Raw genomic sequence first — 72,089 nt, 5'->3', positions numbered from 1 at the left:
GTTGAAGCCGACGGCTGCAATCTTTCAGGTTATACACATGTATACATAAACGGCCGCCTAGGAAGCATCATATTACTTTCAGGCAAAAGTATAAAAATAGCCTCACAAAAATTTATAAAAGCATTTCGCTTACAATGAGATTACATATCACTCAAACATAATATTTTTTGAGCACTGGGTCTCTATCAAATGAGCACCCTCAAGAACTTCTTCAAAGTAGTGCTCAGCAGCCATTCGACCTATGGCCGAATCCCGCACTGCAACAGTGGTAGCATCCATCTCCGCCCAGTATGCTTTAACACGGGCAAAGGCCATCCGTGAGCCCTCTATGCACGCCGACCTGTTCATCACATTAATGCGCGGCACCACGTCAAGGAACTGCTGCACCAAGCTGAAATAGCTGTTCGGTTTTGGCCTTTCCGGCCATAGCTGACCCACAACAGACCTCATGGCGAGTCCGGACAACCTATTCAGTTCGGCCCATTCGGCTAATTGGTCAGTCAATGAAAGCGGACGCTCGGGAGAATGGAATTGTGTCCAAAATAGCTGGTCCACTTCACGGTCCGTCTGACCTTGGAAGTACTTGGCCGCATCGGCAGCGCTCGTATACACATCCTCCGAACTCCACAGCCGATCCAGAGAGGCATACCATGGATCTCCGAACTTCCTCCGCAACATAAAGGATTTCCCAGCTACAATATCCCCGACTTCCCGCAGCTCCTCCTTCTTTGCCCTCATAGCAGAGCGGATGTCTTTTCTCGTCGCATCATCCTTCTCAAGGTCCGATGCCTTCACTAGGTTTTCCTTTTCAAGAACCCGGCAACAGTCGGCGGTGGCTTTTAATTCTATGGCCATCTTGGCCATCTTATCTCGGCTCGCCATGCGCGGCCTTCTTGGCTTTCCACTCTTCGGCCGCCTTCAAAGCAGCCGCATTACCAAACCTTGCTTGTTCCTTGGCTCGGGCAAGTTCTGCCCGCAAGGCTTCAACAGTGGCAGCTCCATCTGCAGTCACAACATATTAAAGATACTGGCATCATGCTGCTCTTACTATGTGGCATTTACCAGATAATGACACTTACCTTGTGCCTCGTCAAGCCTTTTGTTAACAAGCTCGATGTCGGCGTCTGCCGCATCCAACTGCCGTTTTAAATGGGCAAACTCGCTAGTCCGGCTAGCCAACGGAGCTTCCATCACCTGCACATAGAGGCAGTATGGTTATTACCTGGGAATATGATCCTCTATTCGTCGTCGTTTCGGACGACAACCAGAGTCTCAGGGGCTACTATCTACACAGGGCACACCTAGCATGTGCAGGACTATCATACATTATTTTACGTACCTCAAAGCTTGTCAGTAGACTCATAAAAGCTTCATGCAATCCTCTTTCAGCGGACGTGATTCTCTCCATCACCGTATTCATCAGCACACGATGTTCATCTGAGATGGCCGCTCGCCCCACCAACTCCCTCAGAACATCCGATCGCACACCAGACGGTGCCGGACTCTTTTGTCCGCTCTCTTTGGGAGCCGGACACTGGGAGCTTCGGGGGTCAATGGGATTATCTTCTGGCCTCACTGGACTCAGAGAGGCCCTCCGCGACGACACTTCGGGTGGCCCGCTTCCAGAGCTGAGGAGTCCGGAGGAGGCGTTTCGCTCTCCATCATCTCTGGAAGAAGATCCCCCAAAGACGAGCTCATTTGAGAGGGGCTAAGGCCCGAACTGCAAAGATATATGCAGTGGTTATTTTCTCAGAAGAAAAAGATGGCATACCTGTACTATTAAAGTATTTCGGGTCACTTACGACTCGCTGGAGAATTGATCCCCCCGCGGACTTTGTGCGGCAAAAGCACCCCCCAAGGTAGGACCCTCTGTGGGAGACTTCTTCTCCTGTTTGGAAGCTTCGGCTCCCGAATCCCCGGGCGCAGTCCTTTTCCTCCTCCGGTCGTCTTCCTTCATGGAGATGCTCGCTCCCTCGGGTAGCATGGGCATCGTTGGGGGCCCGCGTCCGCCCGTATTATCCTCCCCGGTATCTTCCTTCAAGGGCTCCGGGCAAGGTGCGACCTGGAGCATCTTTTCCAATACCAGATTGTCCAAACCTCAGGGAGGGGGGTCGAACACCGAATCAACTTCGCCTTTTAGCCAGTCCTGGTCAAAAAGCGAACTCTCAGAAATAACTTTGTAACAAATGAGAGATAGTATGTTCGGCCGGAAGATTCCTTACCTGTTCGGCGGCGCGGTTATTGCTTAGGCCCACGTCCTCGGGGATTTCCGGACACTCTACCTGAGGTCCAAAGAATGACTTGTACATCTCCTCGTGCGTCAGGCCGAGGAAATTTTGAATGGCATAACTTGTAAGGCTGGACTTGATGAACTAGCATAACTTGTATTACCGCAACCAAACTAAAATCTCCATTGAAGAAATCTCGAATGCGGCTTTGTAGTATGGGCACGTCCTTGGCTGGACCCCAGCTCAGACCTCTGCTGATCCATGACATCAGTTGTGGTGGAGGGCCCGAGCGGAAAACAGGGGTGGCCGCCCACTTGGCACTTTTAGGAGCTGTGATGTAGAACCACTCCTGTTGCCACAATTCAGACATCTCTGGAATGGAACCTTTGGGCCATGGAGCTCCCGTCATCTTGCATATTGAGGCACCTCCACACGCTGCATGTTGCCCCTCGATCATCTTCGGCTTTACTTCAAAGGTCTTGAGCCACAGGCCAAAGTAAGGGGTAACCCGGAGGAAGGCCTCACACACGACAATAAATGTCGTGATATGAAGAAAGGAGTCCGGAGCTAGATCATGGAAATCTAGCCTGTAATAAAACATCAAACCCCTGACGAAAGGATCCAGAGCAAGGCCTAGACCTCGGAGGAAGTGGGAGACGAACACGACGTTCTCATTGGGTTCGGGGGAGGGGACGGCCTGCCCTCGGGCAGGCAGCCGATCCAAAACCTCGGCGGTCAGATATCTGGCCTCCCTCAACTTTTTGATGTCTTCTTCCGTGACGGAGGAAGGCACCCATCAGCCTTGAAGGCTAGATCCGGACATGATTGAAGGTTCAGAGCACCTGACCTGAACTTTGGGTGTTTGAGCTTGAGGTGGGGGAAGGATTCGATTGGGCACGAGAGGGAAAAAATAAAAGCCGTGTCCCTTTATAAAGAGGGTGAATATCAAGCGTCCTCTCCGTGGCCGTTTGGACTTGCCTATAGTCTAGGAGTCCTAGAAGCGGTTGGGTTACCCACGCCCGTATTGATGAGAATCCCGGAATAAGGGGATACGATCTCTGCTTCGACAAGACGTGCCAAGGAAACCGCCTCGCATGACACGCTGAGGTGGGACAATAAAACGATTCGAATAAAGGCTTGGCCATGGTGCGTCACACTACGGAATACGTCAGCAGATTAGATTTGTGTAAATATTATTCTCTCTACGGCAATATGTGGAAACTTATTTTGCAGAGCCGGACACTATCTTTGTGTTCAAAATCTTCTATGAAGTACTTGGAGGAGGAACCCGCCTTGCAATGCCGAAGACAATCTGCGTGCCGGACTCATCGTCATTGAAGCCTGGTTCAGGGGCTACTGAGGGAGTCCTGGATTAGGGGGTGTCCGGATGGCCGGACTATACCTTCAGCCTGACTCCTGGACTATGAAGATACAAGATTGAAGACTTCATCCCATGTCCGGAAGGGACTTTCCTTGGCGTGGAAGGCAAGCTTGGCGATACGGATATGTAGATCTCCTACCATTGTAACCGACTTTGTGTAACCCTAACCCTCTCCGGTGTCTATATAAACCGGAGGGCTTTAGTCCGTAGGACAACATATAGAACAACAATCATACCATAGGCTAGCTTCTAGGGTTTAGCCTCTCCGATCTCGTGGTAGATCTACTCTTGTACTACCCATACCATCAATATTAATCAAGCAGGACGTAGGGTTTTATCTCCATCAAGAGGGCCCGAACCTGGGTAAAACTTCGTGTCCCTTGCCTCCTGTTACCATCCGGCCTAGACGCACAGTCCGGGCCCCCCTACCCGAGATCCGCCGGTTTTGACACCGACACACACCTTCTCCCTTCCACGAGTATTCATCAGAGCGTATCCGACAGAGGTCCATCCTATCATGGACGGCCGCCGCAGCTCCTCCTCTCGCCCTTCCAGCCCTCAGCCTGGAGATTGGAAGAGGTGCTCCATCCTGCACAGCGAGCTAGTGAAGCTCCAGACCAAGGGATTTCTCCCCCGGCCTATATGGTCCCGGTTTGAGCCGGACTTGCCACCTATAATGGCGGAGAGCAGGCGGAGAGCGCCCCCAATCCCTCCAAAGGAGAGCGGGTATGCCTTGCCCCTTACTTAATAATAGGGCTCGGATTTCCAATTCACCCGTTTCTCCGGGGGCCTCTGGAGTTCTATGGCCTCCAGCTACACAACCTCATGCCCGCCTCCATATTGCATATCGCGGGCTTCGTAGCCCTTTGCGAGCTGTTTTTGGGCCGCGAGGCTCATTTTGCATTGTGGAAAAGGCTATTCTGCCTTGTGCCCCACTCTAAGGAGGGGTCAATATATCAAGTGGGTGGAGCCGAAGTATGGCGCATCGCTGGGACCGGATATCTATCCGGAACCCCAAAGAAGGCGTCCGGAGACTGGCCTTTGAAATGGTTTTATATAGAGGACGTCCCGCTGCCAGATCCTGTCCGGATCAGCCTCCCTAAGTTCGACAGTGCTCCCCTAAAGAAGCGCCTAAGCTGGCGTCCACGGAGCCCTCAGAGGGAGAGTGACAGGGACGTTATTTACCTGATGGGTCGGATAAGATTGTTAGCTCATTCTGAATTGACCGGATCATGGCCGCACGCATCATGCGAGGGGTGCAGCCGCTTCAGTATAGAGGCCGCCCCATGTGGGACTTCAACAGGGAGGACGACGCCACCCGCTACGGCCGTAAGGGGCCGGATTCGGCTGCCGCTCTAATAAAGACCTTGTCCGCTTTGTACAAGGGAGAAGAGGAGGAATTTCTCCGCGTCAACCCACGGGGTGGATTTTCTATGTACAATCCCCCAAGTTGGGTAAGTGGACACTTTTACTTTCCCATCCGTTTTATATCCCCATTGTTAAATTTTCAGTCTAACGACTTCAATGCAGGAACTGCACCAGGCTGTTAAAGAAATAAACAGCCCTCCTCCACAACCCGAGGATCCGGGACGGTCCCTCGACCCGGCCTCTCAAGAAGATCCGGACTTATCTGTGGAGCTGATTGATGGAGTGTTTCATCAATTGAGCAAGGACAACGCCTTGGTGGCCATTACGGCCGATTATCCAGGGCTACTCCCAGCCTCACAGGTAACTGAGACCGGAGTCCCAGCACTTTGAAAAGGGATTTGTCCTCGCGTGTTTTCGATTGCCGTATGACAACCGTGTTTTGCAGGGGAGGTCCTTGAGACGGGAGGCCGAGCCTGCGGCGACTAGCCAACGAGGGGCGGCAAGGCCCCGCGAGCTGAAAAGAAGTGCGGTCCGGACTGAAGCACCGGCGCAAAGGTATAGCACGCCGCCTTATTCCCAGGTGTTATTCCTTCGAGGCATATTAACGCTCATGCTCTCTTCAGGACGAAGAGACCTCGCCGGACTATATCCGGAGAGGCTGCCAATCGCGCCTCCACCAGCCAGGCTCCAAAGCATGGTCCGGAAGCGGAGGCGAACACGAGGCGTGCACCGGACGCTCCTCCGACGGAGGATGCGGATAGGCTGTCTGCCACCAATTCCGAGGTGGAGAGTGCCATGAACCACAGGCGTCGCCGGACAGTTCTTCGCGAAGCTTGTTTCTCCCAAGAGGCATTGGATGCCTTCAATTCGGGAGACGCGTACCTCCGTGCCGCTCAAATTTTGGTAATTATAGATATATACCAGTAGCCCCCGAGACTTGAAACAGTTAGAATAACTGTTTTAAGGATCATTTGTTATGCAGGTTCTTACAGAAAAGAATACCCTACTGTCCCAGGAGCTGGAAGAGTGCAAAGCCCAACTTGAGGCCGCGCTAGCCGCAGCAGGGGAGCCCAAGGAGACCCTCTCTGGTAATATACGCTTCGAAAGATAAGTATTTTGCAAAGTGCGGCGTGGGTGCAAATCTGACAAATGAAATTGCAGATGGTGCCGGATTAAATCCGGAAGTGCAACAACTCCGACGCCAGCTAAAGGCTGGTGAGAGCGTGCTGACAAAGGTGAGGCGGGAGAAGAACGATCTCCAAGATGCCAACACCAAGCCGGGCGTTGAACTGAAGGACGTTCGTGCCCAACTGTCGGACTCTGTGAAGGAGAATCAACGGCTTCGACGCGGCATATATAGTAAGTGCTTAAACGAACTTTAAAAAAAAAGAGTTCGACGAGGAAGTCGACTAACAGAGTAATGTCTGTAGGTATGCTAACAGGTCGTCCTGCAGAGGAAATGCCCGGTTCTACGGGTGACCTTCTTCCCGAGCTCTCACAACTGCACGAGCGAGTTCGGCAGGTGATGCAAGGCGTCGCCCAGGCCTTGTGGCCATCCATCTCCATGCATGAAGGCCTTGGAGAGCTTGTAGAGAAGCTGACGGGAGCGCGGCGGCGCTTCCGATTGTGGAAGATGTCGGCCTGCCGTCAAGGCGCCAGGGAGGCCTGGGCCATGGTGAAGACGCGGTACACGAAGGCTGACCCAAACCACATGGCCGAGGTCGGACCCGTAGGGCCCGATGGGAAGGAGATCCCTGTGAGCTTAGTATATGGCCAAGTAGAGTTGGCCGCAAAGTATTCCCAACAGGACTGCAAACTAGACAACCTGTTAGATGGTATTGAAGAGGAATACAATCAGTCAGATTGACTATGTAATTTTAATTGACATGTGTAATGCCTTCTAGCCGGATTGTAGATCGTTTGTCATGGCCGACCTTTTCGCTTCAACCTCGGGACCTGACGGTCCGGAGTGTGTCCGAATACCCTCGTGGTTATATAAGAACCGGGGTATGCATGGAGACCAGGCGTATGGGTTATTAGTGCTTGAACGGACAAGTGGCCAACTAGTTATGTTATATTACATGGTTAGTAAGAAACATCTTCCAGGGAGAATAGTTCTGTTAGGGGTTCCTTTCCCTGGGAGGCATGCCCTAAAGTGCATGTCCATTCTGCGAAAAGAGACGCAGGAAAAACATCTGGGGGCGTATAGATAAATAAGTGAAAGAAAAGATCATCTTTAGTTCACCGACCGAATATTCCATTAAGAACGCTAGCTTTCGGCTTCACCCAGTCTGAGGTACACATCCGGCTGACCCGGTAGTAACAATCATAGAGGTGCTCCCTTTACCACCTAGCCGAACAATCGGGAACGTAGGGGTAAGCACAGGAGCCAGGCAACCCATCTTGGCCAAAACTTAAGTCATATCGATGCATATAATGGTGAATAAAAGGTACATGCGGAAGTGTGACACATGTGTTGGGCATGAAGCCCGTATAAATAAGCTTCTGCTTAAAGAAGCCCCCAGGTTTAATGAGCGCGGATAGCGCGTCACTTTATGAGCCTTTGAAGGCTATAAGAGAAAGAGAGGAGAAGGAGAGAAATGTAAGACAGAAAGTATATAAAAAATGGACAGAGGAAGGAGACGAACACAGAGTCCGGCGCTAGGCATAGAATCTTCGTAGACGGGCTGCGTTCCATGGGTTCGGCTCGAGTCGGTTATCTGATGCATCTCGCAGGCGGTACGCTCCACCAGTTAGGACTTGGTCGATTATGAAGGGACCTTCCCACTTGGGCTTGAGTTTGTCCTTTTTCTTCTCTGGCAGGCGTAGAACTAATTCGCCAACGTTGTAATTTTTGGCCCATACTTCTCTGCTTTGGTATCTTCGAGCCTGCTGTTGATAGAATGCGGAACAGGCTTTTGCCACGTCACGCTCTTCCTCCAAGGCGTCCAAATTATCCTGCCGATCGAGCTCGGCTTGTCTTTCTTCGTACATGCGCACTCGAGGTGAGTCATGAATTATGTCGCAGGGCAAAACTGCCTCTGCGCCGTACACCATGAAGAATGGTGTGTATCCGGTGGTGCGATTCGGCGTGGTCCACAGCCACCAGAGTATGGAGTCGAGATCCTCTACCCAGTGCGTATTACATTCCTTAAGGGACCACACTAATCTGGGTTTGATGCCGCTCATGATAAGACCATTTGCACGTTCGACCTGGACGTTGGTTTGTGGGTGATAGACGGAAGCATAATCGAGCTTGATGCCCATGTTTTTGCACCAGAGTTTTACCTCATCGGTCATAAAGTTCGTGCCGTTATCAGTGATGATGCTGTGGAGGACGCCGTAACGGTGTACAACCCCGGATATAAAGTCTATCACCGGTCCGGATTCGGTTGTCTTAACAGGCTTGGCTTCTATCCATTTGGTGAACTTATCCACCATGACCAGTACGTTTTTTTTCTTGTGGGTTCCGCCTTTAAGGGGTCCAACCATGTCAAGCCCCCAGACCGCGAAGGGCCAAGTGATGGGGATAGTTTGGAGGGAGGTGGGTGGCATATGACTTTGGTTTGCAAAAAGCTGGCAACCGACGCATCGTTGGACTAAGTCCTGGGTGTCTGCCCGGGCCGTCGGCCAATAAAAGCCTGTACGGAAGGCCTTGCTTACAAGGGACCGAGCTGCAGCGTGATGTCCGCCGAGTCCGGCATGAATTTCAGCCAGGAGGTTCCTCCCTTCCTCTTCGGAGATGCACCTTTGAAGGACTCCGGTAGTGCTTTAGATCGCCGCACTATGCAGCGTGCCTCATTTTGGTCCTCAGGGAGTTCCTTCCTGGTAAGGTAGGCGAGGAATGGTTCTGTCCACGGGGCGATGACGGTCATTATTACGTGGGATGAAGGTGTTATTTCATTAGCAGAGCCTCCAATTGTGTCAGAGTGTTCGGTGTCGGGCAGTGCGGTTGGGTCCGGGCTGCTATTGCCAGGTTCCCCTTCCCATACTACGGACGGCTTGAATAGCCTTTCCAAGAAGATGTTGGGGGGGGACTACATCGCGTTTTGCGCCGATGCGTGCCAGGACATCTGCCGCCTGATTATTTTCCCGGGCTATATGGTGAAATTCGAGCCCTTCGAACCAAGCTGACATTTTTAGGACGGCGTTGCAATAAGCTGCCATTTTTGGATCTTTGGCATCAAAGTCTCCGTTTATTTGGGATATTGCGAGGTTCGAGTCCCCGCGCACCTCTAAGCGTTGAATGCCCATGGATACTACCATCCGAAGACCATGTAAAAGGGCCTCATATTCGGCTGCGTTGTTGGAGTCTGTGTACATTATCTGGAGTACATATTGAACTGTGTCTCCTGTGGGGGACGTCAAAACGACGCCAGCCCCTAGACCGGCCAACATTTTGGAGCCGTCGAAGTGCATGACCCAGTTTGAATATGTGCCGTACTCTTTAGGGAGTTCGACCTCCGTCCATTCTACGACGAAGTCGGCCAAAACTTGCGACTTGATAGCTCGTCGTGGCTTGTAAGTTATGTGAAACGGGAGGAGCTCAATGGCCCATTTTGCAATCCGGCCCGTTGTGTCGCGGTTGTTTATAATATCGTTAAGTGGCACTTCCGAGGCTACTGTTATTGAACACTCTTGAAAGTAGTGTCGCAGCTTCCGGGATGCCATAAATACCGCATACGCAATCTTTTGATAATGCGGGTACCATGACTTGCACGGAGTAAGGACAGTGGACACATAATAGACCGGCTTTTGAAGGGGGAATTTGTGTCCGTCCGTTTCTCGTTCGACGACGAGCACTGTGCTTACGACCTGATGGGTTGCTGCAATGTATAATAGCATTGGTTCGCCAATGTTTGGCACGGCCAGGACTGGGTTTGTTGCCAAGATGGCTTTTATTTCGTCGAGTCCGGCTGTGGCTGCATCCGTCCACTCAAAGTGTTCGGTGCGCCGAAGGAGGCGGTAAAGGGGTAGGGCCTTTTCTCCTAAGCGGGAGATAAAGCGGCTTAGATCTGCCACACATCTAGTTAATTTTTGTATTTGTTTGAGGTCCTTCGGGATATCCAATTGTGACAGAGCTTGGATCTTGGCTGGATTTGCTTCAATTCCTCTACTGGATACAATGAAGCCCAAGAGCTTTCCTGCTGGAACACCAAAAACGCATTTTTCTGGGTTGAGCTTGATGTCGTATGTTCGGAGGTTATCGAATGTTAGCCTCAAGTCGTCTACTAGAGATTCGACATGTCTTGTTTTAACGACCACATCATCTATGTATGCCTCCACTGTTTTGCCAATCTGGTTTGCCAGACATGTCTGAATCATGCGCTGATATGTTGCGCCGACATTTTTGATCCCGAAGGGCATTGTGTTGAAGCAGAATGGGCCGTATGGTGTGATGAGTGCCATTGCGGCTTGGTCTGACTCTGCCATCTTTATTTGATGGTAGCCGGAGTATGGTCGAGGAAACACAACGAATCGTGTCCTGCGGTAGCATCGATAATTTGATCGATGCGGGGGAGAGGGAAAGGATCCTTTGAGCAAGCCTTGTTAAGGTCTTTGAAATCAACGCACAAGCGCCAGGATTTTTCCTTCTTTGGTACCATCACCAGGTTTGCTAGCCAGTCTAGATGTTTTATATCTTTGATGAATCCGGCCTCCAATAGCTTGGCTAGCTCCTCTCCCATGGCCTGTCTCTTAGGTTCGGAAAAACGCCGAAGAGCATGTTTGACTGTCTTGAATCCTTTTAGGATATTTAAGCTGTGTTCGGCCAGCCTGTGTGGGATTCCTGGCATGTCTGAAGGGTGCCAGGCGAAAATGTCCCAGTTCTCTCGTAGGAACTCTCGCAGTGCGGCGTCTATATCAGGGTTTAACTGTGCCCCGATGGAAGCTGTTTTATTGGGGTCCATTGGATGGACCTGGAATTTGACTATTTCGTCCGCCGGTTTAAAGGAGGTGGACTTGGATCTTTTATCGAGTATCACATCGTCCCTATTCACCATGGAGCGCAGCGCAGTCAGTTCCTCAACCGCTAGGGCTTCGGATAGCGCCTCGAGGGCCAGTGCGGCTGTCTTGTTTTCGGCGCGGAGTGCTATGTCCGGATCACTAAGGAGAGTGATGATTCCGTTAGGCCCGGGCATCTTGAGCTTCATGTACCCGTAATGGGGTATTGCTTGGAAGACTGTAAATGCTTCCCGCCCTAGCAGAGCGTGATATCCGCTACTGAATGGGGCCGCCTAGAACATGACCTCTTCGGACCTGTAATTATCCGGCATGCCGAACACCACATCTAGTGTGATTTTTCCTGTACAACGCGCTTCCCGACTAGGGATTATTCCTCTAAAGGTTGTGCTGCTTCGCTCAATGCGGTTCCAGTCTATTTCCATTTTTGAAGGGTTTCCTCATAAATGAGGTTCAATCCACTGCCGCCATCCATGAGTACCTTAGTAAGACGAAAGTCGTCCACTATTGGACTGAGGACCAATGCGGCTGGTGCTCGGGCTGTTCGGAATTTAGGTTCGTCACTGGCGTTAAAAGTAATAGTCGTGTCACTCCATGGGTTTATTGTTACTACTTGGTAGACTTCGGCAAGGCCGCGGAGTGTTCTTTTTCGCATATTATTTGATGCGAAAGTCTCGAAGACTGTAAATACCGTACTGGTTTCTCTGGGGTGGCTTTCTGTGGCTTCTGGAATTAAAAGATCTTCGCCAATTTTTGCCACCTGCCGGAGTATCCAACATGCTCTAAGGCTGTGAGTTGGTGTGGCGCCCTCTGCACTGTGAATTTTACAGGGTCCATCAAGCCATCCTTCCAGTACGGTTCCGTGCCCTATAGAGGGCTTTTGCTTTTTGGTATTGAACCCGGGTGTCTGACGATGATGCACCCTTTTATTTCGGACCGGGTTTGTATTCAAGGCCGGATTGTCCCAAAATTTTGTTTCGGTTTTCCAGGCGCTTTCCATCGCACAGTACTTTCTTACTATGGACGCCAAGTCAGCAAAGCGTGTAATATCACGATGACTTATGGCGTTGAGGATTCCCTTGTCCGTGCAATTATTGCAGAAGATTGAGATTGCGTCTTCCTCACGACAGTCCCTTAGCCCATTCTTAACTAAGAGAATCTGGCCCAGTAATGATGTACTGTTTCATCGGGTTCTTGCCTGATTTTGGATAGATCGCTTATGTTGGGGTGGGTGGGTGGAATTAAATCCGAAGCCTCACCCCATCTAAGGCTCAGAGGCCGAGGAATTCCCGAACTCGAAAATTTGGATTCCTGGATGTTGTCTAATGAATCCAGCCCGTTGCCTGACTCTAAGTTCAGGTATTGAGTGATATCCTCCCCTCCGCGGGTATCCGGCTTGGAGGGATCGGGAATCCAGACGTAGCGAATCCGTGCAATTATTGTAGAAGAATGAAATTGCGTCTTCCTCTCGGCAGTCCTTTATCCTGTTCATAACCAGGAGGAATCTGGCCTAGTAATGATGTACTGTTTCTTCGGGCTCTGGCCTAATTTGGGATAGATCACTTATGTATGGGTGGGCGGGCGGGCGGAATCAAATCCGAAACCTCACCCAATCTGAGACCCATGGGCCAAGGAGTTTCCGAACTCGGAAGTTTGAATTCTTGGATGCTGTCCAATGAATCTAGCCCATCACCTGACTTTAAGTTTAGGTCTTGAGTGATGTCCTCCCCTCCGCAGGTATCCGACTTGGAGGGATTGGGAATCCGGACATATCTAGTCCTTAAAATAGATGAAGGGTCGCCGCACTGTCCCTCTACCCACGGCAACATGATGGGTGACCTGGGGGGAGTTAATCTCTCTCAGATCGGGTTTAGACCCAATCTGGTCATCATCCGTAGCGACTCCCAGGGCGGCGAAGCGATCCAAGAGCTCTTTTAGGGAAAAGAGCTCCATTGGATCTAGCTGCTCGGCAAATTCCAAGCTGGCGTGAAGATTGCTTTCAATGACCCGAGAGGTCATCATCGGCGCAGCAGCCGAACGGGTGGTCATAAGGAAACCACCTAGCCTGAGAGTCTGGCCGACAGCCAAAGCTGCCTTAGCAACGGTGCCGTCTTTAAAGACGGGATGAGGCATCCTTCCTGATGGCGACGACACAGAGGAACTCTCAATGGAAGCACCAATGTCGGTGTCAAAACCGGCGGATCTCGGGTAGGGGGTCCCGAACTGTGCGTCTAGGTCGGATGGTAACATGAGGCAGGGGACACGATGTTTTACCCAGGTTCGGTCCCTCTTGATGGAGGTAAAACCCTACGTCCTGCTTGATTAATATTGATGATATGGGTAGTACAAGAGTAGATCTACCATGAGATCAGAGAGGCTAAACCCTAGAAGCTAGCCTATGGTATGATTGTTGTTCGTCCTATGGACTAAAACCCTCCGGTTTATATAGACACCGGAGAGGGCTAGGGTTACACAGAGTCGGTTACAATGGTAGGAGATCTACATATTCGTATCGCCAAGCTTGCCTTCCACGCCAAGGAAAGTCCCTTCCGGACACGGGACAAAGTCTTCAATCTTGTATCTTCATAGTCCAGGAGTCCGACCGAAGGTATAGTCCGGCCACCCGGACACCCCCTAATCCAGGACTCCCTCAATGACCGAAGGTTGTTCGGAGTCCCGGGCAAGATCACAGACGTGACGAGGAGTCTCGAATGGTCGAGACATAAAGATTCATATATTGGAAGGTTACATTCAGACACCGGAACGGTTCGGGTTGTTTTAGATGAGTTCCGGAGTACTCGGGGTTACCGGAACCCCCCCTCCCGCCGGGAAGTTATTGGGCCTCATGGGCCTAATGGTGGAAGAGAGGAGGCAGGCCAAGGAGTGGCTTCCCCCTAGCTCAAACCGAATTGGAGTAGGGCTAGAGGGCCGTCCCCCCTTTCCTTCTCTTTTCCTACTCCTTCCCCCCTTCTCCTTGTGGAAGTAGGAAAGGGGGGGTCGAATCCTACTTGGAGTAGGACTCCCCCCCTTGGGTGTGCCACCCTTGGCCGGCCTCCTCCTCCCTCCCCCCTTTATATACGTGGGAGGGGGGCGCCCCATAAACACACAAGTTGATCTTTTAGCCGTGTGCGGTGCCCCCCTCCATAGTTTCACACCTCGGTCATATCGTCATAGTGCTTAGGTGAAGCCCTGTGCCGGTAACTTCATCATCACCGTCACCACGCCGTCGTGCTGATGAAACTCTCCCTCGGTCTCAACTGGATCAAGAGTTCGAGGGACGTCACCGAGCTGAACGTGTGCAGATCGCGGAGATGTCGTGCGTTCGGTACTTGACCAATTGGATCGCGAAGACGTTCGACTACATCAACCACGTTACTAAACGCTTCTACTTTCGGTCTACGAGGGTATGTAGACACACTCTCCCCTCTCGTTGCTATGCATCCCTAGATAGATCTTGCGTGATAGTAGGTAAATTTTTTGAAGTACTGTGTTCCCCAACAGAAATTACCCATAGAATTTTGTGTGCGGCTTCAGACTATGATGGATGTTGATGCGAGTGTGCATGTAAGGTTGAAGTAGGAGGTATACCATGTCTTGAACCTTGAAGGACCTCTCTGGTCTATTTTTATCAACACGGTTCTTTATTCTTTCCTAAGCCTTCTATAGATTTTCCTTGGTCTAGAGAGGAATGCCTTTAGTGGAAATATTGTGACTAGTGTCTTCAAAAAAATTCTCTAGTTATAGAGCAGAATCAAAGTGTGATCTCTTGCATAAAGGGCCTAAAAGGGTGTCATTATGAATGAAATGTGGTAGGATGTGTGTAACACCCCGGATATGATTTACCTAATATGTAATCCAACTCTTGCCGTTTCCGGCGCTAAGTTATTTTATTTTCTCGGGTTCGGATTTTTTTCTCCGTGTGTTGTTGTTGTTGTCTTGCATCTCATATCATGTCATCATGTGCATTGCATTTGCATACGTGTTCGTCTCATGCATCCGAGCATTTTCCCCGTTGTCCATTTTGCATTCTGGCGCTCCGTTCTCCTCCGGTGGTCATTTCTACCTTTCTTTCGTGTGTGGGGATTAGACATTTCCGGATTGGACTGAGACTTGCCAAGCGGCCTTGGTTTACTACCGGTAGACCGCCGGTCAAGTTTCGTACCATTTGGACTTTGTTTGATGCTCCAATGGTTAACCGAGGGACCGAAAAGGCCTCGTGTGTGTTGCAGCCCAACACACCTCCATTTTGGCCCAAAACACACCAAAACCCTCTCCATCATCTAGAGCGTTCGATCACGATCGCCTGGCCGAAAACCGCACCTCATTTGGACACTCCTAACTCCCTCTATGCCTATAAATAGCCCCCCTCCGAAATCCATAGGTCCTTCTTCCCCAAACCCTAAAAAAAATCGTCTATCGCCGCGCCGGACAGCGTCCGCCGCCGCCCGCAACTAATCGCAGGCCGCCACGTGGCCCCAGCCACCGCCTCCCACTGCCGGCCCGCGAGGCCCAGGGCCGACCCTCTCCACCGCCCGACCGGGCCGCGCCTCACCGCGCCGCCTCCTCCCCAGCTCCGGTCGCCGCTCCGCCGTTCGCCGGCGCCGCTCCGCCTCGCCGATGCAAGACCCGGTCGGAGATCCTCGCCGGCGCCCCGCAATGCCGCCCCGCCGCGCCGTCCACCGCCCGCGACGGCCACCACCAACTCCGGCGCCGCCCCGGCCTTCTTCCCCTTCCTCCGGCGAGCTCCAAGTCCGGCCGGCCAACTTCGTAATCCGCGCATGAACAGTGCCCAGATCCGGATCTAGATCTGAGACGGTTGCTTCTCCTCCCGAAACCCTAATTTTATTGCCATGTTCATCGTGCCGTAACTTTGCATCCGTAGCTCCGTTTTGCGTGTGTAGCATATCAAAATGTTCTTCTCAGAGAGCACATCATTTCATCTCATTGCATCATTTTCATTTGAGTTCATCTTAATGCCCGAAATGCTGTTGGAAAAGTGCTATTTGAGATAATTGCCAGATCTGCTGCTCCAAATAGCTATTTGTCATTTTTGCCATGATTATTGTGTACATGATATGCCCATGAGCTCTACATGAGTTTTGTTATATGCTTTGTCATCTTCCCAGTGGTGCTATCCATGTATTTTTTTGACGTGTGTGGTGACTAGCACAAGCTTGCCAAGTGGTGCATTCGTTAATGCTGATTTCAGGGACTTAGCAATTCCACTAAGTCCTTGATCTGTTTTTATCAATATGCCATATGTTCATGTTGTTTCCTAGTGATCCGGGCCTCTTTTGAGGATGATCAGTAAGGAAGTTTTGGTAATCTTGTAGTGCTCTATCCATCCATGTCTTTGTTTGCATTTATGGAGCACCCTAGCTTCAGTCAATCGAGCTCTACTTTTGCTATTTCGTGAATCTGGGCAGATTTTCTACTTGTTAGCGATTTTGCCGAGGATGTTGTAGTTGATCTGTGCATACTATGTTACTGTTCTTGCCATGTCTAGCTTGTATAATATGTATTCTTGATGGGTGCATGCTTAGATTGTCATGCCCTGCTCTGTAGTGAGTGCATCGAGCTCGTGAACATGCCTACTTGATATCTGATTTGCATGCTCCAGTTTTTCACCAAGTCTGTGATCTGATTATGTTTTTGCCATGTTCACATGCTTGCAATTGTATTTTCTGATCCCTTTTGGCTCAAGGTCACTAAGGGACTTTTGTTAAGCTCTTTGGGTAGCTCCATGCCATGCTTTACTTTGCCATGTTCAGGCTCTGTAGTATATAGTTTTCATGCTCCAAAGTGTGCTATCTGATCTGAAATTCCAGACAAGTGTTAATTTCACTATGTCTGAAATCTGTTTATCAATTGCACTTTTGTCGTGCTTGTTTGAACCTGTTAATGGATGAATTGGCCGTAGCTCAGTGTTCATATTTTGTTAAGCTTCATGAATGGATCCCTGCCATGTATTTTGTTGCCATGTTTGGGTGCTTTAGCATGTTTAACTTGTTGCATTTATATGGCTACTTGTTGTATATCGCAGACCGGTGGCATATTTGAATTGCTTGCCATTTCCAAACCGTGTCTCCGATTCCGGTGTTTTTTATATCAATTTCAAGCGAAATCACCTCACCTTTCCAGTGGCACACTTGGATTTCCAAGTTGAAGCCAGGTTCATTCATTCCTTGTCAATTCTTGCATATGCATCACATATCGCATCCCGCATAACATACCGTGTTTGCATCATGTTGTTTGAGCTTTGCACGTGGTTGATTGCGTTCCTTTTGCTTATTTGTCTTGTTTGGGTAGAGCCAGGAGACGAGTTCGCTAACGAGGAGCCCGTTGAGTTTGCTTTCGAGGATCCAGTCAACTCTGACAACTTTGCAGGCAAGATGATCCTACCCTCGAAATCACTTCTATCTTTGCTTTGCTAGATGCTCGCTCTTTTGCTATGCCTATGCTACGATGCCTACCACTTGCTTATCATGCCTCCCAAATTGCCATGTCAAACCTCTAACCCACCATGTCCTAGCAAACCATTGATTGGCTATGTTACTGCTTTGCTCAGCCCCTCTTATAGCGTTTCTAGTTGCAGGTGAAGTTTGGAGACCGTTCCTTGTTGGAACATTATTTACTGTTGGGATATCATTATATTATCTCGTTATCTTAATGCATCTATATACTTGGTTAAGGGTGGAAGGCTCGGCCTCTCGCCTAGTGCTTTGTTCCACTCTTGCCGCCCTAGTTTCCGTCATATCGGTGTTATGTTCTCGGATTTGCGTTCCTTACGCGGTTGGGTGATAATGGGAACCCCTTGACAGTTCGCCTTGAATAAAGCTTTTCCAGCAATGCCCAACCTTGGTTTTACCATTTGCCACCTAGCCTCTTTTTCCCTTGGGTTTCCGGAGCCCAAGGGTCATCTTTTTTAAACCCCCCCGGGCTAGTGCTCCTCTGAGTGTTGGTCCACCTCGTCAGCCGCCGGTGGACACCAGGGGCAACTCTGGGCTGGCCTACCGGAAGTTTGGACAATCTGAGTGTGCCCTAAGAACGAGATATGTGCAGCTCCGATCGGGATTTGTCGGCACATTCGGGCGGTGTTGCTGGATTTGTTTTAACTTGTCGAAGTGTCTTGTAGAACCGGGATGCCGAGTCTGATCGGAATGTCTCGGGAGAAGGTATATCCTTCGTTGCCCGTGAGAGCTTGTCATGGGCTAAGTTGGGACTCCCCTGCAGGGATTTGAACTTTCGAAAGCCGTGCCCGCGGTTATGGGCAGATGGGAATTTGTTAATGTCCGGTTGTAGATAACTTGAACCTTAACTTAATTAAAATGAATCAACTGTGTGTGTTACCGTGATGGTCTCTTCTTGGCGGAGTCCGGTAAGTGAACACGGTGTTGGAGTAATGCTTGCCGCAGGTTGTTCTCTAGTTATTCAATCATGCATTGCCTTCTCTTCTCGCTCTCATTTGCGAATAGACTAGCCACCATACATGCTAGTCGCTTGCTGCAGCTCCACATATTTTACCTTGCCTTACCTATAAGCTTAAATAGTCTTGATCGCGAGGGTGCGAGATTGCTGAGTCCCCGTGGCTCACAGATTACTTCCAAACCGGATGCAGGGCCTGATGACTCCGTTCCAGATGACGCGCTTGAGCTCAAGTGGGAGTTCGACGAGGACTCACGCAGTTACTATGTGTCTTTCCCTGATGATCAGTAGTGGTGCCCAGTTGGGGCAATCGGGACCGTGTCGCATGTTGGGTTGATCTTTTATTTTGGCACCGTAGTCGGGCCATGAGTGATTGGATGATGTAATGCTATTCATGTACTCTGTTTGATGTGGCGAGTGTAAGCCAACTATGTACCTTCCCCTTTTATTATGTATATTACATGGGATGTTGTGAAGATTGCCTAACTTGCGACATTGCTTTCAATGCGGTTATGCCTCTAAGTCGTGCTTCGACACGTAGGAGATATAGCTGCATCGAGGGCGTTACAACTTGGTAATCAGAGCCTTCCCCGGTCTTAGGAGCCCCCACTGTTTGATCGTTTTTAGCAGTCGTTGTTGATTCTAGAAAAATGTTTTGAGTCATTTAGGAATTATATATCGGAGAGTTTAGGAATTCTTTTACTCCCCAGTCCCTTCATGGCTCTAGTAAGGCATCTTGACGTAGAGTTTTGACTCTTCTCTTCTCAAATTTCACTAAAAAAAATTTAGGATCACGCGGGTATCTTGGAATCGTTCCGATGGTTTTGTGACGAGAACATTGTTCTAGGTGCCTCCTGTCATTTAGGGGTTGTGGCAGTGTCCCGGGGAGTTGAGCTCCGAGGTGTTGTCGTCACAATTTTATCGTTGCAGTTTTGGAATACCTGAGTTTAGTACGCCGACATCGAAAATCTCTTTTATGCAGTTGTTGGTGAGATAACCTCGATGCCACCCAGTACTGGGGCGGGAGTTCGGGAGTATTGACATAACTTGTATAACAGATGCTTTTCGAAGGTTGAGGTAGATGGTTTCCGAAGTTTTTATCGGTTATGTGTTGAAGGATGGATACAGCTGGATGTAGGATTTTCTAGATTTGGGTGAGATATTATGCTTCCCCTGTATCCCCAACACCTGATTGCATAATCGGAAAGGTTCGGGAGTTTCATAGGTGGGAATTCTTGTAGCTCTAGCTCTTCTTCCACGGATATTTGGGTTGAGATTGGGATTTCTTACTGAGTGTTCGTTCTTGATCCGTACCTTGTTGATTTTTTTTCCTCTACCTAAATTCTAAGTGGCTTCTCAATTTATGATTATGTGACCATTTCAAGTGGAATGCATTCGTTCTTATGTTCGGATGTGAAGACTATATGTTGCAATTTCAACCCGCTTGATTCAGCTTCATTTTATCTGTCAATGTGCTAACGGATCTCACCCTCTTCAGGATGGCTCCCACTAAGAGCAGCAATCAGAATCAGAATCAGGATCCGCCACCACCTCCCCCTCCTCCGGAGGCATGGCAAGTTGTGATGACCGCAACCAATGCAAACACGCAGTTGATCATGCAAATCCTTCAAGAGCGCAATCAAGTGAACCAAGGCAACCAAGACAACAATCAGAATCACTTTGCTACACTCAACCAGTTCCTTGCTAACGGGCCAAAGACCTTTAGCAATTATGTTGAGGCAACTGATGCGGATGATTGGCTCGTGGACTTATGCAAGCATTTCGAGTGCAGTAACGTCAGGCCTGAGGACTTTGTCAAGTTCGCTTCCTTCCAACTCAAAGACCAAGCTGCAGAATGGTTCCAGCAGTACAAAGATTCCAGAGGAGGCCATGTGATTACCTGGGATGAATTCCGTCAAGACTTCAAAGCTCATCATATTCCTCAGAGCGTGGTTGAAAGCAAGCGTGAGGAATTTCGCAACCTGAAGCAAGGTTCTTTGTCTGTCTATGACTACAACAAGTTGTTCCAGAAGCTCACCCGCTTTGCTAAGCAGGACGTCCATGACGAGAAGAGCATGATATACCAGTTCAGGGGTGGTCTCAGAGAAGAAATCCAGCTAGCTCTTGTTCTCTTTGAGCCCTTGAGGTACGATGAGTTCTACAACATGGCATTGAAGCAAGAGGCTGCTCAACTGAAGTGTGATGCCTCCAAGAAGTGAGTCAGAGATGCTACTCCTTCTTCCTCTACTCAAGTGGCCAAGCAGCAGAAGTATTGGCTTCCTCCTCCTCCGTTCCGTCAGCCGTATCAGAAGAGCAAAGGTGGCAGTGGATCTTCCCACCCACCCAACCCTGGCTTTCAGAACAAGACTTCGTCTCAAGCTCCAAGATCGAGTGTTCCATATCACTGTCCGCTTTCAGAGGTCACGTGCAACAAGTGCCAACAGAAGGGTCACTATGCCAACAAGTGCTTCAATCAGAGGCGTCTCCCTCCTCCTCCTCTTGTGAGATCGGCAAGTACAACTGTGGTCAAGCATAACCGCAAGTACGCCAAGGTCAACATGGTGAATGCAGCTCAGGCAGAGGACTCGTCAGATGTCATCATGGGTAACCTTCCTGTTAACGATGTTCCCGCAAAAGTACTTTTTGACACTGGTGCATCGCATTGTTTCATCTCAAAACCTTTTGCATCTAAGCATGAGTTGACTTCCCAAGTTATGCATAAACCGTTAGCAGTTGTCTCTCCGGGTAAATGTTTGCTCGCTAACCATGAGATTCCGGATATTTCTATCATTATGGGTGATTTCAAGTTTCTGGCTTCTCCAATGGTCCTTGGTAACTCGGATATTGATCTTATTCTCGGGATGGATTGGCTTTCTAAGCACAAGGATCAGCTTGATTGTGCAGTCAGGCAGATTCAATTGACTCATTCGTCTGAGGATGTTATTGTCTTTGCCGCTCGGGATAATACAATCCGTCTGTTTTCTCTCAATGACAAGGGTGAACTGGATGCCATCTCGCAAATTCCAGTCATTTGCGAATATCAAGACGTCTTTCCAGAAGAGCTTCCAGGAATGCCTCCGCATCGGTGTTGAATTCGTCATCGATCTTGAGCCTGGCATGGAACCGGTGTGCAAACGCCCTTACAAGCTCGGACCTGAAGAGTTGAAGGAGCTGAAGAAGCAACTCGATATTCAAGAGCGAATGGGTCTCATCCGACCTAGTTCCTCTCTGTGGGGTTGTGGAGTTCTTTTTGTGAAGAAGAAGGATGGAACGGACCGACTTTGTGTTGACTACCGTCCATTGAACAAGAAGACTATCAAGAACAAATACCCACTTCCCAACATCAACGAGCTGTTCGAACAACTCAAAGGTGCCCAAGTATTCTCCAAGCTTGATCTCCGCATGGGTTATCACCAGATTCGAATTCGTGAGCAAGATATTCCCAAGACGGCTTTCAGGACAAGCTATGGTTCTTATGAATACACTGTCATGTATTTTGGCCTCGTCAACGCTCCTCCGACTTTCTCTCGCATGATGAACTTCATCTTCAACGCCTACACCAATGACTTTGTTTTGGTCTATCTCGACGACATTCTGGTCTTTTCGAAGAACAAGGAAGATCATGCCAAACACTTGCGTTTGGTGCTTGATAAGCTCAGGAAACACCAGTTCTACGCCAAGTTCTCAAAGTGAGAATTTTGGCTCGATGAGGTTCTTTATCTTGGGCATATCATCTCTGCCAAGGGCATTGCAGTGAATCCTGAGAAGGTGTCTGCAATTTTGAATTGGGAACCACCTCAGAACGTGAAGCAACTCCGTAGCTTCCTCAGTCTCGCAAGCTACTGTTGAAGGTTCGTTGAGAACTTTTCAAAGATCACGAAGCCTCTCTCAAATCTTCTCCAGAAGCACGTCAAGTACGTTTGGTCTCCGGAGTGTGACATTGCTTTCAACACTTTAAAAGAGAAATTGGTCACTGCTCCAGTGCTGACTCCTCCCGATGAATCCAAACCGTTCGAGGTCTTTTGCGATGCCTCTCTTCAAGGTCTGGGTGCAGTGTTGATGCAAGAGAAGAAAGTTGTGGCTTATACTTCTCGCCAGTTGAAGCCCAACGAGAAGAACTACCCCACTCATGACCTCGAGTTGGCGGCGGTTGTGCATGCTCTTTTGACTTGGATACATCTCTTATTGGGAAGAAAAGTGGACATTTTCACTGACCACAAGAGTCTCAAGTACATCTTCACTCAGCCTAATCTCAACCTCAGGCAGACTCGATGGGTCGAAATAATTCAAGAGTATAATCCGAGTATCGAGTATACTCCAGGCAAGGACAATGTGATTGCTGAAGCATTGATCAGGAAGGCTTATTGCAACAGTCTGATTCTCAAGCCTTATCAACCCGAGCTTTGTGAAGCTTTCCGCAAACTCAATCTGCAAGTTGTTCCTCAAGGTTTCCTCGCCAACCTTCAAGTCTCTCCTACCTTGGAAGACCAAATTCGCCAAGCCCAACTTCTTGATGCTATGGTGAAGAAGGTGAAGATTGGGATTGCCAAGAGTCAACCCAAGTACAAGTGCTACCGTCTTGATGAAAAGGATAATCTCTTCTTTGAGGGTCGTATTGTTGTGCCCAAAGGTGACCTTCGTAAAGTGATCATGAACGAGGCTCATAATTCACTCCTCTCCATCCACCCTGGGAGTACGAAGATGTATTAGGACCTCAAGCAGGCTTATTGGTGGACTCGAATGAAGCGTGAGATTGCTCAGTTCGTGAATGAATGTGATGTCTGCAGAAGAGTGAAGGCAGAACACCAAAGACCAGCGGGTCTACTCCAACCTCTTGTCATTCCAGAATGGAAGTTTGACCACATTGAGATGGACTTCGTGACTGGGTTTCCAAAGTCCAAGCGTGACAATGATGCTATATTCGTTGTCATCGACAAACTCACTAAAGTGGCTCACTTTCTGCCTATCAAAGAGTCTATCATTGCAGCTCAATTGGCGGAGCTCTATACATCTCGTATTGTCTCTCTGCATGGTATTCCACAGGTGATCTCTTCAGACCGTGGCAGCATCTTTACCTCCAAGTTTTGGGATTCTTTTCAGAAGGCCATGGGCACCAACATCCGCTTCAGCACAGCTTTCCATCCTCAAACTAGCGGTCAAGTCGAGCGTGTCAATCAGATTCTTAAAGATATGCTCAGGGCTTGTGTGATCTCCTTCGGCATGAAGTGGGAATATTGTCTTCCATATGCTGAATTCTCCTACAACAACAGTTTTCAAGCAAGTTTGGGCAAGGCCCCATTTGAAATTCTGTATGGCAGGAAGTGTCGTACCCCTCTCAACTGGTCTGAAACCGGTGAACGTCAACTTCTTGGAAATGACTTAATCACAGAGGCAGAGGAAATGTGCAAAGTCATTCGAGATGACCTCAAAGCAGCGCAATCGCGCCAGAAGAGCTACTATGATAGTAAGCACCGTGATTTGGTTTTCGAGATCGGGGATCATGTTTACCGCCGCATCTCTCCAATGAAAGGTACTCGTCGCTTCGATATCAAAGGGAAGCTTGCCCCTAGATACATGGGACCTTTCAAGATTGTCAGCAAGAGAGGTGATCTCGCCTATCAACTCGAGCTTCCTTCAAACTTTGCAAATGTGCATGACGTGTTCCATGTCTCTCAGCTCCACAAGTGCTTGAAGACTCCTGACCGCACCGTCAACTTCGAAGACATTGAGCTCCAAGAAGATCTCTCTTATCGTGAGCACCCAGTTGCTATTCTTGAAAAGACTGAACACAAGACTCGCAATAAGTTAATCAAATTCCTCAAAGTCAAGTGGTCACACCATTCCAACCGTGAAGCCACCTGGGAACGCGAGGATCACCTCCGTTCTGAGTACCCGGCGTTCTTCCAGTCCTAGATCTCGGGACGAGATCCTTTCGTAGTGGTGGAGTGTTGTAACACCCCGGATATGATTTACCTAATATGTAATCCAACTCTTGCCGTTTTCGGCGCTAAGTTATTTTATTTTCTTGGGTTCGGGTTTTTGTCTCTGTGTGTTGTTGTTGTTGTCCTGCATCTCATATCATGTCACCATGTGCATTGCATTTGCATACGTGTTCGTCTCATGCATCCGAGCATTTTCCCCGTTGTCCGTTTTGCATTCTGGCGCTCCGTTCTCCTCCGGTGGTCATTTCTACCTTTCTTTCGTGTGTGGGGATTAGACATTTCCGGATTGGACCGAGACTTGCCAAGCGGCCTTGGTTTACTACCGGTAGACCGCCTGTCAAGTTTCGTACCATTTGGACTTCGTTTGATGCTCCAGCGGTTAACCGAGGGACCGAAAAGGCCTCGTGTGTGTTGCAGCCCAACACCCCTCCATTTTGGCCCAAAACCCACCAAAACCCTCTCCATCATCTAGAGTGTTCGATCACGATCGCCTGGCCGAAAACCGCACCTCATTTGGACACTCCTAGCTCCCTCTGCCTATAAATAGCCCCCCTCCGAAATCCATGGGTCCTTCTTCCCCAAACCCTAAAAAAAATTGTCTCTCGCCGCGCCGGACCGTGTCCGGCCGGAAAGCGTCCGCCGCCGCCCGCAACTAATCGCAGGACGCCACGTGGCCCCAGCCACCGCCTCCCGCCGCCGGCCCGCGAGGCCCGAGGCCGGCCCTCTCCACCGCCCGACCGGGCCGCGCCTCCCCGCGCCGGGGCGCCTCACCGCGCCGCCTCCTCCCCAGCTCCAGCTGCCGCTCTGCCGTTCACCGGTGCAAGACCCGGTCGGAGATCCTCGCCGGCGCCCCGCAACGCCGCCCCGCCGCGCCGTCCACCGCCCGCGACGGCCACCACCAACTACGGTGCCGCCCCAGCCTTCTTCCCCTTCCTCCGGCGAGCTCCAAGTCCGGCCGGCCAACTTCGTAATCCGTGCATGAACAGTGCCCAGATCCGGATCTAGATCTGAGACGGTTGCTTCTCCTCCCGAAACCCTAATTTTATTGCCATGTTCATCATGCCGTAACTTTGCATCCGTAGCTCCGTTTTGCGCGTCTAGCATATCAAAATGTTCTTCTCAGAGAGCACATCATTTAATCTCATTGCATCATTTTCATTTGAGTTCATCTTAATGCCCGAAATGCTGTTGGAAAAGTGCTATTTGAGATAATTGCCAGATCTGCTGCTCCAAATAGCTATTTGTCATTTTTTCCATGATTATTGTGTGCATGATATGCCCATGAGCTCTACATGAGTTTTGTTATATGCTTTTTCATCTTCCCAGTGGTGCTATCCATGTATTTTTTTTGATGTGTGTGGTGACTAGCACAAGCTTGCAAAGTGGTGCATTCGTTAATGCTGATTTCAGAGACTTAGCAATTCCACTAAGTCCTTGATCTGTTTTTATCAATATGCCATATGTTCATGTTGTTTCCTAGTGATCCGGGCCTCTTTTGAGGATGATCAGTAAGGAAGTTTTGGTAATCTTGTAGTGCTCTATCCATCCATGTCTTTGTTTGCATTTATGGAGCACCCTAGCTTCAGTCAATCGAGCTCTACTTTTGCTATTTCGTGAATCTGGGCAGATTTTCTACTTGTTAGCGATTTTGCCGAGGATGTTGTAGTTGATCCGTGCATACTATGTTATTGTTCTTGCCATGTCTAGCTTGTATAATGTGTATTCTTGATGGGTGCATGCTTAGATTGTCATGCCTTGCTCTGTAGTGAGTGCATCGAGCTCGTGAACATGCCTACTTGATATCTGATTTGCATGCTCCAGTTTTTCACCAAGTCTGTGATCTGATTATGTTTTTGCCATGTTCACATGCTTGCAATTGTATTTTCTGATCCCTTTTGGCTCAAGGTCACTAAGGGATTTTTGTTAAGCTCTTTGGGTAGCTCCATGCCATGCTTTACTTTGCCATGTTCAGGCTCTGTAGTATATAGTTTTCATGCTCCAAAGTGTGCTATCTGATCTGAAATTCCAGACGAGTGTTAATTTCACTAAGTCTGAAATCTGTTTATCAATTGCACTTTTGCCGTGCTTGTTTGAACCTGTTAATGGATGAATTGGCCGTAGCTCAGTGTTCATATTTTGTTAAGCTTCATGAATGGATCCCTGCCATGTATTTTGTTGCCATGTTTGGGTGCTGTAGCATGTTTAACTTGTTGCATTTATATGGCTACTTGTTGTATATCGCAGACCGGTGGCATATTTGAATTGCTTGCCATTTCCAAACCGTGTCTCGGATTCCGGTGTTTTTTATATCAATTTCAAGCGAAATCACCTCACCTTTCCAGTGGCACACTTGGATTTCCAAGTTGAAGCCAGGTTCATTCATTCCTTGTCAATTCTTGCATATGCATCACATATCGCATCCCGCATAACATACCGTGTTTGCATCATGTTGTTTGAGCTTTGCACGTGGTTGATTGCGTTCCTTTTGCTTGTTTGTTTGTTTGGGTAGAGCCGGGAGACGAGTTCACTAACGAGGAGCCCGTTGAGTTTTCTTTCGAGGATCCAGTCAACTCTAACAACTTTGCAGGCAAGATGATCCTACCCTCGAAATCACTTCTATCTTTGCTTTGCTAGATGCTCGCTCTTTTGCTATGCCTATGCTACGATGCCTACCACTTGCTTATCATGCCTCCCAAATTGCCATGTCAAACCTCTAACCCACCATGTCCTAGCAAACCATTGATTGGCTATGTTACTGCTTTGCTCAGCCCCTCTTATAGCGTTGCTAGTTGCAGGTGAAGTTTGGAGACCGTTCCTTGTTGGAACATTATTTACTGTTGGGATATCATTATATTATCTTGTTATCTTAATGCATCTATATACTTGGTTAAGGGTGGAAGGCTCAGCCTCTCGCCTAGTGCTTTGTTCCACTCTTGCCGCCCTAGTTTCCGTCATATCGGTGCTATGTTCCCGGATTTTGCGTTCCTTACGCGGTTGGGTGATAATGGGAACCCCTTGACAGTTCGCCTTGAATAAAGCTTTTCCAGCAATGCCCAACCTTGGTTTTACCATTTGCCACCTAGCCTCTTTTTCCCTTGGGTTTCCGGAGCCCAAGGGTCATCTTTTTTAAACCCCCCCGGGCCAGTGCTCCTCTGAGTGTTGGTCCACCTCGTCAGCCGCCGGTGGCCACCAGGGGCAACTCTGGGCTGGCCTACCGGAAGTTTGGACAATCTGAGTGTGCCCTGAGAATGAGATATGTGCAGCTCCGATCGGGATTTGTCGGCACATTCGGGCGGTGTTGCTGGATTTGTTTTAACTTGTCGAAGTGTCTTGTAGAACCGGGATGCCGAGTCTGATCGGAATGTCTCGGGAGAAGGTATATCCTTCGTTGACCGTGAGAGCTTGTCATGGGCTAAGTTGGGACTCCCCTGCAGGGATTTGAACTTTCAAAAGCCGTGCCCGCGGTTATGGGCAGATGGGAATTTGTTAATGTCCGGTTGTAGATAACTTGAACCTTAACTTAATTAAAATGAATCAACTGTGTGTGTTACCGTGATGGTCTCTTCTTGGCGGAGTCCGGTAAGTGAACACGGTGTTGGAGTGATGCTTGCCGCAGGTTGTTCTCTAGTTATTCGATCATGCATTGCCTTATCTTCTCGCTCTCATTTGCGAATAGACTAGCCACCATACATGCTAGTCGCTTGCTACAGCTCCACATATTTTACCTTGCCTTACCTATAAGCTTAAATAGTCTTGATCGCGAGGGTGCGAGATTGCTGAGTCCCCGTGGCTCACAGATTACTTCCAAACCGGATGCAGGGCCTGATGACTCCGTTCCAGATGATGCGCTTGAGCTCAAGTGGGAGTTCGACGAGGACTCATGCAGTTACTATGGGTCTTTCCCTGATGATCAATAGTACTGCCCAGTTGGGGCGATCGGGACCGTGTGGCATGTTGGGTTGATCTTTTATTTTGGCACCGTAGTCGGGCCATGAGTGATTGGATGATGTAATGCTCTTCATGTACTCTGTTTGACATGGCGAGTGTAAGCCAACTATGTACCTTCCCCTTTTATTATGTATATTACATGGGATGTTGTGAAGATTGCCTAACTTGCGACATTGCTTTCAATGCGGTTATGCCTCTAAGTCGTGCTTCGACACGTAGGAGATATAGCCGCATCGAGGGCGTTACAATGTGTTATACCACCACTCCGCCATATTGAACCATACAACCAACAACACCATTTATTAGGTTGTGTGGAAGCCATGAACCTAAGGTAGCTTTTCAAGCACTGCTTGACTGTTTGTGTCCGCCCATCACTTTGGCATTCTAGAAAGTGCTCACATGCATTTTAACTCTAATTGATTTAAACAGGTACCGCAAGAGGTGGCTAGTGAAGATTATGTCCATGTCAGTGATTATAACATTGGATAGTCCATGTAATATGAAGATCTTCTCAATAAATGTCCTAACAATAAAGAAACGATAAGTTGGATGTTTGAGTGGCATGAAATGGATGTACTTAGTGAACCTGTCAACCAAAACTTGGATCATGTTCTCGTTGCTGGATATAGGAAGCCCCTCCACAAAATCCATTGTTATGTGTGACTAGGCAAAATCAAGAATTGGAAATTGAGCATTGCCCAATAAATTCATGGACATACTTTTTCGTGACAGGCTAATGAGAAAATACTTTGATCCTCTAATAGGTACCTTGATGGCCATGGCCATCCAGTTCATTGTTGTGAAGTGAAGTAATGATCCGAGTTCTCAAGTTATTGAAGTACACATAACCACTTTGTTTATGTATCTGATGAGGCCCTTGTGTAAGAAGTAATTTGGTACTACAATGTTGTTCATAGCCAGTTCAATGAGAAGTTCAATGCATTTGGAGTCAACAGTGTGGCTAGCAATAACACCAGATGCCCAAGTGGGGAGTGATGAACTGCATATGAGTGCCTGCATATTGTATCTCACTCCGGAGAGAGCGTCTGTAACTTTATCGGTCTTGCCCTAGCTATTTGTACTCCACTGTATACTTTTATCAAAGTAGTTTGACAAACAATTAATGTTCAATTCCCTCAGTTACTTTCTAGTCCTGGTTGTACTAGAGGCTCTGTGATCTATTCTAATGATCAGAAAGGAGACATAAATGTAGTGCTTCCACTTCATGAGTGCCTCTATAATTTCCACAACTTCTTCAACATAAGTAAAGGAAGCAACTGGTCTAGGTCCAATGGTTTACTGAAATAAGATCATATCAGTCTACCCCTTGCATAAGCACACCCCCAATACTATATGCACAAGCATCAACTTCAAGTATAAATAGTTGAGGAAAGTTTGGGAGGCAAGTACTGGTGCTTGTGTCATTCCGTGTTTGAGTGTGTTGAAGCTTAGCCCCTCCATAAAAAAGCTCTGTCTTCTATGTTTGAAACAATGGCTTGCAAATGTAGCCATAGTTTTACAAATCTCCTGTAATAGCCAGTAAGTCTCGCAAAGCTCCCTAATTCAATAACTGTCTTTGGAGGTGGCCAGTTAGTGACAACTTAATGTTTTTGTGGTTCAATAAAAACCACGTCCTTTTTGACAGTGTGGCCAAGAGCCCAAGATATTCTACTTGTGCATGTACAAATGAGCATTTCTTCAGCTTACCAAACAATTGGTTTGCTCTGAGTGCTTCATAGCTCAGTTGCACCATTCACCCCATTCTTCAATGCCACCGCATTCAACATCTTCCCTCATCCTCATCGCCGACACACCCAGCCTCATCGCCCCTTCGTCGATCGCCACCCCGCACCCTCTCTTCCCCCATTACCATGTTGGTGTGGCCGCGCGCTCCCCGTGGACCTTTCCCCAGCAAATTGAAGAGGACCACACCGACAGAGAATTTTGGCAGAGGGCGTGGAACTTCTCCAAGTGAGTCAAGGACGATGGCACACCGTAAGGCTGAATGAGCCATCAGCCGCGCCCGCTTCCCTACCACCCTCGAGTACTTCGCCCGCATATTGACGATCGTTTGCGTAGAAATGGAAGCCGCACGGGGCTTCATATTTTGTTGTGTCCCTCATCGAGGATACATAGGCGTTCATCGACCGCACGACAGCGGAAGTCACGGCAGCCGAAGCCTCCTCACCTGCGAGATCACTTCCAAGAGGAGCAAGAGTCAGTAGTTCAATTAGTAGATAATTATATTTTTAATCTTGTTCAAATCCTAGTTTTAATCCTTCTTGAAATCTATTTTGTAAATTGATGTTGAAATCCAAGTGAAATTATATTTGAAATCCTAGTTAAAAAAATTCATTGTTGAGGCGAGGAAGAAAGATGTCTTCTAGCCGATGGTAAACAGGTTCCACATGAAAAACAATTATGGCATGTATTTTTATGGCAGTTCTCTGTTTGCCCTTTAGTCTCCATATCCATATGGAGTATGGTAATATGGTGACCCTGGTAGAGTTACTCTAAATGCATGATCCAATTGCTATTTATCTAGAAAATTTGACAAAAAGAGGAGGCCATACAAGTAGGGGGAAATTGAGGGACACAGTTGGATGGTGCCTGGCCGGCAGACCGAACGTGTCCGCAAAGATTAGGTGGTGCCCATTTGATGATCACCGATGGAGATGTCCTAAATCTTCTCCCTCCTTGTTAAAAACTCCCATAGGGGTTCACCCTATATTGCATATAGTGGGGTGAAGTTTGTAATCTACTTCTATTAATCTGCCATTCATAGCGGTGCAAAACCCTTTTAGGGTACTCTCTAACTCTACTTAGATTAGTCAAGTAAGCGAAAGCTCCATAAGTGATGCGATTTTGAGATATTAGTTCATATTTATGGGAAATATTAGTTCATTTGATTGAACTAAAAAGTGATTATTTGGAAAATTAATTTATTTGATTGAACTAAACAGGAGGGGGTTATGTTTCCACAAAGAATATAAAATAGGACGACATTCATGCAACTCCTCTAACAGAAACAAAGAAGAAAACATCCTTGAAATGACCACTTAAATCACATCAAACCTATTACTTGGATCAAGTGGATGATCATCATATGCCCATCTGGATTTGGTTACCCATGGCACCGGTGAGCAGAGGAGATCTTGGAGTGAAAATGTGGCCAGATTCACGAGTTTGGACGGTCTAAGAGCAACTCTAGCAGAGATGCTACATCCGCGTGGCTTGCAAAATAATCGCCAATATAAGGTACCAGGCCAAAAAGGGCCCAAATAGGTGTCGTATATCCGGATGTCCCACTTTTTTTGCGGCGAGCTCTAAAAATTGCGCCGCTGCCCTCAAATCTCGCGTTTCCCCCTTCTCCTTTGCGGTTTCCTCTATTCCGCGCGCGACTTGGCGGGAGGGACAATTTGAGCACGTGCTTGCTATTTGCCACTGCCACCACCTCAATCTCCCCCGCCCTCGCCTTCCTCCGGCCATGTCGTGCCATGGAGAGCTTCAGTTGTCCTCGCCCGCGGCTTCTCCACCAAAACTAGAGCTAGGGGGCTCATTTCTTGCCGTGGGCAGGCCGCAACCGTTGTTGCCATGGATCCACCCACTAGCTTCGTGGGGTGCCATGTTGCATGCAGATCTGGCTGCTCTGGACATGATTGAGTGGCCGCCGTTCGCATGAGCTGTACGGAGGCGAGGGGGGGAAGGGGAGGCGGCGGCTGCGATGGAGAAGAAGAACGGGGCGGCATTTTCCCAGCGGCAGTTTTGGCTTTTGGCTGGCGGCCGACTGGCTGCTTCGACAGTGCTTGCACTGGCTATGATTTCGACCAAAGGAAAGATTTCTCACTTTTCACTGATTTTCAATTCAGACGACAGGCGATTTTTGACGAAGTCATGAATTATTTTCATAGATGGATATTTGGAGTTCATCCTCGTTGGTGGAGTCAGATGATCCCGACGTAGAGGAGATGCTTTTTGATGATGATGCTGAGCATCTCCTCTTGTTGCACCTCATCGACAAATTTGAAGACGAGAATAAGAAGAGCCCCAGATCGACAGTCGGCCATCTTTGCATTCCACAGAACCAAGCACTCGGCCACAATATGCTCATGAAATACTATTTTGACGAGGTACCGACCTATCTGGCTCATCTCTTTCATAGGCGTTATCCAATGTGTAGGCCTCTTTTTATTTGCATTGTGGAAGCTTGTGAGCGAAGTTGTCATTTCATCACTCGCCGGAGAAATGCCACCGGTCTGCTAGGATTTAGTGCATATCAAAATATATCGACGACAATGAGAGTGATAGCATATGGCATTCAGGCCGATTACACCGATTAGTATCTTCGCATTGAAGAAGATACTATGCTCAAATGCGTGTGGGTGTTTGCAAAAACATTGATCCGGGTATTTGGTCCTAAGTACCTGCGAGCTCCAAATGGGGAGGACACAAAAAAATTGATGGTGATGAACCAAGCAAGAGGAGGGCCGTGCATGCTTGGGAGTGTGGATTGCATGCATTGGAACTGGATGAACTGCCCAAAGGCTTGGGCTGGGCAGAACATTGGTCATCAAGGCAAGCCCACTATAGTGCTCGAAGCCATGGCTTCTCATGACTTATCGATTTGACATTGCTTCTTTGGATTGCGGGGGTCTCTCAATGATATCAATGTATTTCATAGATCACATATTTTTGCGCAACTAGCTAGTGGAAAAGCTCCGGCTTGCAAATACACCATCAATGGACATGATTATACCACGGGGTATTATCTTGCCAACGGTATTTATCCTTCATGGGCGACATTTGCGAAGACAATTAGTAAACCGGCAGGCAGAAACAAACATTTTTGCCCAAGTACAAGAATGTAGGATCGAAAGTATGTCTAGACGGGGGTGATTAGACTACTTGACCAAATAAAAACTTAACCTTTTCCCAATTTTAGTTCTTGGCAGATTTTAGCTATTTTAAGATAAGTCAAGCAATCATCACATAATTCAAGCAAGCATGCAAAGAGTATATTGGCAACGGAAAGTAAAGCATGCAACTTGCAAGAATGTAAAGGGAAGGGTTTGGAGAATTCAAACGCAATTGGAGACACGGATGTTTTTCCCGTGGTTCGGATAGGTGGTGCTATCCTACATCCACGTTGATGGAGACTTCAACCCATGAAGGGTAACGGTTGCGCGAGTCCACACAGGGCTCCACCCACGAAGGGTCCACGAAGAAGCAACCACCCACAAAGGGTCCACGAAGAAGCAACCTTGTCTATCCCACCATGGCCATCGCCCACACAGGATTTGCCTCACTAGCGGTAGATCTTCACGAAGTAGGCGATCTCCTTGCCCTTACAAACTCCTTGGTTCAACTCCACAATCTTGTCGGAGGCTCCCAAGTGACACCTAGCCAATCTAGGAGACACCACTCTCCAAGAAGTAACAAATGGTGTGTAGGTAATGAACTCCTTGCTCTTGTGCTTCAAATGATAGTCTCCCCAACACTCAACTCTCTCTCATAGGATTTGGATTTGGTGGAAAGAAGATTTGAGTGGAAAGCAACTTGGGAAGGCTAGAGATCAAGATTCATATGGTAGGAATGGAATGTCTTGGTCTCAACACATGAGTAGGTGGTTCTCTCTCAGAACATATGAGTTGGAATGGTGTATGTGTTCTGATGGCTCTCTTCATGAATGAAGAGGGGGTGGAGGGGTATATATAGCCTCCACACAAAATCCAACCGTTACACACAGTTTTCCAATCTCGGTGGGACCGAATCAACAAACTCGGTCGGACCGAAAATGTAAACCTAGTGACCGTTAGAGATTTTCGGTGGGACTGACATGCAACTCGGTAGGACCGATATGGTTAGGGTTTGGGCATAACGTAATCTCGGTGAGATCGATTACACAAACTCGGTGAGACCGAATTTGGTAATTAGCTAACCAGAGAGTTGGTCAAGCAAACTCGGTGGGACCGATTTGCTCTTTCGGTGAGACCGAAAAGTTACAAAAGGGAAACACTGAATTTACATTGCAATCTCGGTGAGACCGATTCGCTCTTTCGATGAGACCGAAAAGTTACGAAAGGGAAACAGAGAGTTTGCAACCCCATCTCGGTGAGACCGAGATCCCTATCGGTAAGACCAAATTGCTAGGGTTTGGCAGTGGCTTATGACAAATGAAAACTCGGTGGCGCCGGATAGGAAGAATCGGTAGGACCAAGTTTGGCTTAGGGTTTAGGTCATATGTGGATATGGGAAAGTAGTTGAGGGTTTTGGAGCATATCACTAAGCACAAGAAGCAAGAGGCTCAAGCAACACCTCATCCCTCCTTGATAGTATTGGCTTTTCCTAAAGACTCAATGTGATCTTGGATCACTAAAATATAAAATGAAGAGTCTTGAGCTTTTGAGCTTGAGCCAATCCTTTGTCCTTAGCATTTTGAGGGTTCCACTTTCATATCCATGCCATGCCAATCATTGAGCTTTCCTGAAATAATTATCTTGGAATAGCATTAGCTCAATGAGCTATATGTTGTTATGAATTACCAAAACCACCTAGGGATAGTTGCACTTTCAATCTCCCCCTTTTTGGTAATTGATGACAACGTATAGATCAAAGCTTCGACAAATGATAATAAGCATGAAATATATTGTCGCTTTGAGAAGTATGTGATAAGTAAGAGCTCCCCCTAAATTTGTGCATATTTAAAATTTGCTTTGGACTGCAAATGCACAAGGAGTTAGAGTCATGGGTTACTCTTCCATGTCACACACATCTTGGTGGAGCGCTTAAAATGATAAGAATGAAATACATGCACTCATCACCAAGAATAGTGAATGATCACATAAGATAGATAAGATAATAGCATTAAGCAAACATTAAGTGTAGCTTATGATCAAACACATGATCATCAATGTCTCACAAGTAATGACGTAGTATCTCAAGCACTCAAAAGCAAACAAGTTCGAAAAACCACCAAATAAAGCAAGAGAGAAAAGCGCACTCTCTCTCTCTCTCGAAGCCTATGATCTATACATCTTCTCCCCCTTTGGCAACAAGTCACCAAAAAGTTCCTAGAAAATGCATAGTGCTAGATCGACGCTCAGGCTTGATCTTCTGGTGGTGGTGGAGTCCGGATCACTCCAAGGACGAAGGCTTCGGTAGACGCTGAAGTAGACGCTGGAGTTGGAGCTGAAGTAGATGCTGGAGCTGGTGGAACTGAGGCTGTAGCTGGTGCTGAAGTGGTGGCTCTGGTGTCAACAACTGGCACGGCAGATGACCTCGGGCCTCGTGGCACTCTGGCAAAGGCATGAGTGGTAGTCCTGCCTCTCCTCTCCTGCATGTCCTCCTGGAGCTGCTCCACTGCAGACTGAACTTCCGTTACTTTGACATCCAAGTCATAGAACTTCTGTTCCATGATTCTCTCTAGGCTCTGCTGATTCTGAGTGAGGGTGGCCAGACTTTGCTCAATCCTCAGCGTGGATGCAATCAAGTAACCAAGCTGCTCTTGTTTAGTCTTCAAGAAATACTCAGATGCCTTCTCTTGAGTTGGCATCTTGGCAGCTTTCTCCTTTCTTGCCTTCTCCTTCTTTGCTTGTGCTTGAACTGATGATGGCTCATTCTCAGTCATGACCACTTGGTTATCCTCAAAATCTGGACGGATGGGCAGGTGTTCCTTGTCCAATAAGTATATGCCTGTGCCCATCTTAGAGTTGATGAGCTCCTGGATCTGAGGGGCATATCCGCAACTCCTCTTCTGATCTACTGCAGTCCTTTTGATAGTTTCCACTATGAGGCTCATCACCTTGAACTTCTGAGGCGCATCAAATACATGTAGCAAGTTGATCGCATGGCCTCTGATCATCTTGTGATCACCTGACTTGGGCAACAAGGTGTGCCTCAAGATCCAATTGATGGTTGGCAGTCCTGACAGAAGATAGTGCACTGAGCCAAATTTGAAAGTGTCAAGTGCCTCATTTGGAATTTCCTTATACATATTGGACATGGAATTGTGGTCCATTTTCTTCTTGGCATATATTTCCAAGTCATCATCATGCTCCTCTGGGGCATTAATGAGCTGTGCCCACTCAGCCACTGTAGATTGGTACCTTGTACCCTCAGACATCCATGTGATCTTTCCATCTGGGTAAAAGTGTGCCGTGGAGTAGAATTGCATGATCAGTTCCTCGTTCCACTTTGTGAGCTTTTGCCCAACAAAGTCAGCAACTCCACAAGCACTAAAGCTGTCATATACTCCCGGGTAGTGTTCCTCCTTCTCCCTCATGTAGGTCCAGTCGACCCATCTCATGTCACAGACTATAGGCTTCTTATCTAGCAGCACTGTCTCATAGAAGTCCTTCTGTTCCTTGGTGTGAAATCTGTAATCCACGGCAGTCCTTCTCCTTGAAGCATACGGATCTGCTTCTCTCCACTTCCTCAGCCCTGAATCTCTCCTGAGCTTCATGTCCTCAGCCACAGGATGAGCATCGTTGTGGTCTGGGATCTTGGGCTTGAGCTTTCTCAGAACATTCTCCTCCTCTTCTTCAGCAACAGTCTCAGGCACTGGGGCCTTGTTCTTCTCAGCTGCAGGAATGCTCCTTGTATTCCTCTTGGGTGCAGACTTGGGCTTGGAGGCAGCTTTGGGCTTAGATGCAGTAGCCCCTGATCTTATGGCATCACCCATCAGCTTGGGTGCCTTGGGTGCTGGTGCAGCTACCTCTTCTTCCTCTTCCTCTTTCATGATGGAAGCCTTTCCTAGAACTCTGGCTACGGTCTTCTTGACCCTTTCCTTCCTCTTCTTTCCTTCTGCAGCAACTGGCTCTTGGGGAGTGGGCTTCTCAGTTGAGGCTCTTGCCTTTGACATGGGCTGCCTGCCTGCTGGCCTTTTGATCTTTAGGCCTGGCTTTGTGCCTTGAGCTGGCTCAACTCTCTTGGAAGTGGCCTCTTCCTCTGCCACATAGTCTTCATCTTCGGAGTCTGAAGTTCTCTTTTTCCTCTGTCTCATGGCAGCCTTTGGCAAGTTGCTAGTGGGGCTCCTACTGCCCTCATCTGAAGAGCTGGAGGGACTAGTGCCCTCACTCATGTGCACCTGCTGCTCTGACATGTTCTGGCTGTCACTTTGATCAGACATGCTGCAAGCTCTGACTGCTGACCCCTAGTTCGGTGGAGACTCGCTACGGCGGCAACGGCGGGGCAGAATTCCCATTGACGGCGACGGAGACCAGCGACTGGAGGCGGCTGGCGGCGAGAAGACGATCCGGAGACCACGAGGGCAGAGCAGGCTATCGCGCGGGCGAAGGGGTTCGGAGAAATTTCCAAAATTTTGCCCGTGACTATATATAGCCCGACCCTGTCGGTGTGACCGAGTGGAACAACTCGGTGGCACCAAGATTCATAACTGCAGGCAGTTACTGAAACTCGGTGTGACCGAAATGTTCAAATCGGTTGCACCGAGATCAAAAACCTAGATCAACTTAATGATCTCGGTAGGACCGAAAGTGGGGTATCGGTCAGACCGAGAATCATAAAGAGGTTTTGGAAGTTTAAGTCTATGATGAATCGGGGACTCCGAGCGCTCCTCACACAGAGTGGTTCAAATCTGACTTGATCAAATTTTATGATGCAGCATGAATAGAGTTTGAGACGAGAAAAGCATAGATAGCTAGAGGAGGTTCTTAGGCATTCTTGTCCATCCACTTGGCAGAAGAAGATAAAACCAAACAATCAAAACAACAAGTGGATGTCCTTGAATGAGTAAAAGATGCAACCAGCATGCTCACACAATAAGATGGCAAATGAAATATGTGACAAGGCATGCACAACCAATTCTAGCATCTATCAAGCAATTTGCGATGACTAGGTCATCTATATATGAGTATATTGACTTAGGGGTCAAGTGAGAGCACTTGATCATAGGTCATACTCATCGCTTAAGCTCAAGTGGGGTTACCACTTTTACATAAAGCATTGTTGTGTTCACATCTTTAGAGTTGCTTTAGCTCAAGTCTTAGAGTAAAGGTCCCCCTAGATGTGATATCCCCCCTAAGAGGGATGAACTAACCTTGGGTTTTGTCGATGATGACTTCATGTAGATGTTAAAGATGTGGATGCTCAATGTTGATGTAGATCACTTGGAGCTATCCATTTGAGTGAATTGCACTTTCAATACCTACATGGGTTAGTCCCACAAGGAACAAACAAGGATATCCATAGACATAGAGTGATGCACACACAAGATGATGTCCATGAAAACTTTTAGGTTACCTTGTCCCTTGTCTTACCAACAAGAGGGTTTGTGACTCCTTGAACTAGTGCAAGATGTGGAAGTTGATTGCACTTGTTTTTGCCAAAATGATAAGAGTGAAGTATGTTGGCGGAGTCACCCTCAAGAACTCTCTAGTTCTTCTTCTTTTGGGTCCACATCATCTTGATGGGAATCCTTGGAGTTGTAGTCGTACTTGATGAAGTGGAACTTGAAGTAGTCTTGGGAATCCACTTGACTAAGGTCTTTGGAGCTTCTTCAAATGCGTCAATTTCCTCTTGAAGCTTGTCCTTGCCTTTTTGCTTGTAGTCTTGTGGTGGAAGATCATCTTGAGCTTGTGTCCCCTTGAAAGAAGTATCATACTTCTCTTGTTGAGGAATAAACTTTGTCTTGGGGTATTGATCTTCTTCCCACTCAACTCCATTGGCATTGAACTTTCGTTCAAAACCAACACCTTGATTCTTACAGTGCATTCCTTGCTTGCACACAATTTCCTCGAATTGCTTACTCCCGGCAAGGCTTTTGTATACTCCTTTCTCTATAATTCCCTTCAATAAGCTATTTTCTTGCTCAAGTGTAACTTGGCTAAGAGAATCATTAGTAGAATCAAGAGAACTACTAGAAGCAACAATATTGGATTTAACATGATCATTGTTACTGCTAGAGGAAGAATCTTTCTTGTTCTTGTTACTAGACTTGACTTGAGGCATGTAAGTGGATAAGAGTAAACGCTTGGCAATGTAAGAAGAACTTTTCTTGCGGAGATCATCATTGATTGCTTTTAAGAACTCATGCTCTTGCTCAAGATTGAGCTTTTCAAAGCGTAATTTCTCATGAGCTCTTAAAAGTTCTTGATGATCTTCGAAGATAGTTTCATGAGCTAACTTAAGAGTGTTTAGTTCTTTAGTTAGAGCCTCAATCTTATCCTTATCATTATCATTCGTTTTATCTTGATTAGCATGATTAATTGACGTTTCATTGTAGTATTCATCACTAGAGTTGTCAACAAGCAAATCATCACCTAACAAGTCATCTTCATCACTATTGAAGTCAACATACTCGGGGTGTGTTACCTTAGGACCTTTGGCCATGAAGCATCTTCCAATTCCTTCATTTGGTGAGTCAAATATGTCGTAGGAGTTGGTTGACACAAGTGCTAGACCGGCAACACCTCCATCCTGAGTATCTTCGGAGTCGGAGTGATAACTTCTCTCGGAGTGGCTGTCGGAGTCGGAGCCGGATACCCATTCACCAACATGAGCTTGATGTCTTCGTCTTGTGTAGCTCCTTGATGATTTTTCTTTCCTTTCCAAATCCTTGCTTCCCCGTGAGTATCTTCGTTCATAATGATCATCTCTACTCCTTCTCTCTCTTGGTGGTGATTCTTTGCTTCTTCTTCTTGGAGAATCTTCTCTTCTCTTGTAGGGAGCCGTACACTCATTGGAATAGTGTCCGGGTCTTCCACAATTGTAGCAGTTCCGCTCTCGACTAGAAGATCTTTTGTCATTGTAGGACCTTGACTTGAAGTTTCTATCTTTGCTTCTACTCTTGTAGAACTTGTTGAAGTTCTTCACCATTAAGCTCAATTTTTCATTGAAGTCTTGTTTCTCACTTGATGATGTAGGGGCTTCACATGAGGCTTTATAGGCACCACTTGATTTGTTGTGAAGTTCCTCTTTATCCTTAAGTGACATCTCATGAGCAACAATTCTTCCAATCACCTCCGTTGGCTTGAGATCTTTGTAATTTGGCATCATTTGGATGAATGTGCACACGGTATCATATTTTCCATCCAAGGCTCTTAGAATCTTCTTGATGATGAATCTATCGGTCATCTCTTCACTTTCTAAGTCAGCAATCTCATTTGTGATGAGAGCAAGCCTAGAGTACATTTCAGCGACACCTTCACCATCCTTCATCTTGAACTTGTCAAGTTGGCTTTGAAGCACATCCAACTTGGATTCCTTGACGGAGTCGGTTCCTTCGTGCATATCAATCAAAGTGTCCCAAATTTCCTTTGCATTGTCAAGACAGCTGATTTTGTTGAATTCTTCGGGGCACAATCCGTTGAAGAGAATATCACAAGCTTGAGCATTGTATTGCAACATCTTCAACTCATCCGCGGTAGCTTCACGGTTTGGTTCTCTCCCATCAAAGAAGTCACCTTGCAAGCCAACACACACAATAGCCCAAACGGCGGGGTTATGTCCAAGAATATGCATTTTCATTTTATGCTTCCAACTAGCAAAATTAGTACCATCAAAGTAAGGACCTCTACGGTGATAATTTCCCTCGCTAGACGCCATACTCTCCTAGGTTGTGAAGCCAAGGCTATGACCACCAAAGCTATGGAGATCAAAGCAAATGGAGACCAAAGCTCTGATACCACTTGTAGGATCGAAAGTATGTCTAGAGGGGGGTGATTAGACTACTTGACCAAATAAAAACTTAACCTTTTCCCATTTTTAGTTCTTGGCAGATTTTAGCTATTTTAAGATAAGTCAAGCAATCATCACATAATTCAAGCAAGCATGCAAAGAGTATATTGGCAGCGGAAAGTAAAGCATGCAACTTGCAAGAATGTAACGGGAAGGGTTTGGAGAATTCAAACGCAATTGGAGACACGAATGTTTTTCCCGTGGTTCGGATAGGTGGTGCTATCCTACATCCACGTTGATGGAGACTTCAACCCACGAAGGGTAATGGTTGCGTGAGTCCACACAGGGCTCCACCCAAGGGTAACGGTTGTGCGAGTCCACACAGGGCTCCATCCACAAAGGGTCCACGAAGAAGCAACCACCCGCAAAGGGTCCACGAAGAAGCAACCTTGTCTATCCCACCATGGCCATCGCCCACACAGGACTTGCCTCACTAGCGGTAGATCTTCACGAAGTAGGCGATCTCCTTGCCCTTACAAACTCCTTGGTTCAACTCCACAATCTTGTCGGAGGCTCCCAAGTGACACCTAGCCAATCTAGGAGACACCACTCTCCAAGAAGTAACAAATGGTGTGTAGGTAATGAACTCCTTGCTCTTGTGCTTCAAATAATAGTCTCCCCAACACTCAACTCTCTCTCATAGGATTTGGATTTGGTGGAAAGAAGATTTGAGTGGAAAGCAACTTGGGAAGGCTAGAGATCAAGATTCATATGGTAGGAATGGAATGTCTTGGTCTCAACACATGAGTAGGTGGTTCTCTCTCAGAACATATGAGTTGGAATGGTGTATGTGTTCTGATGGCTCTCTTCATGAATGAAGAGGGGGTGGAGGGGTATATATAGCCTCCACACAAAATCCAACCGTTACACACAGTTTTCCAATCTCGGTGGGACCGAATCAACAAACTCGGTCGGACCGAAAATGTAAACCTAGTGACCGTTATAGATTTTCGGTGGGACTGACATGCAACTCGGTAGGACCGATATGGTTAGGGTTTGGGCATAACGTAATCTCGGTGAGACCGATTACACAAACTCGGTGAGACCGAATTTGGTAATTAGCTAACCAGAGAGTTGGTCAGGCAAACTCGGTGGGACCGATTTGCTCTTTCGGTGAGACCGAAAAGTTACAAAGGGGAAACACTGAATTTACATTGCAATCTCGGTGGGACCGATTCGCTCTTTCGGTGAGACCGAAAAGTTACGAAAGGGAAACAGAGAGTTTGCAACCCCATCTCGGTGAGACCGAGATCCCTATCGGTAGGACCGAATTGCTAGGGTTTGGCAGTGGCTTATGACAAATGAAAACTCGGTGGCGCCGGATAGGAAGAATTGGTAGGACCGAGTTTGGCCTAGGGTTTAGGTCATATGTGGATATGGGAAAGTAGTTGAGGGTTTTGGAGCATATCACTAAGCACATGAAGCAAGAGGCTCAAGCAACACCTCATCCCTCCTTGATAGTATTGGCTTTTCCTAAAGACTCAATGTGATCTTGGATCACTAAAATATAAAATGAAGAGTCTTGAGCTTTTGAGCTTGAGCCAATACTTTGTCCTTAGCATTTTGAGGGTTCCACTTTCACATCCATGCCATGCCAATCATTGAGCTTTCCTGAAATAATTATCTTGGAATAGCATTAGCTCAATGAGCTATATGTTGTTATGAATTACCAAAACCACCTAGGGATAGTTGCACTTTCAAAGAAGCATGCTGAAAAGATATTGAGAGGGCATTTGGGGTGTTGCAAGCTAGGTTTGTTATTGTTCGAGGTCCTACTCTCTACCGGGGTAAGAAATCCTCTCAAATATCATGACTGCATGTGTAATTCTACAAAACATGATCATCGAGGATGAGCGGGATTTATACTTAAAGTTTTTCTATGACAATATTGGTAGCCGTGTCAAGCCTACCATAAACCCAGATGAGATCACTGAGTTTCCTATTGAAAACCGTGGCACATAGTGGCAGCTCGGCAATGATCTCATTGAGCATCAGTGGCAACTGTATGAGAAATAGACTCACGTTTTATTAATTTGATCTATTTGCATTCATGTGTGGCTTGAACAATTATTTTAACTAAAAATTTCTCCGCCCTTTGCAGCGGGAATTAGTTGATGAAAATTTGGATTGGTAACATGAGAATCAAAATTTGAAATACATATAATTTATTATATTTGATTATGTATAGTTGTAACAATATTTATTGAATATAAGTAAAATAATTTAATAAAAACATTTTCACACGCATGGTTGAATGTAGTGGTGGGTCATTTCCCATGCATGATTGCATGTAGTGTTGGGCCTTATCCTACTCATAATTGTATAGTGAGGTGACATGCTTGCATGTTGAGATAAATAAGTTAATGAAACTGACTCCCTTAGGTATATAGGATTCCAAACCATCTGTTATTGTAATAATTTTGGACCATTTGTTATTTGGATTTGAATATTTGTTGTATTTGAGAGAATTATTGTATGATGTCAAAATATTAATAATTTGATATGTGTCATGGTTTTTATTTAAGTTATCTCTACCTTAATAATAAAGGGCCTATTGCTTTTGGCGGTACGTAATATAATTTACCCTATAAATTGACAAAAATTGCCCACCAATGCCACCATAAGTTAGAAAACAATTTGTTTTTCCAAAATTGCCGCCGTGTTCACTTCTTTTATAGAGATGATAGCATATGTATTTCATAGATGCACAAGCAGCGCAGTGGCTAAGGCCTCTTCCACTGCGGAGACCCAGTGCGCGTTCATGGGCCCGCTCGCAGGGCATGACACCCCAGTTTTTTTATTTCGTCTTTTGTCTTTTCTTTTCTCATTTCTTTTTGTTTTTTCCTTCTTTTTCAACATTTTCAAATTTCAATAAGTTGTGAATTTTGAGAAACATGTTCGAGAAATCATAAAATGTTTGTGAATTCAAAAATGTGTGGGAAATCATAAAATTTTCGCAGTTTCAAAAAATATTGTGATTTTACAAAAATTGTTCGCAAATTATAAGAAAAACACAATTTGGAAAAATATAGGGAAATAAAACCATGTTCATGATTTTGAAAAATAATTGTGTATTCAAAACAAATTCGTGAATCTGACAAAAATGTCCATGAAATGTTAGAAAATATTCAAACTACTCAAAAAAAATTGCGAGTTTGTGGTCAATGAGATTTGTTTTTAAAGTTTTTAAAATGTGGCATGCAATGGCAAGCTCATTGCCTTGGGATTTGCCATGTCGAATACATTGCGATCACGTGAACATCGCATACATCATCAGCAAGGCGGAAAGAAAGATAAGTGGTAACATGGCGAGTCACTGTGTTAAAATAGAGGAGGCTCATATGTCAGGGTATTAAGTCATACTTATTTGGCTAGCTTGTAAAAGAAAATTCTCTCTATTGCAATGCACGAGCATGTTTGCTAGTATTGTCTAATTTACGGTATGGATTTATGGCATCGCCTCAAACTTCTTCTGCGGGCCAGGATTATAGCGGTTGTGCTAAACTTGCTCTAACATACGCCCGCGGCGTGTGTGCCGGAAAAAAATTATATGAGACCAGGTCTCACGGTTAGCAGGTGAGACCCGTTCTGATGGATGACACGTGGCATTCACAAATTACAAAGCATCTAATCTCTCCCCCCCTGATTTTAAGGATTTTTTTTCAAAACTGTGATGATTTTTATAGCAAATTTGGAATCTATACGTTCTCACGCACCAAAATCAAAAGTAGCACCCCATCGGCCTCCAGTTGACTGAAGAGGGGCTCTTCAGCCTGCGGTTGACCGAAGTGGGCTCTTCAGCCTTCAGTTGGCCGAAGAGTGCCCCAACTGGGTTGAAAAGGACTCTTTGGTCTACCGTAGGCCGAAGAGCACTCTTTGGTCAACCGTAGGCCGAAGAGTCCTCGGGCCCCAACTTTTCGCATTAACAGGAGGCCGAAGCTGCATGGCTGCGCTCTTTTGCCCATGCTAGGCCTTGGGCCCCAAAGAATACTCTTCGGCCTACGGATGACCAAAGAGCACTCTTCGGCCAACGGTAGACCAAAGAGTACTCTTCGGTCCAGTTGGGGTACTCTTGAGCCAACGGGAGGCTGAAGAGCCCACTTCGGTCAACCGCAGGCGGAAGAGCCCCTCTTCGGCCCACTGGAGGCCGACAGGGTGCTAGTTTTGATTTTCTTGTGTGAGGACGTATAGATTCTGAATTTGCTATAAAAACCATCACAGTTTTAAAAAAAAAATCGATTTTAAGTGGGGGATGAGAGATGCTTTGTGATTTGTGAATGTCATGTGTCATCTATCAGGATGGGTCTCACATGAGACCTGGTCTCATAGAATTCTTTTCCGCGCGTGCCCGGTGCTGCTTCTTATCCCTCGCGTCTCCGGCACCAAACTCGCAAGTTGCCCAAGAAAACATGAACAGTTTTTCATAGAACAAACTTCAAAACAAAAAATGCCGTCAAATTTGTTGGTTAGATTATTTTTTTTAAAGGAAAGAGTGGTTAGATTCAATCTGTAGTAACTGCTACTTTTTTTAGATTTGATGAGAAACTGAACACGGGACCCTTATAGTATCATGGAATCCACAATAATAATGGCCAGGCGTGCTTTCTGGCATACAGTTTGCACCATTCCAAATCAATCAATTATTGACACCAAGCACATACATAAGCAAGGGTCCCAAATGTCACGGATGATAGGTAGTGGTAAGCAGATATGCTACACCCAGCAATCACTGCACTTGACTCCGGCTTAGGTGAATGTCTCACTCGATAGCATTCCTCCTTTAATACTTCGTCTTTCTTTAGCTTAAATTTGACAGATACTGGATCCCTCCGTTTATCTTGGACCTCAATCCGAGGAAGTTACCTGGGGCCGACGTCCTTGACTGCGCAGATCTGCTCCTCCCCCATGGCCGACATGACCGTCAGCGCCAGATCCTTCCCCTCAGCAAATCCGTCCTTGAGCTGAATTAACAAGCAGATTTTTACCCAGTAAGCAATTTGGATATTCATATACCTCATAAGAAGTACAGTACTACTGTACTTACTAGTAATGTCTAAGGCATATAAGTATGTGTTTGCAATGCATAAATGATAAAGCAGCAAAAGTAATCACGGTTACAGTGCAATTTGACAGAAAAATTCAGACGTGCTTCGAGGGAGATGGATGGCAAGCAGAACGAGATGCATGAGCGATGAAGTGAAAGTAAAGTGTGCAGCACAACAGAGGTGGAAAGGAAATAGCAAGAACACTTCTAAACATCGGAGTTTTATTCATGTATGCGCTTCATAATTCATATACTGAAGAGAGAGAAATGTAACATGCACCACATCAAAAAACAGAGCAACAACCAGAGCAGCCTTGGCTGCAAGATTTTAGTGTTACTGGCTTAGATGTACACTGCAACAATGTAGGGTCATGGTGAAAAGTCTGCCTTTCACGACCAGAAGAAAGAAAAACAGATGATAATAAAGAGTATAAACAGAGAGGTGAGAAGAGTAAATGTCTAGATATCCTCTAGTTCTTATTGCAGCTATTTCAGAAGTGTGCAGTGTCTAAAAGTTCCTACTACCTATATAAACATCAAATCAATAAATCGAGATACTCAGAAATACTAAAACACAGAAGATATCAATCATAGATGTGACTTGTGTTGTGCTAAAAATAAATCCAAATAAAACTGGTAACTAAGATCAGAAATATCAACACCAGTCAGGATATTTTGGAGTATAGAAAGAACTATCTCAGAATATAAGGGGTGATATAACTCCTATCAAGCAAAGAAGACAGCATAACAAACATAACAAATGAGTAAGGAGTAAGGACACATCCTTATCACGGATAAACACATGCAAAAATAAGAAAAAGATGCTTAAAGATTTGTCAACCAAACCTGGGTCAGGATAGCATCATCAGTTGGGAGTTTAAGATCATCCTTAGTGCTACCATTATCAGTAAGAAGGCTCACCTAAAACAAATAATATAGTAAGTATCGAGGCCAACAATTATGCACAATAAAATACATTTTCTTGATTAGTAGAACGTACAAATCCATCCTCTGATATGTCAATCAGCTGATACTCAGTACGGTCCACATGTGGCACCTAAAATATATAGAATAGTGAGTTATCTGTAAAACTGAACCAACCAAAGTTCTTTATTAAACATTGATAAAATAAACTTACATCACAGTTGTGGGATGAAGGAACAATGTCCTCAAGCTTTTTACCATTGAATATATCTAAGGCAACAAAGTGGCATTTAGCATGACCGTGCTTTCCTGTCTTCGAGGTAGAAACCTCCACCACCTGTAGCACAAGTTTATTTAGCACAACAAGATAAGATAAAAGACTTGAAAATTAATGGCAAAGAAGCACCACATATTTTCAGGCTTAAGCCTTGAAGTGTATTCTGATCACAATGACAGACGTCAGAACTCACAGGAAACATACACACAGGAGTAGGTGAAGAAATATGTACTAAAAAGGTAAGGACAGCAATCACCATGGCACAACAAGCTAGATAAACATGGATAAATTAGTTTTAGCTTTTGAGTCAATTAACTGATTGTCCCTTACAAATTACAAGAAACAGACCAAATTTATGATCGAGGATTTCTTTGGAGAAGTCAAGGCAATAGATTGAGAAAGAAAGGTATTGTTTCCTTCGGAAGTTAGGTCTATGCACATGCAGGAAGCTTAAAATCTCCATCATATTCCATCCAAACATGTCGACAGTGCCCCTTACACTTCGATTACAATCTTAACTTTCTGACACGGAATAGCCAAATCACCCACTGTACAGATATAGTTTAAAGAGCCTGAGTGGAAATCCCTTTTTTGTTTTGGTTATCAAACTATTTCTACCCCGCAAAATACTAGGAAAATATTATTAAGATTACAGGAATAATGGACGTTAGCAAGTTTGGTTGTACAATAAAACATGTTTCTTAAAAGTTATCCCATCACATGATTTTTGTTTGGATCACAGGAAAGGGGATAGTACATCTTCCCCTGTTTCAAGACCCTCCTAATTAATCGTGCACAGTGCAGGGCAGATAGTGGCGAACATGGTCAAAATAGCTCCCCGCCCCTATAAATAACAACTCCACCCTTTTCCCTGGGGTCACCACCGATATGTCAACAAGTCAATCCACTGATACGAAACGGAACCATCCGACGACAGCTCCCAAGCATTCTCAAACAGAAATAGCAGCATCCGGAGATAGCAACATCAGTATTCCTACATAGTACGGCGGCCATGAAGAGCAGCATCGGAATTGCGATCACACACACACACAACCATCCAGCCGGGATCGAGGCAAGCAAATCCGTACCTTGCAGGGGCGGTTCTTGATGACGAGGAAGCCGCCCTTCCGGATGGCGCCGGCCTGCATAGGGTAGGTCTTGGACGCCCCGGCATCGGCCTTGGACTCGAAGTGGTGGTCCTCGGAGTCCGACATGGCGACCTTAATCACCTGCTAATAACAAGAAACCAAATACGAGCAACGAGATTAAGCTTCGAAGCTCCCAAATCAAGAAAGCTCGGCCAAATTCGGAACTGAATCGATACCCTGAATTCACCTGGGCTGGATGATGGATCAGGACGCGCGAGGAGGAGGAGGGAGGGAGGGGCGCTGATGATGATAAGTGATAAGCTCGCGCCGAATCCTAGGGTTCCAGCGCATTTATAGCACTGACAGCACGTGCTCCGGCCACACCTACCTGCCTGCCTTTGCTGAGGATGACGGTGGGTTGGAGATGGTGAGGGCCCGCGTCTCGGTGGAAGAGGACTTTTGTGAAGAGGTGGAGAGATCGGAGCCGTCGGTTTGGTCGAGGGATGGCTACAGGTGTACGGCTGCGGAAGGCAGGAATATCTTCGCGTTCGAACCACGCCATGAGGCGGCTCGAGCATCTTCCTCTCTGTTCTTTTCTCTGCTTTTCTTCTCCCTTTTTATGGCTTCTTTTCGCTGATCGGTGATCAGAAAACTCAAGTCAAATATCTAATTCCGATAGGATAGGGATTCCTTGGGAGGACGTCAGAGTGCACTACTCAGATTGGGATGATTGTTGCGTTGGATTGCGTATTCACATACGTGGTTAAAAAGAATGGGAATTGTTATTTGGCTGAGCGCTTCCCTTCGGAGGGCATGGCAAAATGAATGTTTTATCACCATTTACGTTGTCGTGAGGATGACAAATTCCTTTGGCAAGCACGGCAAAGCCTGACAAAAAAACTTATGACTACGTAAACTGTCATAAAACAGTTTGTTGTGTCATGCCCTTCCAGAGAATGTTTGCTGGTTATGAAAACCCTAAAATTAACTGCACTAGCATAATGCTTTCCGCAGTACAAACCACAAAATTAGTTAAAATAAATTTGATAGTAGTATATATTACAATCAATGCACTTATAACACCGGAAAGAGAAACTCAAGCAAGCAGGCAACACTGCATTTGCGAGCACCGATTTGTGGCGGCAAAACCATAGCTAGATTGGTTAGGACAAGGGGCGGCCGGTGGAGAGGGGTTGGGAAAGAGTGGCGACTGGTGGATGCATATTGGGGAGAAGCCATGACAGGAATTATTTGTACTTGATGGGTTGCCTCGTTCGGTTGTGCCATGATAAAAGAACTACCCACTGACATATAATTACAAAATACTTACTCAACCTGCTTGTTTTATCGTTATGGGTGTAGAGGCATGTGTGAGGATCAAAGCTTCCTAACTGCATTATTTACGGTTTTATGGGGAAACCTAAGGGGCATGATGTGTTCTAAATGGATAAGAGGGGTTGGGATGGAGTAGGGAGTAAACTCAAATCAAAGGAGTCTGATGGGTTCTATATGGATAGGGACTAAGGAGAATGAGGTGGAGTGGAGAGTTAAATCTTCCAAACTGAATGGGTCTGGTGGGTTCTACATAAGTTGGGGTGGAGTGCGAAATGAACTCACCACCACCACCAGTTCCCAGGTTATATCTATACTGTTATAAAGCGTATTAGTTTTGATGGAACTCAAACATCAATCTTTATCGTTAGTCTTCTAAATCTAGCAGCTGGGAGTTTGTGGGATTCACGATGAATAGCAGCCTACTGCTATTTGTTCTATAAACACCGATATTTCCTCTTAACAAAGTGGGCCCATGCATCTTGGATCAAGTTGGGTAGGTGATGAGCGTCCAGTTAAAAATGAACGCGGATTGCACCCGTGCAAATTCCTACTTTTACTATTGGATTGTACTACCTGGTGAACATTTCATTTTTAAAGACAGACCAAAACGCCTCGTACGATCGATGTCCCACTCTCGTTCGATCGTCGTCTCACTTCCACCAATTTATTTTTTCCAACTCGATTGCATTCTAGTTCTTCGATTTTCATTTCTGCACCGGTCCATAGATTTTTTACTCACCCTGGTTTTATATCGATTAGTCCAAGTGGGGGAGCAAAAACAAAAGAAGTGCTCAAAGGGGGACTTGAATTCAAGTCTATTGAGTAGCTTCCAAGCCCAATGAAAGGATCGAGATCGACCGAGAGGGGTGTGAATAGGTGCAATTAAAAATTTTAATTACTGCCTAGCAATTTTAGACAATTACACAAAATATAAAGACGAGCCTAACAATTGCAAAGGGGATACTAGTTCTAGTAGTAGTTCAACAACGACAACTAATAGAGATGTTAGCAAGCACAATATGATATAAGTAAAGCCAAGAGAGAAGTAACCACAATTAGAGAGTTAGGGTTAGGATAACCAAAACTCCAGAGACAAGTATGTATCCTGATGTTCACGTCCTTGGAGGGAATCTAGTCACCATTGGAGGGGCCGATGTTACCATGAATGCTCACCCTATTATCCCCTTGAGATATCACCGGGAAGGCCATTTTCAACCACTAGTGTTAGACCTTGAGGTGGTCTTAAAACCTTCACAAACTTTCCTGGGGTAATCACAATTAACCATTCCTCTCTGAAGAACTCCTACTACCTAGGAGCCTCCAATCTCCAAGAGTAATAACATCAAGGGGGAAATGCTCGGGACTTGCTCAAATCACGATTTTTTTTATCCAACGAGTGAGAGGGAGTGACTCTATCACTTGATGAAATTTCTATCGAGAACTCTCACAAAAACCTCCAGGATCTAAGGTTTGGTGTAAAGGAAAGTGAGAGGGGGAACTTTAGGGTTCTTGGGTGTTTTGAAATGAAGTGGTCAACCCCCTCTCGGAGTGGGAAAGGGGTATATACAGGGAACCCCAAAATGTGGTTGTTGGAACTATTTATGCAGTTTAAGTACCGGGCATCCGATGTCTGAAGAAGGGCACGGTGTAGTGAAGAGGGCAAATAAACAAGTGCTAAAAGTGCCAGACATCTGGTATGTACCGGACACCCGGTGCCCCAAAGCGACACACGGGTGTCAATAAAGTTGTTCTCCAGGCGGTGGATTGCCACGTGCCTCGACAGCCTCTACCTAACCGCCTGCACGCCCGCCACCTGTCGACAGAGTCCTGATAAGTAGGTGCGGGCAAAGCGATGGAGGGAGCTTGGGCTTGCCGGCAACGTGGGGAAATACCTTATCGGGGAAGGTAGCTTCCTGGAAGCCTTGGTCTTGATCTCCGTTACTTCTCAGTCACCTGCCTCGAGGTCTTCTTCATGGTATTAATTTACCATGCCTTGAATGTGATGAGATGGACTTGTCCTATGCCATGCCCTTCCGCGCATGGAGGCTGCAACTTGCTGGTGCATGGTCAGGAGTATCAACGCCCAAAGTTCACTACACTGACAGGAGCCCCGGGGCCTGGGCCGGACACACATGCACATCGTTTGTCTGGGATAATCCCATTAACACGCACCAGCCCACACGTGGCAAGTACTTGACATCAGGTGGGTACCAGATATCCGATAAAATTCGGTGGGTATTCTTCTATAAAGGTATACCAGACATTCGATAGTGACTGTACATCCAGTGGCACAATGTGCACCAGACATCCGGTGAGTACCAGAAATCCAATAATATTTGGTAGCTTATGTTCTGTATAGGTATACTGGAGATTTGGTGGTGACGGGACGTCCCATGGCCTAGTGAGCCACCAGACATCCGGTAACCACCAGAAGTTTGTTAATTTCCACTGATTTTGGTTTTGTGATGGTTTGCCGGATGTAAGATGGATATCGGACATCTGATGCCGGATGAGGGACCGGACATCTGGTCAATGAAACTAGTTTATTTTCTAAGTATCCGTGTATGTGTATGTTGTGAACATTATTCCTAGGGCACTTTTGTAGATGTATGTGCATGTCACATGTGTATTGATGGGAGTGGTGTATGTCGTGACCGTGAATGATGTGAGTGGAGAATATTTGCAAGGAACTACGTGTTAGATCAAATCTTTCATGAACCCCAATGATCCACTCTTAATAGTGTGGGATCCTTATACTCAATAATAAAACGAAAAGTCTGTGTATCATATATGTGTTTCTTCGTTATCGAGCAATATCAATTCAAGTGGGTCCATGATCCCCACACATATATGTTCCCACGGGGACTAAAACCTGTGATATATTTAATGAACATGATTAGTTCCCTATATGTATATTGTCACAAACATCAAAATGTAATTAGGGGCATGATTTCACTTTCAAGTTCCCCTTATTGGTAGTTGATGACAACATCCATATAGCTCTCAAAATATAAATCAATGAGGCACGTGAGAGCAAGTTGTTTATATGATTTTGAATGTGACCCCCTTAATTTGTGGATAGTTGATTTTATCATAAAGAAATTGCACATATTAATGTGTTTGCATAAGAGGGTTTTGCAATATTTTGACACATATAAACAAATGAAGCATGACATGTCGAAACTAATAATTATTATGAGATGAGAGACTTGATAAACATCAATATGATCAACTCATAATGTAAATAATATCATAAATAGATTCGACAAACACCGATAGTACCACACATAGTTTTGAACTTATTACAAATAATGGTTCACATGTCGATAAGATCCAAATAAACACCATAAGACACGAGATATTTGACCACGTAGATAAACACCCACAAACCCCTAATATACTACTTCTCCCCTTTGGCACTAACTCCCCAAAAGGTCAAAGGGAGCTAATGACAAGAGAGGATCACTCGTCATCGTCCTCATCATGGACGCCACTGCCACCAGCCTCGTCAAAGAACTCAACCCAGTCGGGTCCGGAAGAGAAGTTGTAGTCGGTGGAAAGAGCCGCATGCAGGGCTCATCATCATTGACATTTCGCACGTAGTGGGCCATGAAGGAAACATGCCCTAGAGGCAATAATAAGGTTGTTATTTATATTTCCTTATACAATGAGAAATGTTTATTATTCATGCTAGAATTGTATTAACCGAAAACTTATTACATGTGTGAATACATAGACAAACAAAGTGTCCCTAGTATGCCTCTACTTGACTAGCTCGTTGATCAAAGATGGTTCAGTTTCCTAGCTATAGACATGTGTTATCATTTGATGAACGGGATCACATCATTAGAGAATGATGTGATGGACTAGACCCATCCGTTAGCTTAGCACTATGATCGTTCAGTTTATTGCTATTGCTTTCTTCATGACTTATACATGTTCCTATGACTATGAGATTATGCAACTCCCGAATACCGGAGGAACACCTTGTATGCTATCAAACGTCACAACGTAACTGGGTGATTATAAAGATGCTCTACAGGTGTCACCGATGGTGTTTGTTGAGTTGACATAGATCAAGTTTAGGATTTGTCACTCTGTTTGTCGGAGGGGTATCTCTGGGCCCTCTCGGTAATGCACATCACTATGAGCCTTGCAAGCAATGTGACTAATGAGTTAGTCATGGGATTATGCATCACGGAACAACTAAAGAGACTTGCCGGTGACGAGATTGAACTAGGTATGATGATACCGACGATCGAATCTCGGGCAAGTAACATACCGATGACAAAGGGAACAACGTATGTTGTTGTGCGGTTTGACCGATAAAGATCTTCGTAGAATATGTAGGAGCCAAGATGAGCATCCAGGTTCCGCTATTGGTTATTGACCGGAGACATGTCTCGGTCATGTCTACATTGTTCTCGAACCCGTAGGGTCCACACGCATAACGTTCAATGACGATATGTATTAATTTGATGTAGCGAAGTTGTTCGGAGTCCCGGATGAGATCATGGACATGACGAGGAGTCTCAAAATGGTCGAGAGGTAAAGATTGATATATTGGACCATGTTGTTCGGACACTTGAAGTGTTCCAGAGAGTTTCTGAGAAAACCGGAGTGTCGGAGGGTTGCCGAAATCCCCCCGGGAAGTTAATGGGCCACCATGGGCCTTATAGGAGAGAGGGCCAGCCAGGAGGTGGCGCGCGCCCCCTAGTACGAATTAGACAAGGGGTGGGGGAGGCACCCCCCTCCTTCCTTTCCCTCCTAGTTGGACTAGGAAAGAGGGGAACCTACTCCTAGTAGGAGTAGGATTCCCCCCTTAGAGCGCGCCCCATGAGGCCGGCCGGCCCCCTCCTCCCCTCCTTTATATACAGGGGAGGGGACACCCCATAGACTCCAAGATTTGTCTTAGCCGTGTGCGGTGCCCCCCTCCACAGTTTTACACCTCGGTCATATCGTCGTAGTTCTTAGGCGAAGCCCTGCATCAGTAACTTCATCATCACCGTCACCACGCCGTCGGGCTGACGAAACTCTCCCTCGGCCTCAACTGGATCAAGAGTACGAGGGACATCACCGAGCTGAACGTGTGCAGGTCGTGGAGGTGCCGTGCGTTTGGTACTTGATCGGTTGGACCGAGAAGACGTAGACACACTCTGCCCTCTTGTTGCTATGCATCTCCTACATAGATCTTGTGTGATCGTAGGAAAAAAATTGAAATACTGCATTCCCCAGCAGTGGCATCCGAGCCAGGTCTATGCGTAGATGTTATATGCACGAGTAGAACACAAAGAATTGTGGGCGATAATAGTCACACTGCTTACCAGCATGTCATACTTTGATTCGGCGATATTGTTGGATGAAGCGGCCCAGACCGACATTACATGACCGCGTTCATGAGACTGGTTCTACTAACGTGCTTCTCATACATGTGGCTAGTGGGTGTCTGTTTCTCCAGCTTTAGTTGAATCGAGTGTGACTACGCCCGGTCCTTGTTGAAGGTTAAAACAACACACTTGACGAAAAATCGTTGTTGTTTTTGATGCATAGGTAAGAACTGTTCTTGCTAAGCCTGTAGCAGCCGCGTAAAACTTGCAACAACAAAGTAGAGGACGTCTAACTTGTTTTTGCAGGGCATGTTGTGATGTGATATGGTCAAGACGTGATTAAATAAACTGTTGTATGAGATGATCATGTTTTGTAACAAAGTTGTCGGTAACTTGCAGGAGCCATATGGTTGTCACTATATTGTATGAAATGCAATCGCCATGTAATTGCTTTACTTTATCACTAAGCGGTAGTGATAGTCGTGGAAGCAATAATTGGCGAGACGACAACAATGTTGAGATGGAGATCAAGGTGTCAAGCCGGTGACGATGGTGATCATGACGGTGCTTTGGAGATGGAGATCAAAGGCACAAGATGATGATGGCCATATCATATCACTTATATTGATTGCATGTGATGTTTATCCTTTATGCATCTTATTTTGCTTAGTACGGCGGTAGCATTATAAGATGATCCCTCACTAAATTTCAAGGTATAAGTGTTCTCCCTGAGTATGCACCGTTGTTACAGTTCGTCATGCCGAGACACCACGTGATGATCGGGTGTGATAAGCTATACATTCACATACAACGAGTGCAAGCCAGTTTTGCATAAGCAGAATACTTGGGTTAAACTTGACGAGCCTAGTATATACAGATATGGCCTCGGAACACTGAGACTGAAAGGTCGAGCGTGAATCATATAGTAGATATGATCAACATAGTGATGTTCACCATTGAAAGCTACTCCATCTCACGTGATGATCGAACATGGTTTAGTTGATATGGATCACGTGATCACATAGATGATTAGAGGGATATCTATCTAAGTGGGACTTCTTAAGTAGTATGATTAATTGAACTTTAATTTATCACGAACTGTAACATCCCAATTTTTCAATTTGGATGTTATACATAGGTCATCATACGCATATCATATTTTATTTGCATTTTGGTTGTGATCCTAGAAATCTTAAGCAACTCAAGGACCCAAGGAGAGAGTTGGTGATTTCATTCGTTTTCATATTTGAATATTATCAAATTTGAAAAGAGGATTAATTTGATTTTATATTTTTCTCTCCAATTATTTCCAATATTAAAAATAAAAGAGAGAAGATAAAATGACTTCTTTAAATGAAAGGAATATTGGAGAAGAAATTTTAAAATCAATTAAAATTTTATTTGAATTAGAAAAAAATATGCATTTTTGAAAATTGCATTTTTAGGCCAGAAAAATGTTCACTTGGTTCTAAATATTAGATTTAGACGGTGAAAATTGTTTCTGGTATTTTTAGATTTTTTTATATATTTTATTAGGATTTTCTTCGGGCAAAAATTTTATTTTAAAAAAATGTTCGCCGCCCGACTGGGCCGAAGGCCCAGCCGAGCCGGGCCGCAGCCCACCAGGCCGCCGCCGCCTCCTTCTCCGACTCGGGACCGAAGTCCCGAGCTCGCCCGCCGCCACCCCCTCGCCCAACGCACCGCCACCCCCTGGCCCTTTAAATACCGAAGCCCCCCCTCTCCTCCTCACCCCACCCCACCGCCGCAGCCCACCACCGAACTGAGCCGCCGCCGTCGCCTTTAGCCGCGCCGCCTCGCTGCCGCACTCCGCCGCCTCGCCACAACACCGCCCGCACCACCCCGCGCCACCGCCACACCGTCGCCCGCACCGCGAGCCACCGCCGTCGTCGCTGCCTCGCCGGAGTTCCACCACCGCCGTTGACTGCCGTCGTCGTGAACCGGTATAAAACCGCCACGATTCACCGGTTCGTTTTTTGGTTTTTTCGGTTCTTCGATTTAGATCGGTTTATTTTCTAGGGTTAGGGTTTTTTCTCGGTTTTTACGTTCGGATCTAAATTGCGAACGTTCGTCCGTTAATCCGCAGTAGCGAACAACGTTCGTTCGTTTGGTTCTATTGGTGAAGTTTTTTCGATTGGTTTTTCTTTTTATTTTATTTTCGGCCAGGGACCTATCCGTGAATACTTTTCTCATAGATTAGTCCCTAATCTTCAAACCTTCGCAACTTTTTGCTCGTTCGTCCAAATCCAGTGAAACCAACGCCAAAATCTTCGTCTTGTTTCCCTCTTTCCAGATAATCCACTTGAACATGATTTTGAAAAACTAAAATTTGGTTGCAAGCAGATTTGAATTTCAACTTCTTCTGATCGTAGTTTGTGTTTCGTAGCTCCGATTTGTTTGATTCTTTTTGCAAATCGAAGCTCTTCAGTTGAACTTTCAGTTTGGATCTTTTCATTTGAGTTTTACCCTTGCATATTATGCTTGGGTGCTTATTTATGCTATTGTTTGTTCATGATAGAGTTTCCAGAGTGTGAAGCATGCTACTACGAGTCACTAGGGTTTTCAGATCGTCAGCAAGGCAGGTAACACTTTGATCATCCCCCTTATTACCCAGATTTTATGCATTAGTCTCAATCCTCAAACATTGCACGAGTAGGATCTGTTTAACATGTGGGTATTGGGAAGTAGTTGTTGAGGTAGTACCTATTGCCCTTTTATTCAAACCTTGGGAGTTACTATGTTACACTTATTATACTTTGCTATGCTATGCTCGTAGACATGGTTTGGTTTGAGTGATTCATGACAGTTGTGAGTGTTATTATGAACCAAGGGTTTACTTAAGGTGGCTACTTTAACACACATCTGGGTGGATTGGTTTGTGGGCACCTGGGGAAATCTAGTGTTGTCCAAAGGAGAATCCCAGGGTATCTGTCTGATTTTTCCTATGGTTCGCCACCCAGGCTCAAAGGGATCATTATGTTATTAATGCTGGAAACTTCCTGTGCAGCCACAAGCCACTATGGGCTCTGGCATAGTTGAGTAAGTTGTGGTAATCCTTTCCATGATGGGCTAGCAGATGTAGGGGATTGCAGGTGTACCAGCCTATCTATTGGTTAAGGTGTAACACCCCGAGACCGATGTGCCAGGTGTCGTGCAGTTATTCGATGTTGTTGCGTTGTCATTGCTTGCGTGCCATGCATTGCATATCATGTCATCATGTGCATTTCATTTGCATACATGTTCGTCTCATGCATCCGAGCATTTTCCCCGTTGTCCGTTTTGCAATCCGGCGCTCCGTTCTCCTCCGGTGGTCATTTCTACCTTTCTTTCGTGTGTGGGGATTAAACATTTCCGGATTGGACCGAGACTTGCCAAGCGGCCTTGGTTTACTACCGGTAGACCGCCTGTCAAGTTTCGTACCATTTGGACTTCGTTTGATACTCCAACGGTTAACCGAGGGACCGAGAAGGCCTCATGTGTGTTGCAGCCCAACACCCCTCCAAAGTGACCCAAACCCCACCAAAACCCTCTCCGTCATCTCGGTCGTTCGATCACGACCGCGTGGCCAAAAACCGCACCTCATTTGGACTCTCCTAGCTCCCTCTACCTATAAATACGTGCAACCCTTCCAAATTCGCGGGCCAAACCCTAGCAATCTTCCTCCTTCCGCCGTCGGACACTTTCCCGCGCCGACGGACATGTCCGCCCGTCACCCCGCCGCCGCGCCCAGCCACTCCGGGGCTGCCACGTCACCCCCACAGCCGCCTCCTCCACGCCGGCCCGCACGGCCCAGGGAGGGCCCTCGCGGCCCGCGAGCGCCGCCGCCAGGCTCCCTCGCCCGGCGCCGCCCGGCTCCCTCACCCGCCGCCGTCCGTTTCGCCGGGCCGCCGCCGCCGTCGATCTCCTCGCCGATCTGCCGCCTCATCCGCCGCCCGCCATGGCTGAGCTCGCCGAGCTCCGCCGCGCCGCTTCGCCGACTACGGCGACCTCCTCCTCCACCCGGCCCCATCTCCTCCCGCGTCCGGCGAAGATCCGGCGATCCCCGACAAGTCCGGCGACTCCCTCCTCTGGCGAACAGGTTTCTGATGAACCTCGAAGCGCGCGCCGCCTCAGATCCAGATCCGGACGAAACCCTAGGGTTGACTTTTTGTCCTAATCTCAGTCACTTTTTGGCATCTTCATCGCATCGTAACTTTGCATCCGTAACTCCGTTTTGGGCATATAGCATATCAAAATGTCCGCCTCAGAGAGTACATCATTTCATCTCATTTCATCATTTTCATTTGAGTTCATCTTGATGCCCGAAATGCCGTTAGAAGAGTGCTACTTGAGATAATTGTCAGATCTGCTACTCCATTTAGATATTTGTCATTTTTGCCATGATTATTGTGTGCATGATGTGACCTGGAGCTCTACATATGTTTTGTTAAGGGGTTTGCCATCTTTCGAGAGGTGCAACCCATGTATTTTTGTGATGTGTGTGGTGACTAGCACAAGCTTGCAAAGTGGTGCACTTGGTAATGCTATTTTCAGGGACTTAGCATTTCCACTAAGTCCTTGACTTGTTTATCTCATGTTGCCATATGTTCATGTTATTTCCTAGTGATTCGTGCCTCTTTTGAGGATGATCGGTAAGGATGTTTTGTTAATCTTGTAGTGCTCTATCCATCCATGTCTTTATTTGCATTTATGGAGCACACTAGCTTGAGTCAATCGAGCTCTACTTTTGTCATTTCGTGAATCTGGGCAGATTGTCTACTTGTTAGCAATTTTGCCGAGGATGTTGTAGTTGACCCATGCATGCTATGTTATTGTTCTTGCCATGGCTAGCTTGAATTTTGTGTATTCTTGATGGGTGTATGCTTAGCTTGTCATGAATTGCTATGTAGTGAGTGCATCAAGCTCGTAAACATGCCTACTTGATATCTGTTTTCAGCATGCTCCAGTTTTCACCAAGTCTGAGATCTGATTATGTTTTTGCCATGTTCACATGCTTGCAATTGTATTTTCTGATCCCTTTTGGCTCAAGGTCACTGAGGGACTTTTGTTAAGCTCTTGGAGTAGCTCCATGCCATGCTTTACTTTGCCATGTTCAGGTCCTGTAGCATATAGTTTTCATGCTCCAAAGTGTGCTACCTGATCTGAAATTACAGACAAGTGTTAATTTCACTAAGTCTGAAATCTGTTTACCATATGCATTTTTGCCATGCTTGTTTGAACCTGTTAATGGATGAATTGGACGTAGCTAAGTGCTAGACTTTTGTTAAGCATCTTGAATGCATCCCTGCCAAGTATTTTGTTGCCATGTTTGGGTGCTATAGCTTGTTCATCTCATTGCATTTAGATGGCTACTTGCTGTAAATCGCAGATCGGTGTCATATTTGAATTGCTTGCCATTTCCAAACCGTAACTCCGATTCCGGCGTTCTTTATATCGTTTTCAAGCGATTTCATCTCATCTTTTCAGTGGCACACTTGGTTTTCCAAGTTGAGGCCAGGTTCAATCATTCCTTGTCAAATCATGCATATGCATCGTATACCGCATCCCGCATATCATATCATGTTCATGTGTTGGTTGTTTACTATGTTGTTTGCTCTTTTCCGGTGTTGTTTCTTCGCTTGGTTCCGATAAAGTCGTGTTTGTGAGGAATCGTTCGTCTACGTCCGTTTGTCTTCTTCATGGACTCGTTCTTCTTCCTTGCGGGATTTCAGGCAAGATGACCATACCCTCGAAATCACTTCTATCTTTGCTTGCTAGATGCTCGCTCTTTTGCTATGCCTATGCCGCGATACCTACCACTTGCTTATCATGCCTCCTATATTGTTGAACCAAGCCTGTAACCCACCTTGTCCTAGCAAACCGTTGTTTGGCTATGTTACCGCTTTGCTCAGCCCCTCTTATAGCGTTGTTAGTTGCAGGTGAAGATTGAAGTTCGTTCCTTGTTGGAACATGGAGATGTTGTTCCTTGTTGGAACATGGTTACTTATTGGGATATCACAATATATCTTATTTAATTAATGCATCTATATACTTGGTAAAGGGTGGAAGGCTCGGCCTTATGCCTGGTGTTTTGTTCCACTCTTGCCGCCCTAGTTTCCGTCATATCGGTGTTATGTTCCCAGATTTTGCATTCCTTACGCGGTTGGGTAATAATGGGAACCCCTTGACAGTTCGCCTTGAATAAAACTCCTCCAGCAATGCCCAACCTTGGTTTTACCATTTGCACTAACAACCTACCACCTTCCCTTGGGTTCTGCAGACTCAAGGGTCATCTTTATTCTAACCCCCCGGGCCAGTGCTCTTCTGAGTGTTGGTCCGAACTAGAGTCCTGTGCAGCGCCCCCTCGGGGAAACTCGAGGTTTGGTTTTAGTTGTATGGAGAGCTCATCTAAGTGTGCCCTGAGAACGAGATATGTGCAGCTCCTATCGAGATTTGTCGGCACATTCGGGCGGTGTTGCTGGATTTGTTTTAACTTGTCGAAGTGTCTTGTAGAACCGGGATACCGAGTCTGATCGGAACGTCTCGGGAGGAGGTCTATTCCTTCGTTGACCGTGAGAGCTTGTGATGGGCTAAGTTGGGACACCCCTGCAGGGATTTGAACTTTCGAAAGCCGTGCCCGCGGTTATGGGCAGATGGGAATTTGTTAATGTTCGGTTGTAGATAACTTGAACCTTAACTTAATTAAAATACATCAACCGCGTGTGTAACCGTGATGGTCTTTTCTCGGCGGAGTCCGGGAAGTGAACGCGGTGTTGGAGTAATGCTTGACGTAGGTTGTTTTAGGATCACTTCTTGATCATATTTTTATCGATCGTGCCTTGCCTTCTCTTCTCGCTCTCATTTGCGTATGTTAGCCACCATATTATGCTAGTCGCTTGCTGCAGCTCCACCTCATACCTTTTACCTTACCCATAAGCTTAAATAGTCTTGATCATGAGGGTGCGAGATTGCTGAGTCCCCGTGGCTCACAGATACTTCCAAACCCAGCTTGCAGGTGCCGATGAGTCCGTGCAGATGACGCAATCCAGCTCAGGAGGAGCCCGATGAAGATCTTGTCCTTTGTGTTGTTTCGTTCTAGTTGATCAGTAGTGGAGCCCAGTTGGGGTCGATCGGGGACCTTGTCGCATTTGGGGTTATTCTTTTATTTTGGTTCCGTAGTCGGACCTTGATTGTATCTGGATGATGTAATGTTTTATTCATGTAATTGTGTGAAGTGGCGAGTGTAAGCCAACTATGTATCTTTTCCCCTATTGTATTACATGGGTTGTGTGAAGATTACCTCACTTGCGACATTGCTTTCAATGCGGTTATGCCTCTAAGTCGTGCTTCGACATGTGGGAGATATAGCCGCATCGAGGGCGTTACAAGTTGGTATCAGAGCCTTCCCCGACCTTAGGAGCCCCCATTGCTTGATCGTTTTTTTAGCAGCCAAGTTGTGTCTAGAAAAATGTTTTGAGTCATTTAGGAATTATATATCGGAGAGTTTAGGAATTCTTTTTTACTTCCCAGTCTCCTCATCGCTCTGGTAAGGCATCCTGACGTAGATTTTTGACTCTTCTCTTCTCAAATTCCACTAAATTTTTTTAGGATCACGTGGCTATCTTGGAATCGTTCCGATGGTTTTGTGACGAGAACATTGTCTTGGTGCCTCCTGTCAGGGGTTTTGTGGCAGTGTCTCGGGGAGTTGAGCTCCGAGGTGTTGTCGTCATAATTTTATCGTTGTAGTTCTAGAATACCTGAGTTTAGTACGCCGACATCGAAAATCTCTTTTATGCAGTTCGTTGGTGAGATAACCTCGACGCCACCCAGTACTGGGGCGGGAGTTCGGGAGTATTGCCATAACTTGTATACCAGATGCTTTTCGAAGGTTGAGGTAGATGATTTCCGAAGGTTTCTTGGTTATGTGTTGAAGGATGGATACAGCTGGATGTAGGATTTGTTAGTTTGGGTGAGATATTATGCTTCCCCTGTATCCCCAACACCTGATTGCATAACCGGAAAATTTCGGGAGTTTCATAGGTGGGAATTCAAGTAGCTCTTAGGATATCTTTCCAACAGATGTATGATATGAAATTGGGGTTCGACATCTAGTGGTCCGCCTATTCACGGTCGGTTTTACAGTGGTCTCGTTGTGTCTTAAAGAGTCCTTGGCTATGCCGACTCGGGGACGCTTTGTATGTCATGTGCACTGCCTTGTACATGATGGTGTTGTACGATCGAGCCCGTGTAGGCCACACCATGAAAACTTCGGACGAAATCTCTATCATATGTTTGTTCCGGCTTATTCTGTGAGACAATCCGTTGTTTTTGTTTTTGAGTTGTGGTATTCGAGTTGCTTCAATGTCAAGTGTTGATTCCATACCTTCCCCAAATGGTGTTCTCATATTCTTATGTGAATACTAGTCCTTCTCGATCATCAAGTTTGTCATGTCAATTCTTTTCAACCGGTGTGCTTCTCTTCAAGTGGATCCGATCATTTCAACATCAGCAAGATCAATTACCAGTTCTTCTCAACGGTGTTTGTTACATCCGTCTTCAAGTTGCGTTTGTTTTTTTTCCCGCCCACCCTCCCTGTTTCTTCAAGGACCCAGATTTCTTATTCAAGTATCCATTTTATTGAGGGGAAGCCTCTCCATTCCTTTTCCGTCAATCTTCTTATCCGGTGATGCTCATGAAGATACTAACGGAGCTTCAAGTTCATTAACCTTCACTCATTTTTCTTCTCCGGTGGTTTAAATTCAAGCGTTATTGATCATATCTTTCTCCTCGTTTCAAATACCTTCTCATGCTGGTGCACCTCATATTCATTCACTTCTCGCTATTTAATTGTTCTGGAGTGCTCAAGATATCTCGAAGATTCGTGTTTCCACTCTGCATTCGTTCAAGCTCTTTCGAGATTGGTATCTCATTCAAGTCATTTAATTCAATCGGTGCAACCTCTCTTTTTAATCATTTCGACGGTGTTTCTCTTGAGTGGGCCCTAGCCCACAGGTCTTTTCCAGGATCTTACCTGACTCTTCTATTTTCTCGGAGGTATTCTCAAATTCTTTTCGAAGTTTGACGTTAGAATGATTTACCATCAGTCAAATGTCTTTCTCCAAGATCTTTCAAAATTCTTTTCATCGTTGGCTCAACCTTTCCATTCGTCATTTCAGAGTGTCTAAATAATTCATGGTGGTGTTTCTCGTCATCATTCTCAACATTTAAAGACCAAGGAATAATCTTCTCTTCAATCATATCCGTTCTCGTGAAGATTCGTGATTCTAGCTTGTTGCCTTCCTCTCATAATTGCTTTCGATTGTGAGAATTCTTTTCACCGAGCCGGAGTAATTCAGGAGTCTTTCTAGTTTGTTTCTCCGGAGCCCATCATTTCAGAAGATTTATTAATTCTCAGCTTTCAGTTATCATTCTCCAATCCTACCGGTGGTTCATTCAAGATTTCTCTTCCTTGTTTATCATATCAATTTATTTGTTGTTCCAAATCCCACCGGCGGTTCCATCAAGTCCTTATCAAGTTATCGATATCTCTCTTAATCTTTTCTACGAGAATAAGCAGTGTGCCAAATCCATTGATTGTCATCAATTTAATTGGTGAAGGATAAGCATAATGTAATTATTATTCTTGTTTCATCGACTGAACTCAATTCCCTATTCCGGAGGCTCATCATAGTCCTGATTTCAGTTGTGCATCTTCTCTTTTTTCCGGAGTTCTCATGAAGGTTCTACATGATGTGTCATAAAGGATTTAATTCCTTCTCCAAGCGTTCATCAAGATTCTTTTTAGATGAGTTCAAGCTTTCTTCATCTTGTAATCCGGAGTGCAATTCTTTCACGCATATCTTTTGAGGTGGTTTTATGTCATTCTTGATAATTTCCCTTCGTGCTTCGTGTTTCACAAGTTATCAAGATGAGGTATTTAAATCCACCAATCTCGTCATTGGGGTTACCTTGGGTTATATTTCACCTAAAGCCTTCCCTAAGGTTTGTTGCTATCTATGGTGCTTATAAAGGACCCAAGTTCTTCTTTATACTTCTGATGAACAAGTTCCTCGTCTTCTTGTTCTTATCAATCCAATATTGTTTTCGTTAGTGGCGGAATTTCACCTCAAGTTCTAGAGATGTTTTCCATAAGCCCACTACAAGCTTATCCTCTTCGTTGTTGTTTTCCCAACAACCCCGCGCAATCCTTTCTTGCAAGAATGCTTTCCAAGTTCAATTGTGATAGAAGTTGTCATTTTCTTCCGGAGGCATTGTGATGTTGCTCTTTTCTCTCATCATCTTGGATCATGTTCTTTTCTTCATTATCCATTTAACCGGAGTGTTCTGTCCTTTTTACCCAAGTTCTTTTCACCGTATCAAGTCTTGCATAACTTCTTAACCGGAGTGCTTTCAATATATATCTTGCCCTTCAACCTCAAGGTTTTTCGCAATGTTCTTTGTCCCTCCTTGCTAACGGAGTGTTTTCGACTTTGTTCACCTTCGTTGTATTCTTTTCTCGAATTTGTGTAACCTTTTCAAGGTTCTTTGGTTTCACTCATTTGCCAAAGGAGCAACTTCGTTTTACCTCTTCTCTTTCCCTTCCGTTTTCCCTCCGGTGCCATTCTAGATCTCGGGACGAGATCCTCTTGTAGTGGTGGAGTGTTGTAACACGCCGAGACCGATGTGCCAGGTGTCGTGCAGTTATTTGATGTTGTTGCGTTGTCATTGCTTGCGTGTCATGCATTGCATATCATGTCATCATGTGCATTTCATTTGCATACATGTTCGTCTCATGCATCCGAGCATTCTCCCCGTTGTCCGTTTTGCAATCCGGCGCTCCGTTCTCCTCCGGTGGTCATTTCTACCTTTCTTTCGTGTGTGGGGATTAAACATTTCCGGATTGGACCGAGACTTGCCAAGCGGCCTTGGTTTACTACCGGTAGACCGCCTGTCAAGTTTCGTACCATTTGGACTTCGTTTGATACTCCAACGGTTAACCGAGGGACCGAGAAGGCCTCATGTGTGTTGTAGCCCAACACCCCTCCAAAGTGGCCCAAAACCCACCAAAACCCTCTCCATCATCTCGATCGTTCGATCACGACCGTGTGGCCAAAAACCGCACCTCATTTGGACTCTCCTAGCTCCCTCTACCTATAAATACGTGCAACCCTTCCAAATTCGCGGGCCAAACCCTAGCAATCTTCCTCCTTCCGCCGTCAGACACTTTCCCGCGCCGACGGACATGTCCGCCCGTCACCCCGCCGCCGCGCCCAGCCACTCCGGGGCTGCCACGTCACCCCCGCGGCCGCCTCCTCCACGCCGGCCCGCGCGGCCCAGGGAGGGCCCTCGCGGCCCGCGAGCGCCGCCGCCAGGCTCCCTCGCCCGGCGCCGCTCGGCTCCCTCACCCGCCGCCGTCCGTTTCGCCGGGCCGCCCTGCCGTCGATCTCCTCGCCGATCTTCCGCCTCATCCGCCGCCCGCCATGGCTGAGCTCGCCGAGCTCCGCCGCGCCGCTTCGCCGACTACGGCGACCTCCTCCTCCACCCGGCCCCGTCTCCTCCCGCGTCCGGCGAAGATCCGACGATCCCCGACAAGTCCGGCGACTCCCTCCTCCGGCGAACAGGTTTCCGATGAACCTCGAAGCACGCGCCACCTCAGATCCAGATCCGGACGAAACCCTAGGGTTGACTTTTTGTCCTAATCTCAGTCACTTTTTGGCATCTTCATCGCATCGTAACTTTGCATCCGTAACTCCGTTTTGGGCATATAGCATATCAAAATGTTCGCCTCAGAGAGTACATCATTTGATCTCATTTCATCGTTTTCATTTGAGTTCATCTTGATGCCCGAAATGCCGTTAGAAGAGTGCTATTTGAGATAATTGTCAGATCTGCTACTCCATTTAGATATTTGTCATTTTTGCCATGATTATTGTGTGCATGATATGACCTGGAGCTCTACATATGTTTTGTTAAGGGGTTTGCCATCTTTCGAGAGGTGCAACCCATGTATTTTTGTGATGTGTGTGGTGACTAGCACAAGCTTGCAAAGTGGTGCACTTGGTAATGCTATTTTCAGGGACTTAGCATTTCCACTAAGTCCTTGACTTGTTTATCTCATGTTGCCATATGTTCATGTTGTTTCCTAGTGATCCGTGCCTCTTTTGAGGATGATCGGTAAGGATGTTTTGTTAATCTTGTAGTGCTCTATCCATCCATGTCTTTATTTGCATTTATGGAGCACACTAGCTTGAGTCAATCGAGCTCTACTTTTGTCATTTCGTGAATCTGGGCAGATTGTCTACTTGTTAGCAATTTTGCCGAGGATGTTGTAGTTGACCCGTGCATGCTATGTTATTGTTCTTGCCATGGCTAGCTTGAATTTTGTGTATTCTTGATGGGTGTATGCTTAGCTTGTCATGACTTGCTCTGTAGTGAGTGCATCAAGCTCGTAAACATGCCTACTTGATATCTGTTTTCAGCATGCTCTAGTTTTCACCAAGTCTGAGATCTGATTATGTTTTTGCCATGTTCACATGCTTGCAATTGTATTTTCTGATCCCTTTTGGCTCAAGGTCACTAAGGGACTTTTGTTAAGCTCTTGGAGTAGCTCCGTGCCATGCTTTACTTTGCCATGTTCAGGTCCTGTAGCATATAGTTTTCATGCTCCAAAGTGTGCTACCTAATCTGAAATTCCAGACAAGTGTTAATTTCACCAAGTCTGAAATATGTTTACCATATGCATTTTTGCCATGCTTGTTTGAACCTGTTAATGGATGAATTGGGCGTAGCTCAGTGCTAGACTTTTGTTAAGCATCTTGAATGAATCCCTGCCATGTATTTTGTTGCCATGTTTGGGTGCTGTAGCTTGTTCATCTCATTGCATTTAGATGGCTACTTGCTGTAAATCGCAGACCGGTGTCATAATTGAATCGCTTGCCATTTCCAAACCGTAACTCTGATTTCGGCGTTCTTTGTATCGTTTTCAAGCGATTTCATCTCATCTTTCCAGTGGCACACTTGGTTTTCCAAGTTGAGGCCAGGTTCAATCATTCCTTGTCAAATCATGCATATGCATCGCATACCGCATCCCGCATATCATATCATGTTCATGTGTTGGTTGTTTACTATGTTGTTTGCTCTTTTCCGGTGTTATTTCTTCGGTTGGTTCCGATAACTTCGCGTTTGTGAGGAATCGTTCGTCTACGTCCATTTGTCTTCTTCATGGACTCGTTCTTCTTCCTTGCGGGATTTCAGGCAAGATGACCATACCCTCGAAATCACTTCTATCTTTTCTTGCTAGATGCTCGCTCTTTTGCTATGCCTATGACGCGATACCTACCACTTGCTTATCATGCCTCCTATATTGTTGAACCAAGCCTCTAACCCACCTTGTCCTAGCAAACCGTTGTTTGGCTATGTTACCGCTTTGCTCAGCCGCTCTTATAGCGTTGTTAGTTGCAGGTGAAGATTGAAGTTCGTTCCTTGTTGGAACATGGAGATGTTGTTCCTTGTTGGAACATGGTTACTTGTTGGGATATCACAATATATCTTATTTAATTAATGCATCTATATACTTGGTAAAGGGTGGAAGGCTCGACCTTATGCCTGGTGTTTTGTTCCACTCTTGCCGCCCTAGTTTCCATCATATCGGTGTTATGTTCCCGGATTTTGCGTTCCTTACACGGTTGGGTAATAATGGGAACCCCTTGACAGTTCGCCTTGAATAAAACTCCTCCAGCAATGCCCAACCTTGGTTTTATCATTTGCACTAACAACCTACCACCTTCCCTTGGGTTCTGCAGACTCAAGGGTCATCTTTATTCTAACCCCCCCGGGCCAGTGCTCCTCTGAGTGTTGGTCCGAACTAGAGTCATGTGCAGCGCCCCCTCGGGGAAACTCGAGGTTTGGTTTTAGTTGTATGGAGAGCTCATCTGAGTGTGCCCTGAGAACAAGATATGTGCAGCTCCTATCGGGATTTGTCGGCACATTCGGGCGGTGTTGCTGGATTTGTTTTAACTTGTCGAAGTGTCTTGTAGAACCGGGATACCGAGTCTGATTGGAACGTCTCGGGAGGAGGTCTATTCCTTCGTTAACCGTGAGAGCTTGTGATGGGCTAAGTTGGGACACCCCTGCAGGGATTTGAACTTTCGAAAGCCGTGCCCGCGGTTATGGGCAGATGGGAATTTGTTAATGTCCTGTTGTAGATAACTTGAACCTTAACTTAATTAAAATACATCAACCGCGTGTGTAACCGTGATGGTCTTTTCTCGGCGGAGTCCGGGAAGTGAACGCGGTGTTGGAGTAATGCTTGATGTAGGTTGTTTTAGGATCACTTCTTGATCATATTTTTATCGATCGTGCCTTGCCTTCTCTTCTCGCTCTCATTTGCGTATGTTAGCCACCATATTATGCTAGTCGCTTGCTGCAGCTCCACCTCATACCTTTTACCTTACCCATAAGCTTAAATAGTCTTGATCGCGAGGGTGCGAGATTGCTGAGTCCCCGTGGCTTACAGATACTTCCAAACCCAGCTTGCAGGTGCCGATGAGTCCGTGCAGATGACGGAATCCAGCTCAGGAGGAGCCCGATGAAGATCTTGTCCTTTGTGTTGTTTCGTTCTAGTTGATCAGTAGTGGAGCCCAGTTGGGGTCGATCGGGGACCTTGTCGCATTTGGGGTTATTCTTTTATTTTGGTTCCGTAGTCAGACCTTGATTGTATCTGGATGATGTAATGTTTTATTCATGTAATTGTGTGAAGTGGCGAGTGTAATCCAACTATGTATCGTTTTCCCGTATTGTATTACATGGGTTGTGTGAAGATTACCTCACTTGCGACATTGCTTTCAATGCGGTTATGCCTCTAAGTCGTTCTTCGACACGTGGGAGATATAGCCGCATTGAGGGCGTTACATAAGGGGACCTCTTCGGAAAGACTGTGTCTCGGTCATCTGTTTCTTAAACATCATGCAGTGTGAGAAATTCAACGGAGGAAATCGAGTCTTGTGGGGAAAAGTGTGCAAACCTCTGCAGAGTGTATAAACTAATCATGGTTAGCCATGTCCCCGGTTATGGACATCTTGAGTATCTAGTGCTTGAATTTCTATGTTGATCTCATCACTTTACTTAATTAACTTGTTGGGTTATTGATTATTAATTTGGGATTGAGATGGGGTTACCATTCTAAATGTTTTCAACAAACTTTGTAGTATATAAAATATAATCCTTTGTTGTAGGAAAAAACTAGCTTTTCGCAAAAAGATAACCATAGAGCCTCCACCAGCCATAAATGCATATAGTTATAGTTGTTACTTGTTCATTGCTCTTTAGGGTTATCTTTGCCAGCATATTCCATGTGCTGACCTACACAGGCTGCAACGTATTATGTTGCAGATTTTTTAGACAAAGAGTAAGGTGCGTTAGGTCGTTGTCGTGCACTCAGCTATGCCGTTGGAGTTGATGGACTCATTTAACCTCGAAGCTTCCGCTGTTATCTTATTTAGATGGCCTTCAGCCATATTATTGTATTAAGTTCTCTTTTGAGACATTCGATGAATAAGTGTGTGACTGGACTCTGTTACAAATCCTCGAGTACTGTGTGTGTCAGCATTACCGATCCAGGGATGACACTTATACATAGAGATTTGACTGTTTGAGGTCGGATCGCTACAAAATGGTATCAGAGCACACGCTGACTGTAGGACGCGACCACTACGATTGAGCCATAGGACACTCTTCTCTACTCATTTCTGACTCTTCTCCACTTTCCACTCTATAGATGGCGGACCCAAGGAACAAGTTTGCTCAACCGGATGAAGACACCCCTTTTGGACGATACCTGAAGGAAGTCACTAAGTACCTGAGCATCGGAATACCAAGCTTCACGGGGACCTACACCACCACTCTACCTGAAGAAGAGCGCTGGACAATTCGAGTACATGTTCTAGGAAGGACATTCACACCAGTTACGGAGCCCATAGAGTTTTCCTTTGACGCACCAACCCGGAGTCTAGGAAAGAGCATAGCGGCTCACATCGCCATGGGACGCATCGATGAAGTATACCACAAGGATCTTAAGGACACCATCTACCAGATATGTGGACGCCGAGATGAGCAATGGGAGATGATTTGCACCAGGAAGGAGAAGTCCATTGCAGCCTACATCCAGGAGTTAAACCAACACATTCGTCGACAGGAGAACCAGATGTGTGCCAGCATGATAGACCTGAAGAAGGTGATGACCAGGAACATGGAGCTAGAAGAGGAACTCAAGTCTACACACGATGGATATGAAGAGGAAATTGCAGTACTACTGGAGAAGAATAAAGACCTGAAGAAGAAGCTAGGAATATTCATGGGAGACCCCGCGCCAGGAGATGACGACCACCCCAAGGACTACATGATCATTGACAACACCTGCTCTGACCCCGACAGTGATGATGATTATGAAGACGAAGCTGGAGCAGATATCATGGAGTCTTCTTCCGATCAAAATTTCTAGTCGACCACCATATTATCAATAGTATTCCCCCATGTATATAGTAGTAGTCAGAGTATTTTGTAATGGTAGCTAGATCGATTGTATGCCCTTGTTTGAATTGAGTGGTGTGATATGAATGTGTTTTTCTCATGTGCATATGGGTAGTGATTTTCTCCTTAGACCTCACTCTATTCCAATCTCTCCCCTTTAAACCTACCAGATGCCTCTGAGACATGATCACGGATTTGTCTTCCCACCGGAGCTCACCCAGTTGATCCAACAACAAAATGCCTTGATGCAGCTACTAGTCCAGAACCAATGCAACATCAATAACAACCCATCGCCACCACCTCCAGTTGACAACTTAGCCCGTTTTCTGAGGTTGAATCCGTTGGTGTTTTCCAGTAGCACCGAGCCGATTGTTGCTGATGACTGGCTCCGCGGGATTGGAAGGGAGATGACCACTGCAGGTTGCACATATGCTAAGAAGGTGCATTTTGCCGCACATCAATTGGATGGACCCGCAGCCTCATGGTGGGAAAATTACACAACCACTTTTCCCATAGCCAATGTCACATGGGATCAGTTTCAACAAGCTTTCCGCACAGCCCATGTCTCAACTAGAGCAATGAACATGAAGAAGCATGAGTTTCACAACTTACGCCAGGGAA

General features: G+C 46.2%; 1 protein-coding gene across 4 annotated transcripts; it reads right to left on the bottom strand.

Moving 5' to 3' along the window:
• Positions 1-45,472: 45,472 nt before the first annotated feature.
• On the bottom strand, positions 45,473-48,675 carry LOC119353927 (eukaryotic translation initiation factor 5A-2-like). Of its 4 annotated transcripts, none has more exons than XM_037620630.1 (6): positions 48,530-48,675; positions 48,283-48,426; positions 47,132-47,254; positions 46,994-47,050; positions 46,840-46,914; positions 45,473-45,910 (listed from the first exon to the last, which is right to left on the bottom strand). In XM_037620630.1, exons 2-6 carry the CDS (start codon positions 48,406-48,408, stop codon positions 45,809-45,811), a joined length of 483 nt encoding a protein of 160 aa, XP_037476527.1. In that variant the 5' UTR covers positions 48,409-48,426; positions 48,530-48,675; the 3' UTR covers positions 45,473-45,808. The 4 variants fall into 4 exon arrangements, with proteins under 4 accessions (XP_037476527.1, XP_037476525.1, XP_037476526.1 ...); XM_037620628.1 differs by having other exon boundaries at positions 48,283-48,423; positions 48,530-48,673; XM_037620629.1 differs by having other exon boundaries at positions 48,519-48,666.
• Positions 48,676-72,089: the final 23,414 nt, after the last annotated feature.

The sequence above is a fragment of the Triticum dicoccoides genome, chromosome 2A (genome assembly GCF_002162155.2).
Source record: "Triticum dicoccoides isolate Atlit2015 ecotype Zavitan chromosome 2A, WEW_v2.0, whole genome shotgun sequence".
Classification (NCBI taxonomy): Eukaryota; Viridiplantae; Streptophyta; class Magnoliopsida; order Poales; family Poaceae; genus Triticum; species Triticum dicoccoides.
This window is presented reverse-complemented; position numbering and strand designations above follow the sequence as displayed.

Excerpts from the sequence above, each read along its gene's own strand:
- LOC119353927 (XM_037620630.1), bottom strand. The coding sequence starts at position 48,408 with ATGTCGGACTCCGAGGACCACCACTTCGAGTCCAAGGCCGATGCCGGG. Across the intron at positions 47,255-48,282 it reads TCAAGAACCGCCCCTGCAAG|GTGGTGGAGGTTTCTACCTC; the intron begins GTACGGATTTGC and ends CTTGTGCTACAG. Across the intron at positions 45,911-46,839 it reads ATGATGCTATCCTGACCCAG|CTCAAGGACGGATTTGCTGA; the intron begins GTTTGGTTGACA and ends TTGTTAATTCAG.